The 71,141-nt window shown below is 44.4% G+C and overlaps 2 protein-coding genes across 2 annotated transcripts; both read left to right on the forward strand.

The window, feature by feature from the left end:
* The first annotated feature begins 13,377 nt into the window (after nucleotides 1-13,377).
* MUL1 (mitochondrial E3 ubiquitin protein ligase 1) lies at nucleotides 13,378-24,288 on the forward strand. The gene is made up of 4 exons (XM_001366513.3): nucleotides 13,378-13,609; nucleotides 15,939-16,026; nucleotides 17,547-17,667; nucleotides 20,035-24,288. Exons 1-4 carry the CDS (start codon nucleotides 13,490-13,492, stop codon nucleotides 20,762-20,764), a joined length of 1,059 nt encoding a protein of 352 aa, XP_001366550.1. The 5' UTR covers nucleotides 13,378-13,489; the 3' UTR covers nucleotides 20,765-24,288.
* A 17,576-nt stretch (nucleotides 24,289-41,864) lies between these two features.
* Nucleotides 41,865-46,190, forward strand: CAMK2N1 (calcium/calmodulin dependent protein kinase II inhibitor 1). The gene is made up of 2 exons (XM_056795673.1): nucleotides 41,865-42,948; nucleotides 44,649-46,190. The coding sequence occupies exons 1-2, from the start codon at nucleotides 42,783-42,785 to the stop codon at nucleotides 44,717-44,719; spliced, it is 237 nt and encodes a 78-aa protein (XP_056651651.1). The 5' UTR covers nucleotides 41,865-42,782; the 3' UTR covers nucleotides 44,720-46,190.
* The last annotated feature ends 24,951 nt before the right edge of the window (nucleotides 46,191-71,141 follow it).

Raw genomic sequence — 71,141 nt, forward strand, 5'->3', positions numbered from 1 at the left:
TTCTTTTTCTGGAGGTAGATAGCATTCTTCTTCATAAATCCCTCAAAGTTGTCCTGGATTATTGTATTGCTGTTAGTAGCAAAGCCTATTGTGGGGTTTTCCTTAATGGACTTCCCTGACCAGCAGGGTCCCACAAGGGAAGGGGCTCACCTTTGTGATGGGACCCGAGGAGAGGTAGGAACCGAGAACCAGGGTGGAAATGAAAGACACGGACATGTCAGTGTTTGAATAGGGCAGGCAATCCCTATGATACTCCCTTAGATAGGAGAGTATGAGTACAAAGGAACACGAGGTGGATGAGGAGATTGAGATAGGGAATGCAGGCCGAGATGGTTACAGCCTCGGGGAAGGAGAAGGTCAAGAGGAGAGAGAGACAGAGTCATTGAGGAGCCAAGTGGAGCTCCATGGAAGGGAGAGAAAGGCCAAGAGGAAGTTCATGGGTTTGCCCAAGCACGTAGTAACCACAGCACAAAGTATAGACAATCAAGATTGGGTGGCAAGGTAGAGGGAACACCTTTGGGCGTGTAGATTGCAAACCCCACTTTCCCCGGGAATTGAGTCCGAGCATGTTAATGAGTTTGTCTTAGCCAAGGGCTGCATGGCCAGTTCAAGGTTACATTCACAAGCCTCATTGGTATAACCTTATGCTTGGAGACACAGTAATCATACAGTCATTTATATTTCATAGATGTGAATATGCTTGGGATGCTACATATCCCCCCCCTTTTTTTTAAATAAAATGAAAGGTGATTGATATAGAAATGTGACTAAAATTAAAAATATAAAATCATGTAGCATCACCAATTGATGCTTCAAGTGATTAAAAATAGATATTCACCGTATATTGCCAAAGCCTTGGCTGAAAAAAGTAAGTGTGATTATCAACAAGGACCACCTAGTGCAAGTAATATTTGAGCTTGTACACTAGTAATTGGTTTTATACTGCATTAATGATTAGGATTGATATATGCAATTTGAATGAGTGGTAGTGTTGCCCATTCTAAACCACACATAAGTCACTGTTACTGGTTAACAAATTAATTAATAACCTTAATAATTTATTACTGATTAACAATTTGAATCCTACCAGCACTGTTTTTACTCTGATGCCTTGCAATGCTGAGAATGTGTCTCATATTTAGAATTGATGTTATATTATTTTGAGATTGAGTAATTCTAATTAATTTGCTTTTTGGATAAAGTAGCAGTAATGTGCTTTACATACAATTTTTGAACTTTATACAGATTTTTAAATAATGACTGCTAATTATTATCCCTGTTGACCTTATGTCCTGTTTAAAAATTTAATGATTCCTACATCTTTAAAATTGGAATATATTGGAAAATTTTCTAATGCATATGCCAATTGATGCTAGTCAATTAAAAATTTGCACTGATTTTTAATTTTGCTTTTGATAATATTCAATACTTGCCATAAAAACTTGTAACCTGAGGTGTAGGCATATGGATCAATTTATGAAACTGCTGAATTAAGTTTCCTTTCCAGATCCAAATAGTTTTGGTAGTGAGTCACATGGTTGCAAGAGTCCATGAGGATTTACCTCTGAAAACCTTGAAAAAATAGTGTTTATACCTTGGTTTTTGGCCTACAGTTATACAATAATTCATTTTAAAATATTATTACAGATAAAATATCTCCTGTAGCATATGACAAAAGTCAGAGAAAGATTTTTAACTTTAAAACTTAGCCTTTTAAGGAATACAATTAGACCTTCTTATGTAATTTTGCCATGTCCAATCCAAGTTAAGACAATTTAATTTTTAAATTTTGGTTCATAATAATACCATCTCTTAGCAAAGATCTGTTTGAAAGACATAACAGGTTTATACCTTTACATTTAAATCTTAGACCTCCTGCATTCTCTGATGCTGCTTCAAAAGGCCTGTTCCTTTTAGAAATGCTAAACTGGTGGAGAGGTTTGCTGATAAGAAAGTCTTTTTGCTCTGTTTATCCTCTTGAGAGCAAAATGTCTGTTTGCTTCCTAGTTAGGGCAAACACGTGCTCTGCCTTTTAAACTGGTCTTCCTTTAGGTGCTTAAGGAATAGTTTTCATGCTTTGATATGATCTTATAGTCCTTATGTGAGGGATTGTCTCCTCACAGCACTTTAACCTTACCCTAGTAGCCCAAAGTGATTAAAGGTTTGCTCTAAGTTTAAGCATTGCTCATTAAGCTTTCACCATTTACCTGTGCCAGGTAACTTTTGGTAGAGAACAGTGTTATGGCACGGAGTTATGATTTTTGGCTTTTTTCTTGCCTCACTTTTGCAATAAGCAATGTTTAAGTAAAGAAATTTCTTGTCATGAACTTATATTTAATTGATAAGAATGGTTTGGTTCTAGGACTTGTCGGTTTTGGTCTTATCTAGCCCCGTATGCTTTAGCTAGAAGCTTGATACTCTGCTTGGAATTTCTATAGGAGTCAGGATTTCAATGGCCAGAGGCTGAATTAAACTTCCATCTGTACTATTGGAATCATTTCTAAGTTTTGTAGAAGAAACATTTCTACCTGCTTATTTCTATACATTTTAAAATGATCATAATACTACATGAAGCGTGGGTGGAGGCAGAGGTTGACGTAGAATATTTCTGTCTGTTTCTGCAGCAACAGACAGGGGAGAGATAGCAAGGATAGATCAGTCAGCTGAAGAAAGTGATTTAAGTATATTGTTAGTATCTTTAGTGAAAGGAAGGGCAAAAGACTGAAAGATAAGTCAATCCTCCTTGTTTAATGTAGCACTTTAGTCAGAATCCATGTGCTTTTAGCAGCAGGTAATATTTTCCTTAATTTCCCATCATCTGGTGTAAAATTTGTTGCTAAAGAGTTTTGATCAGCTCTGTAATGCTGCGAGCTTCCCATATTTTTGCATGCCATAGCACAATCTAGAAATCCTGCTTCTTCTTTGCAGGGGGCTATCTGTAGCCTCCTTAAGGCTGTTTTGGCTTGCAGAGTTCTGTGGGGGAGGGGGCGGGCTGCACAAGACAAGAAGCCTTAAAGGATGAAGGTGGCTGGAGAAGGCTGAAAGCTTCCGAGGAAGGGACTTCCTCTTGCATTTGGAAAGATTCTTCTACCTTAAGATCGGGATGATGAAATGGCTTTGCGTTGAACGCCCTTTGCCTCATTTCCCACGTTTTAAAAGGTAGAGGAGGGAGCTGTGAGCCAAACGCATTGAACGTTATGGCTTCTCTGCCTTTTAGAATGGAATCCTCCATGGTGAAAGGATTAGGAGAAAGTGTTAGACTTGCCAATGGCGCTCTCTCGGCCATCTGCCCTAAGAGATAGGTTCGAGCAGAGGCTTTTTCCTCCACAGGTGGAGGGACCTTCGGCATTCTGAGAATTCGAGTTAGACTGAGGCTTTGCTTTCCAGCACCTGTGATGCCTAAAATCTGCACAGGTTGTGCCATCAAGGCCATCCTTGTATTTCCCAAGTGTTCCAACTGACTTGTGATACTTTCTGTCTTTCTTTCTGACACGGCCTCGTTTTTTTCTTTCACCAATCAGATCTCATAGCTGCACTTTGGGAACTCCCCTTGCTGGGAATTCAGGCTTTGCTTCAGTGCCCACTTAAGCAATGTTTCAGAGATCTCAATACCTTTCTGTTCAATCAGAGATATTAACCGTCTAAGGTGACAAGTATATGATGAGGCTTATAGACCCGTGGTTCTAGATAATTTCTTAAATAAGAAATTGAAATAAAAGAAGTTTCTTACCGTCAGAGGCCACCTGCCCGGTCGTCTTTGTGATTCCGTACCTTGATGATTGCTCCTCAAGTTGCACGTGCTTGAATGCCTGTGACAAAGGAATTTCGCTCCCAAATCCAGGGTGCCAAGTGTGGCACTTCCCTGATCAGCAGGGTCCCACAAGGGAAGGGGCTCACCTTTGTGATGGGACCCGAGGAGAGGTAGGAACCGAGAACCAGGGTGGAAATGAAAGACAGGGACAAGTCAGTGTTTGAATAGGGCAGGCAATCCCTATGATACTCCCTTTGATAGGAAAGAATGAGTACAAAGGAACACGAGGTGGAGGAGGAGATTAAGATAGGGAATGCAGGCTGAGATGGTTACGGCCTCGGGGAAGGAGAAGGTTAAGAGGAGAGAGAGACATAGTCATTGAGGAGCCCAGTGGAGCGAGGAAGTTCATGGGTTTGCCCAAGCACGTAATAACCACAGCACAAAGTATAGACAAGCAAGATTGGGTGGCAAGGTAGAGGGAACACCTTTGGGCGTGTAGATTGCAAACCCCTCTTTCCCCGGGAATTGAGTCCGAGCATGTTAATGAGTTTGTCTTAGCCAAGGGCTGCATAGCCAGTTCAAGGTTACATTCACAAACCTCATTGGTATAACCTTATGCTTGGAGACACAGTAATCATACAGTCATTTATATTTCATAGATGTGAATAAGCTTGGGATGCTATACCTATCACATTTAATTGTCCCACAATATTTCAGTTAATGTATATTTCTCCTGGTTCTGCTTATTTCACTCTGCATCAATTTAGGTAGGTCTTTCCTGTTCTGTCTTTTACTTTTATTTGAATTCCCAAAGCTTACACCAATGCCTGGCACATAGTAAGCTTTCATTAAATGATTATTGACTGACTGATGTTTCTGTGATATGTAAACCTTAAAATTTCTTAGACTTATGAATGTTGGAAATTTCCCCATTGGGAAATTTCATACTTGAAAAAATCTCCTACTGATAGTAAGAACTCTATTGGAATATGAAACTCCTTGGCATGGGAGGATCCTTCTCCTCCCTACTTAAGACTACTTTAGGACAGAAACCTTTTGCTAAACAATGGAAAGGGCTTTGACCTATGCTTAAGCATAGAACAGGAAGTTCTTTGAGTCATGATTGATTTTAGAATTGATACAATAGAGATACTTGGAATGACAGAACCAGGTCTTGGAACTTACAATCTCCACCCTACTCAGAGTAACAGGATTTAGGAAGGGCTGCAGCAAAGATCAAGATTTAATTATTTGAGAATATGACCTTCAACAGACATGTGCAAAGGAAACAGACCTCTGGGCGGTCCTGGGTCAAGCTAGAGCCACCATTGGCACAAGGGAGACATTGACAGTGATTGGTAGATGTGAGAACTGAGGGGAGGGGACTTAGATGGTTGGCTTAAAGATAGCGGGGTCTGAGGACAGGAGGAGGAGGTTTTGCTCTGGGAGGTTTGGCTCTGAGAGGTTTTGCTCTGAAGGAGTCTGAGAGGAGAGAGGTCCTGGAGGGAGAGCTCCTGGAGAGGTCTGAGAGGAGGGCTTGCTCTGAAGGAGGCTGGAGGTGAAGGCCCCTGAGACTGTTTCTCCATTTTGGTCACGTGAGTGATAGGGACTGATCTCCTTTCTTTGCCTCAGCTATCTAAGGGCTTGGACCTTTGGCCCAGCCTAAGCCGAGGGGGTATTTAAGCCCTATTCCCTTCTCTCCCCTTTCTCTCTCTCTCTCTCTCTCTCTCTCTCTCTCTCTCTCTCTCTCTCTCTGTCTCTGTCTCTATCTCTCTAATACCTTTCTTCCTCCTGTTTGTAATTAAAAACTCCATAAAAGGTTGACTGCTGACTTGAGTTTTCGTTTAGGAATTACATAGCTGAATTCCTTGGCGACCTTAAATTAATATATATCAGTCTTTTAAAGTGATTTCCACATCACAATGTGGCTGACCACACGGGAGTCTAAAGAATTCTCTCAATAAACTTCTGAATTTCCTTGCCTTTTTACTCTACCTTCTCATCACTTAGTCCCTTTTAACAGCAAACTTGGCTTAAAGACACAGCTGCTAGAACACATGAGTATAAAAAACTTTTTCTCTCTTCTCTTTTCTCCTTAAGTTAAATTGAAATCAGCAGTTTTTCTTTTTCTTCCCTTTAATCTTAAGGGACAGCTGGGTAGCTCAGTGGATTAAGAGCCAGGCCTGGAGACAGAAGGTCCTAGGTTCAAATCGGACCTCAGATACTTCCCAGCTGTGTGACTCTGATAGTTAGATAGAAAACAGCTGTTTTAAATCTCAGCAACAGGACCCTAAAGTCCTGGCTGGAAGAGCTGTTTCTAAATATCCTTTCCCTTAAGGAACAACTTCCTAGATTAGAAAAAAACAAACAAACAAAAAACCCTGTGGAAAGTTTGTTGCTTTGCCCTGCTCCCCACGTGTTTTGTGAAGACTGTTAGAGAAATAATTACAAAATATATATATATATATATATAAATGAGTACTACATTCTTTGACATTTATATGGCAGCTGAAGAATTAGGGGCATTGAGGAATGCAGGATACCTCCAAATTTTTATATTAATAGGTACTGTCATTTTTGTACTCCTCAATACTATATTTAGAGATGCTAAAATAAAAAATATTGAGGATAAAATAGAAAAAATTGAGGATAAAATGCAAGCCCAATGAGAAGATCTAAAATGTTTCTTATGGGATCAATTGGCAAACACCCACTCTACCAGAAACAGACCTGTTTCTGAACCTTTGAATGAGGAAATTTCCTTCCCTGAAATAGAGATGGAAAACACCTTCCCTATAGCCCAGTTAACAGACTGCTTCTCTCGTGTGGTGCAAATCTTGACTGAATTTAATCCCCAAAACCCTTCCCCTGCAATCCCAGTTTCTCATGTTCCCTCTCCTACAGAAAACCAAATTCCAACGCAAAGGAGATCTTGTCCTCCTAGAGAAATCTGTCCTTGTCAAACTGACCCACAGGTACAAAATTCAACTAGAGGCCTGTTTCCTCTAAGAGAAGTACCTGAAATAGGACGGAATGGGGATGTGGTGACTTTAAGACATAGGATACCGTTTACTCCCCAAGAAATAAATGAATTTACACGAAATATCCCCACATATGAACAAGATCCTTTTCTAGTAGCAAAAAAGATGGGAGACATATTTTTTCAGTATAATCCGTCTTACAAGGACGTTGAGAACTTGCTACAGGCTTTTTTAACTGAATGTGAAAAAAATAAAATAATTGCTCATGTCAACAAAACCCAGGGGCGTAATGCAGCACATTGGCCATCTCAGGATCCCGAATGGGACTATAACAATCCTGAGGATTATCTACAACTATACCGTTGTAGAGAGGCCATCCTCATGGCAATGAAGGAATGTGCAGACAGTACAGATAAGTGGATGGAACTTGAAAAAATTAAGCAGAAGGAGGAAGAAACACCCTCCAGATTCATGGATAGAATAATCGAGTTTGGGGACAGATACTTAGATTGGGACCTAACTAAAGAGAGTAGCTTAAGACAAGTTAGAAGGATCTTTGTAAATAACTCTTGCAAAGCAATTAAGAATTATTTTAGAACACAATGCCCAAGATGGTCAGATATGGACCTTGAAGAATTGCAAAAAACAGCTATATATGTTTTAAAGGGAAACAAAGAAAAGGAGGAAGAAAATAATGATGACATGGAGGAAATGAAGAAAAAATGAGATATTTAATAGATAGGATAACTAAATTAGAAAGTGGGCATGATAATGAACCAACGACAATTGCCCCTCTCCAGAAATCCAATTATCAATCCATTACTTGCCACTTCTGTGAGAAGAAGGGCCACAAAATGATGGAATGTAGAACCTTTTTTAAGATGATTGGAAGGAATACACAGTTTAATAATAGCTTTAGAAATAATATCTATAGAAATGATGATAATGGTTATAGAAACCAGAATTCTAGAAATTATAATAATGACTATGGAAATAGCTATAATGAATATAGAAATAAGAACTTTAGAAACCAGAATTATAGAAATAGGAATTGGGAAAATAATGACAATGCTCCAAATGAAGAAAATTATAATGATAATGAACAACAACAATATATGAGAAATGGCGCTCGTCCAAAAAATACTCGAGGTACTAATGACCCTCAGAGAGGTGCCCTTCAGGGGGGTGCCCAAGGAATATCCCAAACACAATGATGGTGTCGGGGGGGGGGGGACTGGGGCGCAGGAATCAGAGGATACAACCTTTGATTTCCCGGACCCTGATGTCCTACTACCCGTTGTCCCTATCCACTGCCCTCCCCATACTAATGAACCCCATGTTACCATAAAGGTGGGTAACACCTATTATGATTGTCTATTAGACACTGGAGCTTCCTGGTATGTATTAAAGAGAACACCTGATTTACAATGTTATTCTGTTGGCTCAGAGAATGTAATGGGAGTATCAGGAATAACCCAAAGAGTTAAAAGACTTCCTCCTAGAATGGTGTCTGTAGGACCCCTAGAGGTACAACACTCCTTCCTTTTGATGCCTGACTCCCCTTTAAATTTGCTGGGGAGGGACCTTCTATGCAAACTCAGAGCCACAATAACCTGCTCCCCAGATGGCTCATTATCATTAGAAGTACCAGAGGAATCTTTAAATTTACTCCCTGTACTTCTCTCGGAAAACCAGGAGGCAAAAGAACCTTCCATTTTTGAAATACCTAAAGATATACCGGAGTCTCTTTGGGCCACATCTTCTTCTGATGTAGGCTTACTTAAATCTGCTGTTCCTGTGCAGATAAAAACTAAATCTAGCCCACCTCCTTCTATCCCTCAGTATCCCCTCTCAAAGGAGGCAATTGAGGGTATTACACCAGTTATTAACTCATTAATAGAACAGGGAATAATAATCCCTTGCAAATCTGAATATAACACGCCCATCCTGCCAATTAAAAAACCAAAAAGAGGGCCCGATGGCAAGCACCTCTATAGATTCATACAGGATCTAAGGGCAGTGAATAATCACGTTATAAAGAGACACTCCGTAGTTTCTAACATACATACTATTATTTCATCTATTCCTAGCACAGCTACATACTTTACAGTAGTAGACTTGTGTTCAGCTTTCTTTTCCATACCTATACATGAGAACTCCAGGCATATTTTTGCTTTCACCTGGAAGGGCTCACAATATACCTGGTGTCGGCTGCCACAGGGTTATGTCGAAAGTCCGAGCTTATTTGAGCAAATTTTGAGCCAAGACACAGACAATATAACATTTAAAAATAGCAAATTAATCAAATATGTAGATGATCTACTCTTGGCTTCAACAGATGCAAAAACATGTCAAGAAGATAGCAAACACCTTCTTTTGGAACTGCACAAAAGAGGACATAAAATCTCTAAGGATAAAGTTCAGTGGTGTCTCCAAAAAGTAGAATATTTGGGATTCATCTTGACTGCGGGTGCTCGTTATATTTCTCCAAAACGAATTGAGAATATTCAAAAATTGAGTGCTCCTACCACTAAGAAACAGCTGAGAGCAATTTTAGGAGCAACAGGGTTTTGAAGACAATGGATTCCTTGCTATGGGGAAATTACTAAACCTCTTATAGCATTAACAAAGGATTCGGTTCCTGAACCCTTCAAATTAGAGCCTGAACACTTGTCAGCTCTATCAGATCTAAAAAAGGCTATCATGTCTGCCCCTGCTCTAGGCATCTCAGATTACAACAAACCATTTACTTTATATGTGCATGAGCGAAGAGGAGTAGCCTCTGGCGTGTTAACTCAGACTTTGGGACCTTCTCAGCACCCAATTGCTTATTATTCTGCCCAACTAGACCCAGTAGCAGCAGGAGCACCACCATGCCTTAGAGGAGTAGCTGCTACAGCCTTACTAGTAACAAAAACTGTTGATTTAGTATTGGGATGTCCATTAACAATAATGTGCCCACATGAGATAGAAGCATTATTGATAATACATAGAACACAGGCATTCTCGGATCAGAGAATTACAAGGTATGAAATAACCTTATTAAATAGTGAAAATATTACCTTGAAACACTGTTCAACTCTTAACCCTGCCACCTTGCTTCCAGATTTACCTACTTCAGGAGAACCATTACATAACTGTGAAACATTAGTGTCCATGGCAGAAAAGCCTCGAGATAATCTCTTGGACACTCCCTTAGACAATGCAGATCTGATTTTATTTACCGATGGTTCCTCTTTTATGAGGGATGGCATACGTTACACTGGAGCTGCCGTAGTCTCAGAATTTGCCACTGAATGGTCAGCTTCACTACCTTCTAACATTAGCGCTCAAGGAGCAGAACTCATAGCTCTAAAACAAGCTTGTATAATTGCTATATGGATAGTGTTCTTTCTCATAAGTCCCTCAGAATTATCCTGGATCATTGTATTGCTGCTAGTAGAGAAGTCCATTACATTCGATTGTCAGATTAGTATTTTATATATCCTTAGAAGTGAGAGTTGTACTGGAGAGGGAAGGAGAGTTAATCTTGACTTTTAGTGGATTTGTGAATTCTTTGCAAATTTTTGTCATGTTAGATAAAAAACCTGATGCATATTTAATATTTTGATAGCCTGAGTGCTTCCATGTGAGCCAAGGGTCATTTTCTTTTCCTTAAAAAAATTTTTTTATAGAGACATAAACATGGTGTTCCCAGAGAAATTCTGCTGAAGGGGAAACAAGCCAAATTAAATTGTTGAGAAATTCTATTAAGAATTTGACAAAATGTTCCAAACTAACTCAATCTTTACTTGTGCCCAGTGATTTCAGTGCAAAGGTGGGCACAAGGAATGATAGTGAGAACCAGGATAGAAAATTTAGTTCAGAATCAAGAATTTAAAGAGACCAAAGGTTTATGAATTCATACCTATATATTATGAAGAAAGTCTAAAGGTATAAGAATCAAAGTTACCTCACTCTGGGTTTAAGACTAACTCCTTTTTGCAATTTGAAAGGTACCACTATCTTCTTCTTTAAAAAGTTATGCTCACTTTCCAGGGGGCAGCTGGGTGGCTCAGTGGACTAAGAGTCAGGTCCAGAGATGGGAGGTCTCAGGTTCAACTCTGACCTTAGACACTTCCTAGCTGTGTGACCCTGGGCAAGTCACTTAACCCCCATTGCCTAGTCCTTACCACTCAATATCTAGTATTGATTCTAAGACAGGAGGTAAGGGTTTTAAAAAAAAAGTTCTTCTCACTTTCCAGAACTGGGCATAGAGTACTTGACTGGCAATCATGAAATTTAGAGTTTATTTCCTATTTTATAGTGATCAATTTGGTGCAGCTAGGGGGCACAGTGGGTAGAATGCTGGGCCTAGAGTCAGGAAGAGCTGAGTTTAAATGTGACCTCAGAGTTATTTGCTGTGTGGCCCTGGGCAAGTAACTTAACCCTTTTGCCTCAGTTTACTCATCTTTAAAAATGAGCTAGAGAATGGCAAAGCACTCTAGTATCTTTGCCAAGAAAACTCCAAATGGGGTCATGAAGAGTCAGATAAAGCTAAAAATGAACTTAACAAACATCAATTCCTGTGACTTTGGACTCCACTGATTGTCTCTTTACCATAGTTTCCTCTTTTGTAAAATGAAGGAACTAGACTAGATGGTGATGGCCTCATTTTCAGATAAACTCAATACTCACTCTTCCAGAATCTTAAAGCAAAGAACTCAAAAGACAGGCACAGATTGAATTAAATGTGAATTGGTGTTGCTTCTTCCCAGGACTTAGTTAAAGAAGACAATCAAATTTACAGTACCTTTCTAGTCACCTTGGCCTCTTACTATTAATTCTTTCCCAAGCTTTTGTGAATTTAAATAATCTGACTTTTGCCCTCTTCCCCTTTTCAAAAGATTATTTAAGCACTCCTCTAATTTAGTGGAAGTCTGGATCTTGCTCTGTGTGTTTTTCCAGATTATAATTCCATGTCTAAACAGCTTTTAGTGGCTTTCTTGATTATAATCTACTTGCCCTAATTAAAGAATGGCTATTATAATTATTGAGGTAGTTCCATATTTTTTAGGTAAATAATAGAAATATATAGGCTAGCTCAGGGGATCTTAGAACTGGTATTATTGTGATCGTAGGCAGTTTTTCTGATTTTCTGATCAGATCAACTGAATTTCTCTGATCCTCAGTTTTCTTATCTGTAAAATGAGGGGAGCTGAACTAGATGACTTTTAGGTCCCTTCCAGCCTTCAGCCTATGATCCTGTAGGCACTAGGAGGCGAAACAATTAATATTGACTGATAATATAGAAAAGTAGGGGGCAAAGAGGACCCCTAAACCAGAAGGATGAGGAAAATGGAACAAAGTTGGCATCACTTTCTTTCCTTAACAGTTTCATCTACAGACCTTAACCTGCATCTTTCACAAGTGTAGCTGTTCTCAGCATCTTAGTGCTGCTCCTGCCCCCTAGTGTCCCAAAAATATCAAGAAGAAATTAGCTCTGAACCTGTTTTCTCGGGGTTGTGATCTTTCTCACTTTTATTTCCTACTGCCTTCCAACCCATTTCTATAATAATAATATTTATGTAGTCAGGTTTGAAAAATGCTTTACTAATATTAGCTCATTTGATCTCTGTCATTTTATAGATTCAGATAAAGTTAGAGTCAGAGGAGATCTTGGATATGAAGGAAAACTGTCCTGTGAAATGAACTCTTCCTAGTTTTGAGGGAGAAGTAGGGGAAGACAAAACTCCTGATTTGAGGGGCCTCTCCAAACTGGTGGGAGAATTATAGTCTGAGGAAGACAGCACCTGCTCTTCTCAGGCAGGAGGTAACAATTCCTGCTGTTGAGAAGCCTCTAATCAGATAAACTCTTGAGATATATCTTCAGAGCCCTGTATTACCTAGTCCCACTCCTACCTTTCCACTCTTCTTAGGCTTTACTCCTCTTATGGGAATTTTTTATTCCTTTTAATTCCTCTTGCAAATCTTGGTTAATATTAATATTAACTGAGCAAAACCTGTCCCAAGGGCCACCAGACTTAAAGATTTACTTATGAGTCTTAAGCATTCCTTAGAGAAGAGTCTTTAACTGTCTCTGACTCAGGTGACACATAAATGCTCCTTCTAAATCAGCCTATTTGTGAACCCTCTAAATGCAGTCTAATCTGTAACCTGACTTACTTTACCTAGAGAATTTTCTTCCTTAGGGAATGTATGAGATTGATTCTATTTAAGGCTGCTTAGCTTTTGACATGGAAGAAAGTATGGCATTATGGATCTATTTTCTCCAACTTTTATGGCTTAAAAGGAACGTCCAAGAATAATTTCTCTGTCACTTGGACATAATTTTGCCTATAAGAAACCTTGTTAGAATCAGAATGATTTTTCAGGTTTTCTGTGAGGTCTGAACTTATACTTGAACATAAGATTTTTATCTCCAACATTTTGCGTTGTGGTAAATATGGATGGGGAGGGGAAGAGCGAGAAGAAGAAAGAGAAAGTGAGAGAGACAGGATGAGAGAAAAGATGAAAGAGAGAAAGTGGGGAGGTTGGGGTGGGACGCCCAACTCGCCTTTGCAGCGGACATAAAATGTTGGCTTCGAGGCCCGGCGAGGGTTGAGATTTGGTCTCCCTTTCCGGGTTTCTCACCCTTCCGGTTTCACCTCTTCCGGCCTCTCTGGCTGCCTCGGTGGCTGTGCGTCTCTATGGTTCCGGCGCGGGCTAGGGGCGGCGGCGGCGGCGTTGGTCGGGCGGAGGCCGCAGCAGAGGCGCCATGGACAGCGGCGGGCGGCCTTCGGCGATCCAGCTCATCCTGCTGGGCACCAGCTCGGCCGTGGCCGCCGCCCTGTACTCCGTGTATCGGCACAAGGCCCAAGCAGCCCGCGAGCTCAAGGTTAGTTGGTTCGCGCCCCGGTCCGGGACTCCAGGCCTGACGTGGCTCCAGACCCCAGAACAGCACAGTCCAATCTGAGTCCCCGAGCCTCAGACCCCGCCCCTTTGCTTCCCATCCCACTACCCTTCCCACAACAAACAATCCGAAATGACCTAAGACGGCTCCAGACCCAAGCCCCGATCCTGTAGGACAGTCCCCACCCAAAGGTGACCTTTCCTCCCCCTAGACTGTCTCTGCTTCCATCAAGATCAGGGAGTTTGGGGGTGGCTAGGTGGTTCAGTGATAGGACGCCAGCCCGAGAGTCTGGATGTCCTGAATTCAAACTCAGGCCGCAGACACTTCCTAGCTGTGTGTCTCTGAGCAAGTCACTTTGTGTATTGGTTCCTAGGCAGAAGAGCGGCAAGGGCTAGGCTGTGGGGGTTAAGTGACTTGCCCAGGGTTCCAGTTTTAAGTATCTGGGGCCAGATTTGAACCTAGGACCTCCCATCTCCCAGCCTGACTCTCCATCCACTGAGCCACCTAGCTGCCTCCAAGGTAAGGGCCTTGGGGGAAAAAAAAAGATTCGAGGGGTTTAGTGGACTGCAAGCCCAGTTTTAGTCAACAGCCAGGAAAACGACTTTGACTTGTGGGAGGTATTAAGAGAGACAGGACCAAGGATGTGTAGCCATCCATATGTCTGTCCTATTGCTATCTATCCATTATTCATCTTTATGCCATCTACTTATCTCTGCCCTTTCTATCCATCCGTATATATTTGTCTATATCATTCCTCTAGGGCTATGTGTCCTTCTGTCGGTCTATATCTTTCTATTTTTCTGTATTTATGTCTATCTATTTGTCATTCATCTCTTATCTATCCATCTATATTTCTATCCATTCATCTATACCATTTATCCATCTGGAATCTCTGCCTGCCCTATCCATCCATTTATCCTCCTATAGTGTTGTTTTTCTCAGCCATCATTCATCAATATCCATCCACATATCACTATCTTTATATTCATCCAAGTTTCTGCCTATATCTTTATCTTAACATCTCCATTTCTATCCTAGCTTATCTACCTGTCCTATCAATCTGTATCTATATCTGCCTATTTGCCAGTATCCTATCTCTCTAATCCATGCATCCATTTGTCTCTCCTATCTATATCTATCCACCTTAGATGTGTATATATATATATATATATATATATATATATATATATATATATATATATATATATAAATAATTTTGTTTGTTTCCACCATTAGATTGTAAGCTGCTTGATGGCTGGGACTGTCTTTTGCCTCCTTTTGTAGCCCCATCATTTAGCACAGAACCTGGCTTAATAAATATTGATTGATTGATAGTGAGGTGACATTCCCACTGTCCCCTGTTGTTGCACCATTTCTGAAGTTTTATTTTCGGTTTTGGGTGCCACCTTTTGGGAAGGAAGTTGACAAATAGCCACCCAGAGTGCAGAAGGAAGTCAGAATCATGGCCAGTTTTAGGATTGGTTTAAAGAATTAAAATATTTAACTTACAAAAGAGAAAACTTGGGTGGAGGATATCTTTAAGTATTAGAAGGGATATTATGTAGACAAGGAATTTCTCTGTGTGGGCCTATAGGCAGAACCTGAGATAATGGGTAAAAATTTCTGAGGTAGATTAAGGAGAACTTTACTAACAATGAGAGCTTTCCATCTCTGGAGATTCTCAAACTAAGTCTATGCAACCACTTGTTGGGGATATTGTGATAGGTATTCTTCATATACAATTTGGTCTTTCTGACCTTTGAACCATAGAAATGGATAAATTGTTAAAGGTTTGACTTTTGAAAGTACTTAATTTCTTTAGAAAATATTCTTAGTCTATTTTCAATAGTGCTGCCAGATAATGAGGTATTGCTCTGTTTCCATTTTTTAATTTCCAATTAATTAATTAATTAAATTTAATGGCCCTTACCTTCCGTCTTGGAATCAATACTGTGTATTGGTTCCAAGGCAGAAGAGTGGTAAGGGCTCAGCAGTCAGGGTTAAGTGACTTGCCCAGGGTCACACAGCTGGGAAATGTTTGAGGCCAGATTTGAACCTAGGACTTCCCATATCTAGGCCTGGTTCTCAATCCACTGAGCTACCCAACTGCCCCCTCTGTTTCCACTTTTGAATGTCACTTCCTATTATCATTGTTTGTGGACTTCCCAACCACTCCCTTCTAGACTGAAATGGAAATGTAAGCTTTCCCTGGTCTGGTTTACCCACATTTATTATTTCTTCTTTAAATATTAGTGGCTTTGATAGAATATGCCATAAAATTGATAACATTGCTCTTTTAACTTTTTTTCCCCAGGGAGCCAAAAAAATTCACTTGGGTGAAGACTTGAAGAGTATTCTTATTGATGCTCCAGGGAAGTGTGTGCCTTATGCTGTCATTGAAGGTATGCTCATTTATGTTTTTTGTGAGCCCTTTCCTGTTGGGGTTGGCAGGTAGGTTTAGTGAGACGGAAAAGGACCCAGGAGGCCAGCACTACCTGGGGAGGGCCTGGAGAAGAGGAGGCTTGGTGAGGGACTAAGTATGTCATATAGGAAGTCCGTGTTAAGGTAAAGCTTAGACAAGAGAGCCTTAGAGATGTCCAGCCAAACTGGAACTTAGCTGTCTCCCAAATTCAGCAGTTCTGTTCTGTGCTCGAATGCACTTTCTCCTCATTGCTACCAGTTTGCAGCCTGATCCTCTTCAAGGTTCACTTTCCTTTTATCTCTAGGAAACCTCCTCTAACAACCCCCCCATTTTCCAAGACTAGCATAGTTATTGTTTTGGTCTTGATATCACCAGTGCCTAGCATGTAGTTGGTATTTAATTGGTTATAAGAATTTTTCATAGACTCTGCAAAGGAAATTCTCAATTGATTTTTCTATTTCCTAAATGAAATTACTTTCACCTAAGTGACTGAAAACTTGAATCTACTCAGAAATAAAGGAGAGTAATTTTAATTGTTTTTGAGACTTTTTTTCCTACATTACTCCCTATTTTCAAATATATATATATATCTCCCTCCTTATTCCTTTTTAACAGTAACAAAAAAGCCGTTCCACAAAAAAAGGTTCCAGTTGCACCTGTGACTTCATATACAGTGCTCTATCTATGGTCCCCACATCTCCTCTAAGGCCATCAGGCACGGCCATTATAACTGTACAGTGCTAACTTTGATTTTCTTGTTTTTTCCATTTGCACTGTTGTAGCTGTTTATAGATCTTGTTTACCTAGTTCCACTGACTTCACTCTACATTAAATAGTCTTTCTAGCCTTTGCTGTATTCTTCATATTCATAATTTCTTACCTGTGGTCATGTTCCACAATTTGTTAAACTGTTCTCCAGATGAAGGGAACCTCCTTTGTTTCTGGTTCATTATTACTATAAAAAAGTGCTGCTATAAATATTTTTGCTGTATTGGGAATTTACCTTTTGATTTTTGTCCTACAAGGAGTGTCTGCCTTGAAGGAGACCCTGAGATCAAACATAATTCCAAATTGGCTTCAGAAGGATTTTACCAATTCACAGCTATACCAACAGTGAGTGAATCAATGTGCCTGTTTTCAGGCATCCCTTCTAGCACTTACTGTTGCCATCTTTTGTCATCTTTGACAATTTGCTGAGAGTGAGCTAAAGTTTTTATTTGTACTTTGCTGTCATTCGTGATTTGGAACAACCTTTCATACAGTTGTTAATAATTTACAATTCTTCTTTTGAAGATTTCACATCATATGCTTTGATCCACCAGGAAATAGCCTTTGGTGTTCTATATTTTTATTAATTCTCTCTAAGCCTTGGGTATTGGAATCTTTACAGAGAAGTTTGATGCAAAGATATGTTTCCTTGTAATTAAGGAAATTGATTTTATTTGTTCAAAAGCTTTCCAATAGGAGGACAGTTCTTAAGGAATCTTTCTTCCTTTTTAGGAGCTGTGCGTTCTGTTAAGGAAACTCTTAACAGCCAATTTGTAGAAAACTGCAAAGGAGTAATTCAGAGACTGACCCTCCAGGAGCACAAGATGGTGTGGAATCGGACAACCCACCTCTGGTGTGTACCTTTTTTCCTGTTGCTTAGGAACATTTTGATAGTCTCTTCCATGTTGGAGTCCTAGGTCCTTATTCCTAATTTCAAGTTACTCTCTTTTGTAAAATGGGGAAGCTTCAAGAAAAGAGAAGGTGACTGACTATTCAGGCTGTTGAAGTTTGCTTTACCTAAGCCTCCCAACAACAAAATAGGAAATTTTTACTGGTCCACAAAACTTCTAGCTCCCAAGGTCCAGAAACCTGACTTCTTAGTGTCAGCAGAGCTAACATCTGATTCCAGTTCCAACACTTCCTATGTCCATGACCCTGGGGAAATAATTTCCCATTTAACCTCTCGGACTCTTAATTTCCTTATTTTTATCAAGAAAGTATTTATTCAGCTCATACTGCATGCCATTCAATGTACTAAGAGCCGGGATGACAAAAAAAAATGCAAAAATAATTCTTGCCCCAAAAACTTTTCTAATGGTAGGTACTTATGCCCATGTAGGTGAACACACGTTGGCACTTAGACTGTCTTGAAGGATGCCAGGCATTCTTAAGAGGTGGAGGCAAGGAAGGGAAGCCAACCTAAGCATGAGGGGACAGGTCAGCCAGAGCAGAGACGTATAGATGGAAATTGGGATGTGTGGAATAGTTCATTGGCCAATCGGGTTGGATGGTGAAGGTGAGTATTGTTGGGAGAGGAGTATGTATAAGAAGCCTGGAAAGATAGAAAGGGGCCTAGTTGAGAAGGGCTTTGAACACTAAACAGAGATTTATTTTTGATCCTAGAGGTATTAGGGAACAATTGGAGTTTATTAGTAAGGGTGGAGGGGGGGAAAGGGAGGCTGACATGTTTAGACCTGAACTTTAAGGAAATAATTTAAAAAAAAACCCTTGTCTTCTATCTTAATATCATTTCTAAGATAGAGTGCCAGGGGCTAGGCAATTGGGTTAAGTGACTTTGCCAGGGTCACATAGCTATGAAGTATCTGAGGTCACATTTGAACCCAGTTGCTCCCAACTCTAGACTTGGTGCTCTATCCACTGTGCTAAATCTAGTTGCTGAAATCATTTTTTTAAAAGGAGGAATATCAGACAGTCAGCAAACATTTATTAAAAGCTTAGCCCTCAGTGTTAGGTGATTTGGGGAGGAAAGCAATCTATAAAACATTACAGCAAAGTAGTTCCTGCCCTCAAGGAGTTTACATTCTAGGAGGGAGACAGTGTTTTCATATATAGGTCTATAGAAGATACAACACAGGGACAAAGTCATTTATTTCATTGGAACTCCTAGTATGAGAACTCTCTTCCGTGCCAGATTGCAACTGATCTACAAATGAGTAGATAATATTTTAGGAGGAGATACCTGAGGTATCACATAATATGCTTAGCTTAAGGTACCTAAGCAAACCTGGGAATCATTTGAATCCAGATCTTTTGTAATCCAAGCCTAGCTCTGACTCCTCTAGGCTGTGCTGTTCTGACATAAGAGGGAATCATAGGAATATTTCTCTAATGTTTTAAAGTTGGTACTATGCTTTCCTCCCAACAAAAATAGCCTGGTGAGTAAGTAGCAAAGGTAGTATGAGTATACTTAGGATATTACCTATTTCAGAGTTATGAGGAAAGTACTTTAGTAAGTGTAAAGTCCAATAGAAATATGAACCTGTGTCACTGATTATTTTTCTTCTTCCCTTTTATCCCCACCCTCTTTTTTTGTCCACACTTCCTTCTCTCAGAACAGGTCTCCTTTCTTTGATTAATGTCCTTCATAGTACAGTGGAGGAGGACAATGGAGAATTTTGATCTTTTCTTAGTCTACAGTATAGTTTGGGCCTCAGGAAACCATCTTTTTAATTATTGTCTGATATTACGTCAATGAAATTTGATCAAGTCCCACATAAAGTTTTTCAGTGCTTGTTGTATGAGAGAGAGAGAGAATTCAGTTAAGAGAGGATCCCATCTTTTGAATTTTACAGTCTAGCAAATAATCATTTTAAATTAGTCATTCTTAATGTTGTCTCTTCTTGCCCTAAGTTCTGTAGTGTGATTATTTCTGCACATTCTTGTCTGGTATAAGCTGGTAATTTGAGTAGTAAAAGAAGGCTCTCTCCTTGTTTGTGTCACAGAAAATACTTCCCCATTTGATTCTGATAAATTTGAAAAAATTATGGCAAAGAGAAAACAGATCATATCTTGGGGCCTTTTGCCCTCCCATAAGTGGCCTATTGGCTAAAAAAGTTCAAGAGCCACAATCAGATGAATGGTGACAGAAATTCACAACTTCTTCTGCTTACTTTCAGTGTTCTCCTCTTCAGATGATTGACATTCTTATGTTTCTGGTATATTCTTCCCTCTGCCTCACATTCATTTTTGCTTCTTTCAGGAATGACTGTGAAAAAATTATCCACCAGAGAACAAATACAGTACCCTTTGACCTGGTGCCCCATGAGGATGGCACAGGTGTGGCAGTCCGAGTTCTGAAGCCCCTGGACTCTGCTGATCTAGGCTTAGAGACTGTCTATGAGAAGTTCCATCCTACAATCCAGTCCTTTACTGATGTGATTGGCCACTACATCAGTGGGGAGCGACCCAAAGGCATCCAGGAGACAGAGGAGATGCTTAAGGTGGGGGCCACTATCACTGGTGTTGGGGAACTGGTCCTAGACAACAATTCCATCCGCCTGCAGCCTCCCAAACAGGGCCTGCAGTACTACCTGAGCAGTCAGGATTTTGACACCCTCCTGCAGCGACAAGAATCTAGTGTCAAGCTCTGGAAGATCTTGACGGTCATCTTTGGCTTTGCTACCTGTGCCACTCTCTTCTTCATCCTTCGGAGGCAGTACCTACATCGGCGAGAACGGCAGCGCATGAAGCAGATGCAGGAGGAATTCCGGCAGCATGAAGCCCGGGTCCTGAGGGCAGCCAGTGCTGAGGAGAGAGAGACTTTAAAAAATGCCTGTGTTGTGTGTCTGAGCAGCACCAAATCGTGTGTCTTTCTGGAGTGTGGCCATGTCTGCTCATGCAGCGAGTGTTACCAGGCCTTGTCTGAGCCAAAGAAGTGTCCCATTTGCAGACAGGAGATTGTCCGTGTAGTTCCCTTATACAACAGCTAACTGTTCATGGATTTGGAGTTTATTATGGAAATGGTTCTCCTTTTCAATGGATTTTACCAGTCCCTTTGAGAGACAGGGACACTTTGGTGGTAGCTACTTGTAACCAACAGGCATCATCAAGGGGTGGGAGGGAGAGAGCAAAAACTTCCCGATCTGTTAAATACAGCAGCAAAGATTGGACACTTTAAGCTTTGAAGGATTATGCTTTAAATCAAAAAGCAGGAGAGCCAAAGGTCCATCCAATGGGTGGTTGTAGCAAAACCAACTGTGTTTTTTTCTGCTGTTTTTCAGACATGGGGTTTCTGGTGTGTGTGGGGTGTTTGTGTTTGTATGTATGAAAGAGAAAAGTCACCAGACCCCCTATACTTCACAACCAGTTCTCTTCTTAACCTGTGTCTTTGAGATTTTTTTCCCTGTATTATTGCAAACAAGTTGGGTGATCCCCATTGGTTTAGGATACAGCCTGGGTTCAGGGACTTAATTATCCCATCAGGAAGAAAGGGAAAACCAGGTAGTAAATAGGAATTGAATTTTTCAAAGCTGCCTCAGGAAAAGCATAGGTCAAAACAGGAGCTGCCAGCTGGTATTAGGCCTCATTAAAAAAATTTTTTTTTTTTGCTGTCCCACCACTTGTACATTGTTCAGTGCTTTTCTTCTTAACCATTACCCTTTGTCTTCGAATTGATACTAAGTATCAGTGGTATCTGAAGAGTGGTAAGGGCTTTGCAGTTGGGGTTAAGTGACTTGCCCAAGGTCACACAACTAGGAAGTATCTGAGATCATATTTGAGCCCAGGACCTACCATTTCCAATCTGGCTCTCTATTTACTGAACCCCTTTGTTCAACGCTTTTAACTAAAATCACTAGGAAATGATATTTTGATAAGGCTTTCCTTCCTTCTCATCCCTCTTAGAAACTGTATAAGGGGAACACATTTGTACATATGTGTAGAAAAGTAAGGAAGTAAAACTCCCCTTGTCTTATGCTGCACACCTCTAATAGCTCAACATTTTGGGAAGTAACTTGAAGGGGACCTTAAGGGAGCTTTTTAATCACTTAGTGGTGATAACACAAGTCAGGCTGGATCTCTCAATTCCCCTTCACCTTTGCCATGTCCCCTTTCAGTTGCCTCAGTGCACCCACCGCTTCAACCATGTTGACTGAAGAAAACTAATTGAATGCTGCCCCTATTTCAGATGAGGATAGCAAGTGCTCAGGACTTAAAGGAAAGAAGTGAGGCTGCACCAGCCTCCTGCCTTGGGCAGCTTCTTTGACCAACTGGGAGTATGGGAGCACCAGAGTCTTACTCTGTCGATCTTCCCTTTCCCCAAAATGAGACCATCCCATGGAAGTAATCTCATTATCTCTTCTCGGTTTGCTTTCCTCCCTTCTTTGTCCACTGGAATTCTGTGAGCACCAGATAGGATAGGAGGGAAATCTCCTTTCCCAGCCTTTCATCAGGAAGCCAAAGGCCGTGTTCATAGCCTGTCTTTGTGGCTTCTTCCCCTGTGAACAGGGCAGTCAGGGTAACAAACCAATACCGTGCATTGTCCTATTTGGCTTATGTGCAGAGGACACAAAGTAAATATTTTATGTTGAAACCAAATGTGAGTCCATTGCTTTGTGCAAATTTCCACTGACCTAGCTCTTCTCTCGCCCCACTTTTTAAACCTCAGAATTAGAGCTACAATGGGTCCTAGACATTATCTGGTCCAACTCCATTTTATAGGTGAGGAAATAATAGCACTATATGGAGTTCTTGGAGGTTTGCAAAGCATTGCACAGATAACTCATTTGATCCTCACAACCTTGGGAGGTAGGTGCTTTTATCCCCATTGTGTAGATAAGGAAACTGAGGCAGAAGTGAAGGGACTTGTCTAGGGTCAAACAGCCAGATTTGAACTAGGGCCTCTCTCTCTCCAAGTTCAGGTCCATCACTAACTGTTTGCCAGCTATCTGCCCAGGTACCCAGAGGACCATCATCATACATGTAAAGCTAAAATGATCTAGATCTTGAGGCTAAATCTGTTTGAGCTGATATCTACTGACAGCCCCAGGGCCCTGCAAGATTCCAAAAGGTCTGCTGACCCGTGCAGTGAAGTGAGGCGAGGTGTGGCCCTAGTGCTTTGTATATTATTTCACTGCAGTGTTTTGAAAGTGGATCATCTATGTCTAGAGGTTTTTAGGGTTGAATGAGAACAATGCTGAATTTGGGGACTGAATTTGGATTTAAATCCTAGCTCTGCTCCATACTAACATGGACAAAATCACTTCCCTTCCTGGGTCTCGGTTTTCTCCTTTGTAAAATGAAAGGGTTGGACTAGATCCACAATTCTCAAAGAGTGTTTCAGGGACCCTAAGGAATCCCCAAGACCTTTATATTTCTAAATCTATTTATCAATAATTTCTATCAAATGTCAAAATCAAAATATCCATATCAATGTAACTATCAATAGATATACCACATGAAAAGCTCCTTAGTTTTTCAGAGTGTAAAAGGGTCCTAAGACCTGAAAGTTTGAGAGCTACGGATCTAGATAATCCCAGAGGTGCCTTTTAGTACTGAATTAATTCTAGGATCCTGTAGTGTGGCTGGGCCCAATAACGAGTCTGTTTAACTAAAACAGCCGGGACCATTTGAGTTTGTTGTCCAACAAAGTATATAGGCCTACTCCAAATGGGAGTGCCTTCATGTTCTTTTGCAACAATAGCCCATGGTTTATAATGCATAGTAACCGAACTCCACTTAGAAGTTCTTTCTTGACACCCTTTGGCCAGTTGGCCAATCTTAATGTAACTGCGGGGGATGTAACTGGACACCCTTTTCCCTGTTCTCAGGCTTAATGCGTTTTCCTAGAACCAAAGAATGAGACTAGTGGCATGTCCAAAGGCACCGATCCTCAAAGACTTCCTGGAGGGAGTCGGGTTTGGAGATCAGGGTTAGTCTGGTGGAGAGGAGGGAGGGTTGGCCATCCCATGGGTGACCTTACTGGCCCTTCAGCAGAACCCTGGGATTGAGCCAACCCCAAATCTTGATTTCCTCTGGGCTCCCTAGCCTGACCTCTCTTCTTGGCCCCCTTGGCTGTTGGCCCTGTTTTTGTTCTCTCGCTGTGGCCCCCTCCCCAGGCCCTGCAGACTGGATACCATCGCCTTTTTCACCTCCTGCCATCCCAGGCACTGTACCTGTTGGTCCTGACTGACTTTTTTTCCCTGTGGGGTATGGAGCAGGGGGGAGCCTCTTCTGGACTTGTAGGCTTCTGGGTAAGCAAACCAATTGGGCTTGCTGCAGCCTGTAGGGAATTGGCAGGCCTTGCCTGTGAGGCCAGGAGGTATTTTAAGGTCCTTGTGTGCCCGTGTGGCTAGTCTTGGAAATCAGATGTGACTTCCCTGAGGCTAGTTGCTCTGCTAGGTGTCAGGATTGCCTCTTGCCAAAACCCAGGAGGGGAAAACTGTGTTTTCTTTCTAATTAGATGGCATTAACATCCATTTTGAATGCAATAAATTTCCATGTATTCTACCCTGAATTGCTCCCAGAAGTGCTCATTAGCCACTTCCCCTGCAGCTGACTCTTTGTTCTTTGCACTCCCAGGCCCAGGTTCTGCTCTGGAGCAGTTGGCCTCAGGGTATGGCCTTTCCCTTCCGGTAGGTAGCTGCCTCCTGCTGCTCATTAGCCCTGGGCGGCCCCTCACCTGGGCCTGGGCTGTGGGCCCCAGGATTATCTTGGACTGTTTGAATCCAGAGGTGGAGGCTAAATTGGCTCTGGCTTCACAGGCCCTGGTGAGGGAGCAGAGGTTTTTGGATCAGTTCTCTGACATTCCAAATCATTCCACAGAGTCTAGGCAAAGTTGACTAATGAGGCCAGGTGGAGAAATAGAGGAAGTCGCAGTTATTTGAGGGCAGAGAGATGTCCAGAAGAGCTGGGGTTCATGGGACGAAGTCTGAGGCCTGAATGGTCTGTGGGCCTGGCAGGGGGAGGCAGTTGGGTCCTGGAGAGCCCAAGTGAAAGACAGACCCTGAGGGCATCCTCTAGCACTGGAGCTGAAATAGAGGGGTCCTGTTTCTCGCCTTGCCATCTTGTCCCCCCTAAATGCAGCCCACAGGAACCACTAAAGTGGTCCGTTGAGGTGACTTCAGCACAGAAACCAAGATCCAAGTTACTGGGTTCCTCTTATCCATGGTGAGAAGAGCCCAGAAACCTGAGCTCCTGGGCACCCCCGCCCACCAGGGATGGCTCTGGGTGCTCTTAGATGGAAGAGCCTTGGCTTCAGGGACACCATTGCTTTCTTTAGCCTCTGCCTAACAGGAGGAGCCAGGATTGTAGGGAGACAGAGCTGGGTGAACTTGGGTCATGGAGCCATTCCCAGAGCCCTTTGAAGTTCTGGGCAGTGCTTCCTTTATGTGTTCTCTGAGTTCAGAACTGCTCTAATATTGTGTGGGGAGGCTCCATCTGCCACCCCAGATCCCAGAGTTGGCTAGGGGTGACAGGTTAAGTGACTTGCCTCGAGGGAGACATCAAGTATGCCCCAGAGGCAGGGCTCAAACCCCTGCCATTTTCATTCCCAGAGTTTTCTGTCCATAAAATCAGTGCTTCTCAAAGTATCGACCAGGGATCCCTGGGAGTCCCTAAACATCAGGGGCTTCTGTGATGTCAAAGCTGTTTTCCTAATACTATAAGGCAGGCTCAGTGGACAGAGGACAAAGCCTGGAGGCAGGAGGCACTAGGTTCAAAAGCGGCCTCAGTCACTTGACTTCAGTTGCCTAGCTCTTACCTCTCTTTTGCTCTAGAACCAACACATAGCATTGATTTGAAGGGTTTAAAGAAATCATAGTATAGTAAATATGGATACCTATAACCCACACAAGCAGAAGGCTTTTTGTGGGAGGACCTCAATTTTTCAAAGTAGAAAGGGATTCTGACACTAAAAAGTTTGAGAATGGCTTCACTGGGCCACACTGCTTTTCTGTTTAAATCAGCTTTCTGTGGGGAGGGGGGCAGCTGAGTAGCTCAGTGGATGGAGAGTCAGGGAGGTCCTAGGTTCAAATCTGGCCGCAGACCCTTCTCAGCTGTGTGACCCTGGGCAAGTCCCTTGACCCCCATTGCCTAGCCCTTCCCACTCTTCTGCCTTGGAGCCAATACACAGTATTGATTCCAAGACAGAAGGTGAGGGTTTAAAAAAAAAATCAATCAACAAACAAATCACCTTTCTGAGCTGCAGTTTTCCCTTCTTTAACATGAAGGGCTCAAACTAAAATTACTCAACTCTAAGTGGCCTCCCATTCCATTGTAAGGAATTTCATCATTCTGTGTTCTAAGGGCCCTCCGAGCCCCAACATTTTAATCTCCAATCATCTTTGAATCCCCTCCCCTGTCATCATTAGCTCTCTGGAGGGAGGCCTGAGAGTAGCTGTATTTTAACTAGTCTTACCAGTCTGGGTTTACCCAGGAAAGTCTCTTGGAAAATTCCTGGTTTTATAGTCTTTAAGCTTATGTTTTCCATCTCCAACAAAGGATAAAGATGGGGTTGCCTGGGCCAGTGCTTTCCTTTTTCCTTTCTCAGTTCAGGTTCTCAGCCATTTCATAGCCCATCGGAGGAGAAGGTGACAGGCGTGATTTCAGGAGACCTCATTAACTTCACCTTGATGGGGCTGGAGTTTTCTTAGAGCAGAAGAAAGTTCCAGGAGGAGGAAGTTGGAGAGAATTTAGTTTTTAGTTCTAGGTTTAGTTCTAGGTCCTAATCTGATCTTGGGGCCAAAACTTGGACCCCAAATTCAGCCTCTGTAAGCAGTGAAATGACAGAGTAGCCTAGAGGTTAGATAATATGGAATCTAGTCTTGATGGCTGCTAATTCACCGTGGAATCTTCAGGAAGTCACTTCTCCCTGGGTCTCCATTTTCTTATTTTTAAAATGAGGAGACTGAATGAAATGATCTCCCAAGGTCCCTCTCCCTTCTAATAGTCTACGTTTGGAAGTTCTGTTCAAGAGGCTATGAGTACGGAACATTTCGTATTCTCTCAAAATGAGTCGATATGTTCGTTTTTAATTTTCTTTCTCTCTTTTTAAAAAAACCCAAAGGCCTCTCCAGCTCTCATCTTCCATGCTCCGAGATCCATTTTCTGATTCTGACATCTTCTCTTCTAAGGTCTCTTCCAGGCCTGGCACTCTTTGTGCTACGGTCTCTTCTGATTTTGACGTTTTCTCTCCTGAGGCCTCCTTTCCCTCAGACATTGCTGCGTCCAAGGAGCCTCTCATTCTGACGTTGGACAATCCAAGGTCCCTTCAGCCTGCTATTCAACAGCTAAGGCTCCTCCCAGCCCCGACAGTCTATATTTTCAGGCTCCTTCCAAGCTGTTAGGATAGGATTTTCTGGATAAGGGAAACACAAAAGGAAAAAAAAAACATATGATATATAAATCTACTTTATTGTTTTGGAAGGGAAAGGAATAAGGGCTGAGGGATTTACTTATGCTTATTCTTATTTAAAAAACTAACTAACTATGCTAACTAGGTTACTAAACTACAAGAACTTAACAAAATGCCCAAATACACAGCAGGGGCCCCAAACCAGTTAGAGCCAGGATCTGTTGTTGTTAGATGTCCAAGTGAGACTCAATGCTGCCAGCAGCTCGATACAGGAGCCCTTCCTCAGTTCAACACTGGGAAATCCTCTTCAGACCTTCCTCTTGACTTCCTCAGGAGACCAGAAGAAAGGTCTGTTGGGGCAAGATGGAGTCTTCCCAGATTCCCCAGCTCAGGCTCCCATGTGACCCTTGGTCACATGTCACTGTCAATCATACCTAGGTTTGTACTTTTCAGTTCTTGCACAGTTTTGCAAATTGCAAACCTTCCATCCTCTATCACAGAGTGTAGCATTCTATGTTGGAAGATCCCTTCCTGCTGTGCCAGTCTAAGTTGTAGAATGCTGTGATTTTTGAGAACTCGCTCTGCTGGGGCCTGGCACGCTTCCTGGGAGCATTTCCTAGGCTGCCTTCAGGAGGCTGGCCACGAGGTGGCAATGTTCCCTCAAGCTTGGCGCCTCAGCAGACACTGCCATCTTCTCAGCCTCCCTCCATGGCGGACAGCTTCCTTAGGACAGACCCCAAAGGGAGGACTGAAAGGATGCCGCCACCTCCCTTCCCAGCTTATATAGGCACGTCCTCACCCTCCTCTCTGCCCACTGTCCGAGCCTTTGGCCAGTGGGGGTAAAAATAGCCATTGTATCACATGAATATGGCACCAGCAAGTTTTTAACTTGCTTTTCATACATTCCCTGGAGCCTCATCACCTTGTAATTATCCACATTTGTGGAAACACTCAGAGAGTGTGTGACTCATCTAGCATCCCCCAGCTTCTGAGTGTCTGAGGCAGGATTTGAACCCAAATCCTAGGACCTCAGTCCAAATCTCAGCCCTGCTTTTTTGGGCAAAACACTTGACTTTAGGCCCAGGTTTCCTCTGTGATGAAAAATGAAGGAATTGGACTAGGGGACCTCCGAGGAGAAGCAAGAACCCTGTATCTCAGCTTTGTCTTTTTTGTCCTCCGATCCCATAAGAAAGCTTTGAAAAGGAAAAAAAACCCAAACAAAACATAACAGGGAATTAGGACCAAATAAAAATGGATTTCTGAGGCATTTATGGGATCAGAAAACTAGAAAGGACCTCAGAGATTCTCTAAATCTATCTGGGATAGGTCAGGAATAGAGGCCATCTAGCCTCTAATGGAGTCCTCCAGTGGCTATGGTGGAACCTGGAGATGCCTTGTCTCACTTTTGGTGGTTCTGGCTAGGAAGCTTTTCCTGCAGTGGCTTCTACTTACTGCTCTTGGTTCTGCCCTTTGGGACCAAGCAGAATAAATAGGAAACGGGTTCCACGTGGAAGGCCTTCCGACACTTGAAGACGAGCGCCATGTTCCTCTTAAGTCTTCTCCAAGCTAACCATCTTCAGTTCCTTCAACCAATCCACCTATCATCTAGTCTTAGGTCTTCTCATCATCAGCAGTCACCCTTCTCTGAATCCATTCTCTGAACAAACACTTATTCTTGTGGACATTTTCCAGGCTAAACTATGGCCAAGGAGGATCCTTTATCAGTTTCTTCCTGGTCTAGGTTTGCTCTATTTTCCTGCGGTGTTGGGTCTGCCCACTGGTCTTAGCCAAGTTCTCCAACCTTTTTTTACTTAGGTTAATCCAAGCAGTAGTCAAGAAAGTCCCAAAGGCTAGACAAGCTGTTGTCATGTCCCTGTAGAGCTCAGAAACCCTAGATAGGATAAGCTACATTTCTCAGGCTTAAAATGTACCATCTCCCAACTCCACGCTCTTGTCCAAGCTGTGCCCCTCACTTGATACCTGCTCAGTTCCCATTTCTTAGGAGCCTTACCTTCCTTCACAACATAGCTCTGGCATCTCACCACCAAGGACCGATCACCCTTCTCTGAATTCCTTCCAACAAGTGGCCTCTATGGTCTCTGCTGTTCCTGGTCATTATTGGTGGTCTCTCCCCTGAAATGACTTTGCTTTGACTCTGTTGGGTGCATGTTGCTTCTCTGTAGAGGAATATAAGCATCTCTAGGGCCAGGATTTTTATTTAGTTTTCATAATAACATCTCACATATAAAGAGTACTTTACAATTGGTAAAATACTTTACACATATTCTTTCATTTGATCCCCACAGCAACCTTGGGAGCAAGGTGCTATTATGATCCCTGTTTTATAGTTGAGGAAACTGAGGCAGGCAGAGGTTAAGTGATTTGTTCAGGGTCACACATCCAGGAAGTATCGGAGGCAAGATTTGAACTTGGATTTTTCTGATTTCTAAAAGGAAAGTTTTGAGAATTCATTTCGGTCTCAGCCTCTCCTTTGCTTGAGTTAAAAGCAAGGCCTAAGGCTTATCTGTGTAAGGAGATGCCTCTGGCTCCCCGACATCCTGGAGGATACTTGCATCTTGTATTGTATGACTCCGGGTCTCTGACCCAGACTGAGGTGGTGTCTGTCCAGCCCGGGAGATCTGGAGGGAATGACCTCATTGGGGTTAGAAGTTGGGGATGAGGAAGCGGCTTTCTTGGCTAGGAAGCAGTGGGAGTCCATGGAAATGGGAGATGAAGCTAGGTAACAGGCCATGTAATTCTGTGCCTTTTCTCTCTCCAACTTGCTTTCATTGTCTAAGAAATAATTATAAGTTATTTATTAATATGTTTTATTAATTATAATTATAAGTACCAATGATACATATATTTATATTATTATAACTATTAATGATGTTTATATTATATTTGTATATTTATTAATTATATTTATGTTATAATTAAATTAATAATATTAATAATGAATAATTATAATAATATATAGTCTCCAGATAATTTTATCTACATACCTAACAGGCTGGATTTGACCTCCGGTCTTTCTGACCCTAGGCCTGGCACTCAAATGCACTGTGCCACCTGGCTGCCCATGACTCATTTAGGGAATAAAAAATAGAGAGAGAGAGAGAGAGAGAGAGAGAGAGAGAGAGAGAGAGAGAGAGAGAGAGAGAGAGAGAGAGAGAGAGAGAGAGAGAGAGAGAGAGAAAGAAAGAAAGAAAGAGAGAGACACAGAGAGAAGGTGAGAGAGGGAGAGGGAGAGTCAGAGAAACAGAGAGAGAGTCAGAGAGAGAGGAAAAAGAGAGGGGAGAAAGACAGAGAGAGAGACAGAGACAGAGAAAGAAGAAAGAGAGGGGAGAGAGAGACAGAGAGAGAAGAGAAGGGAGAGGGAGAGAGAGAGGCAGATGGAGACAGAGAAAGGAGAAAGAGAGGGGAGAGAGAGACAGAGAAAGACAGAGAAGGTGAGAGAGGGAGAGTCAGAGAGACAGAGAGATGGTGAGAGAGGGAGAGGGAAAGAGAGAGAGAGAGAGATAGACAGAGATGGAGACAGAGAGAGAATAATGAAAAGAGGGACAAAGAAAGAGGGCCAAGAAGGAGTGTTTTGAGAGGTAGGAGGAGAACCAGGAGAGTGTTTTGGGAGTTGAGGGAGGAGGCTCAAGTAGGAGGAATGGTTCAGGTATAAGGGGAGCTCCAGAGATTCTGAGGTCATCCTGCCTTGTCCTGTCCTGCCTTTTGGACATCTATTTTCTTTTCTCTCTGATGTGCATCTCTCTCCTTTCCTTTCTTCCCCTTCTCTCCCCAGCCCTTACGTTCCCCTTGTCTCTCCCTCTCCTCTGGGCTGCTTGCCTTTGTTTTGTGGGGGCTGGCTCAGTTCCTTCTGCTGGAATCTCTTTGTTTCTTTGTACCTTCCTCCATCTCTCTGTCAGCCTTTTCTCCATTGCTCTTGACTGTTTCTCTCTCATTATCGCCATCCCTCTTTGTGTTCTCCTCTGCTGGGTGTCTCTCCTTTCCCTTCGCTCTAAGAAACTATCTCCCCTCAAAGCACTTTTTGTGTGAGTCATTCAGGCCTAAATAAAAAGAGCCCCAGCCACCAGACTCTCCTCCTCTCCCTAACTTTTGTGACTCAGCTCAGGATTTTGAGGACTGGGGTGAAAGGGCCCCACAGCCCCCTTTCCTGGATTTTGGAACCAGCCTCCCTACCACGCATGAATGAAATAAAACCCTCACAGTCTCATAGGCTGAGATGGCTTAAAAATAACTTCATAAGCACAAGGGGAATTATTTGAAGACATAAGTTTGTCAGAAAATGATCTGGGGGTGTTAGTGGACTACAAGCTAAGTATGAGTCAGCAGTGTGATGTATAGATCAAAAAAGCCAACCTGATCTTGGGCTGCCCTAAGCAAGACAAAGCTTCCAAAACTAAGGAGGTGTCTTCTATCCAGGTCAGACCATATTTGAAGTATCATTAGAAAGGATATTGATGAGGGCAGCTGGATAACTCAGTGGATTGAGAGTCAGGCCCAGAGATGGGAGGTCCTGGGTTCAAATTCGGCCTCAGACACTTCTAGCTATGTGACCCTGGGCAAGTCACTTCATCTCTGATTGCCAGACAAAAGGATCTACTGAAGAAATGGCAAACCTCTACGGTATTCTTGCCATGAACCCTTCCCTGGGAAAGTTATGATCTGTAGAGTCATGAAGAGTAGGACCTAACTGAAGGCTGCCTTTGGGGGAAGAAACTCCCTCTTCTCTGGTAGCTTTGAAGATCTAGTCAACTCTGAAATTCTTGGAGACTGTGATTTAAAAGGACGTCCCTCTCGTCTCCCATCAGCCCTCCGCACTCTCTGACCCTCTCCCCCATCACTCCCGGAGGGACCAGTCTAGGCTGGATTCTGTAGCATCCCATTCCTCATCCCTGAGCAGGCTGGTTAGTGCCTCCCTGAGCTTGCTGGATCTGCCCTCCTGTGGACCAGGGAGAGGTTGTTCTCTCTAAGCTTGAGGCAGACAGCATCTCCCCCTGCCTTATAACTGCCCAAATCCTTGTTCTCTCTGTGGCCTTTACTTAGGGCATCTCTCTTAGGAGATGTCTTTCCAGCCTCTCTCCCACTCCCCCCAGCTGGAGCTCTCCTCCTCCCCTCCCACCAGGCCTTCCTATCCTGTCCTCACATGCTTCCCAGTCCTTTTCAAGGAACACATTTCTTCCCTAAAGGCGCTTGGAGGCTGGCAATCAGGAATCTGTCCTGATTGGCCAGATTCAACCTTGCCAGTTTCCTGGGGTTGGGGACTAGGGTGAGAAATGAACTAAATTAGTAGTCCACAGACTCCTAGGGGGGTATTCTCTGTGTGTTTTGTTTTAAAACTAGCCCTTTGACTCACCCCTTCCCCTTAAAATTTGTTCTCTCTCCTCTCTCTCTCTCCCTCTCTCTCTCTCTCCTTCTCTTTCTCTCCTCCCTCCCTCTCTCTGTCTCTTCTCTCTCTCCCTCTTTCTTCTCCCTCTCTCTCTCCTCTCTCTTTCTCTCTCCCTCTCTCTTTCTCTCTCTGTCTCTTCTCTCTCCTCTCTCTCTCCCTCTCTTTCCTTTCTCTCTCCTCTCTCTTTCTCTTTCTCTCCTCTCTCTCTTTCTCTCTCCCTCCCTTTTCTCTCATTCTCTCTTCTCTCTCTCCATTCTCTCCTCTCTTTCTCTCCTCCCCCCACCTCTCATTAGATGTAGTAAAAAAGACCCTGAACTGGCAGTCCAATTCTAGGAATTAATCCTGGCTGACAGTTTATCTTCCACCTCCATACCTTTGCAGGCAAAGGCTGCCCCCCATGCTTGGAAGACATTACCTTCTCACCTCGACCTCACAGAATCTCTAACTTCTTTCAAGCTCAGCATCTGTGCTATCTTCTTTTTTTATCACCTGTCTGATTCCTGCTGTCCTACCCCTACCAAAATTTCCATATATATATTATGCACATATAGGGCATAAATTCATATATATTCATTTTCCTTAAGAGTAAGAATGGCCTCATTTTAATCTAGCACAATCCTGACATTAATAGTATTTTTTGTTTGTTTTCTAAGAGCCCCCCCCCCCTCCCAGCTCTGACATTCTGGGCTCTTTGGGCCTTTCTAACTCTATTATTCTGCTTCTGAGTTCCCTTTTAGCTCTGACATTCTAGGTTGTTTGGGCCCTTCTAGCTCTGACATTCTGTGTTCCGAGTTCCCTTTTAGCTCTGACATTCTGGGTTCTAAGCTCTCTCCCAACTCTGACATTCTCTGTTCTAAGGTCTCTCCCAGCTCTGACATTCTGGGTTCTAAGCTCTCTCCCAGCTCTGACATTCTGGGTTCTAAGCTCTCTCCCAGCTCTGACATTCTGGGTTCTAAGCTCTCTCCCAGCTCTGACAGTCTCTGTTCTAAGGTCTCTCCCAGCTCTGACATTCTCTGTTCTAAGCTCTCTCTCAGCTCTGACCTTCTCTGTTCTAAGTTCTCTCCCAGCTCTGACATTCTCTGTTCTAAGCTCTCTCCCAGCTCTGACATTCTGGGTTCTAAGCTCTCTCCCAGCTCTGACAGTCTCTGTTCTAAGGTCTCTCCCAGCTCTGACATTCTCTGTTCTAAGCTCTCTCTCAGCTCTGACATTCTCTGTCCTAAGGTCTCTCCCAGCTCTGACATTCTCTGTTCTAAGGTCTCTCCCAGCTCTGACATTCTCTGTTCTAAGCTCTCTCTCCCAGCTCTGACATTCTCTGTTCTAAGCTCTCTCCCAGCTCTGACATTCTGGGTTCTAAGCTCTCTTTTAGCTCTGACATTCTATGCTGTAAGACCTCTCTCAGCTCAGACATTCTGGGTTCTAAAGACCTTCCTAGTCCTGACATTCCCTGCTCTAAGGTTTCCAATGGTGACATTCGCTGTTGAGTTTTCTTCTGCCTCTCATTCCAGCTTTGAAATGCCTGCTCTGATGCAGGTACTCTGCTCTCTGTGCTAGGTCCTGGGGACACAAACACGATCAATGAAGGTTTCTCTGGAAGGTCTCTTCGTCCCCAACGCCGTGCCTCTGAAGCAGAGAGGCCTGGATGGGCTATTTTTAAGTCAGGGGGCTTCTCGGGCCAAGCGGCCTGCGGTGCTCAGAAAAGAGGATTTCAACCGCCTTTGATTTTCAGTTCAAACAGGTGGGCTGTCATTCTGCTTGGTGGGGGCCACTTAGGGGCCGGCTCTGGCTTTGCCTGGGTGGGAGCTGCTGGGGCCTCACAGCCTTCCTTGTTTCTGTCCGGCTCTCGGCCTGGGGGAGCTACCCCCTGTTTGGCAACTGCTTAGCCAAGACCTGGCCTCCCAGGAACAGGCAGCTGGCCTTTAACAGAGGCCGATTTGGTATGCAGCAGGGCTTCTTCCCTCCCGTGGGACGGGTGCCCACAGCTCCGCTTCCCTACTGACTGGCCCAGAATCACAGCCAGACTTGGTTTTTAAACGTGTGCCTGGAATTCTGAGCGGACCAGAGGCCTTTTTTGGCCTGCATGGATGCTCTGGAGCCTGGGAATTCAGCCTCCAATGACCTCCAAGCCTTTGACATTCATTCTTGGATACTTCTCCCCTTTCCTCCTTATACCGTGCCTTGGTTTCCCCATCTGTAAAATTGGGAGAGCAGAGGGAGACAAAGGGGTCATTGCCAAGGAGCGTGTTGCTATGATGACACCACAGACCTGGAGTCAGGAATTATAATAAATAAAATAAAATAAATAAATCATAAATGATCTTCGGAGAATCAAATCTGGCCTCAGATTCTTACTAGCTGTGTGGTCCTGGGGAAGTCACTTTAACCTTGTTTGCCTCAGTTTCCTCATCTGTAAAATAAGCTGGAGAAGGAAATGGCCAACCACTCCAGTATCTTTATGAAGAAAACCTTAATTGGTCATGAAGAACTGGGCATGACTGAAAAACAAATTAATCACAATGAAGATCCAAACAGAGTTCAAGTATGGGACCAGATATGGGACAAAGTACATGCCCGCCATGAGAGGACCAGGTTGGCTAGAGAGAGGGCTCATTTCCAGGGGGTTGGCCAACTAGGGCTTTCTTTGGTTCACAGCTCCTAATGAAATAGCCTGCTAAGAAAGAAATGAGGTCTGGTTTGGTAGAGAGAACAGTAATTCTTAGAAACCCCATGGCTTCTTGGAGAGTTTGTAAGGATGGTGTTGAACCTGTATCCTTACTTGGATAATCTCTTCGTCATTTTTATTTTATTTTATAAACCCTTACCTTCCATCTTGGAATCAATATAGTGTATTAATTCCAAGGCAGAAAAGAGGTAAGGGCTAGGCAATGGGGGTTAAGTGACTTGCCCAAGGTCACACAGCTGGGAAGTGTCTGAGGCCAAATTTGAACCCAGGACCTCCCATCTCTAGGCCTGGCTCTCCATCCACTGAGCCACCCAGCTGCCCCTCTTCTTAGTTACTGACAAAAGGCCTGCTAATTAGCTGTTGAAAGTGAACAGTTGGTTCACTCTCGGGTCTAGTAAATTGACTGGTTGTAAAAAGTCTTGGAGACAGATATATAAAAGTACCTATCTTTAATATCTTAAAGTTGTAAAGAAATGAAAGATAACAGGGTTTAAGGATAAGGGATTCCCTAAAAACTATGAGATCTCTAACTCAACTCACACCCAACTCCAAGGCCTTCATGGACCTCTTTTTCCTTATCTCTATCTTTCCCAAAATCTATCTAGCTAAGCCTCCTTCTAATATCTTATAAAATAATATATAAATCTTAAAAATACTCTCTCAAGATGGTATTTCTGCAACCGATGTATTTCCAGCCTAGCCAAAAGCTGGTTCTGGTTGAGGCAGGAATGACTACCTGCCTGGATAGGTCAAAACCTGTGTCGTCCTGGGTAAGTCACTTTAATCTTGATTGCCTCAGCTTCCTCATCTGTAAAATGCTCTCGCAGAAATCAGAGAAAAGGATCTTCTTTTCTTCTCTGTCAGTCTTTTTCACTTCAGCCTATTAAATTTTTTATGTGGTTGTACTTGAATATTTAAATTGGTGGTCACTAGGGATTTAATTTCTAAATCCCAAAATGAATTACTAAAGTAAAATGTAATTTATGGTAGTTTTATTTACAATAGAGGGAATATATTAAAGAATGAGAGAGAGAGAGAGAACTACAGCTTCCTCTGAGCCAGGTAGAAATTCTAAGGCCCTAATCAGGGAAAAAAGTCTCAAGAGTGCCGTCCTAGAGAGGAGTGTCTGCTGTGATTGGTAGACATGAAATTTAGGGGAGGTGACACAAGAGAAAAAGATCTTTAAAAAGAGGACCAGAGGCTAGAAGAAGATATTCAAGAATTTGATATTCTATTCAAGTCAGATCAAAGAACTCTCACTCGGAAGAGAGACTGGAAGACAGACACTTGGACTTGGCTGTGGAACTGGACCCTTGAAGGAGCTCATGTAGGAGACCTCAGAATTTGTCTGAGTATCTAGGTAGCACAGTGGATAGAGAGTTAGGCTTGGAGTCAGGAGGTCTCAGTTTCAAATCTGGTCTCAGACACTCCCTAGGTATGTGACCCTAGGTATAAGATTAAAATTAACATCCAATAACTCCAAATATTGTATTTTATAAGCTTTATTAATAATCCCTTGAAGTACAGGAAATATAAAGACAAAAGTAAAGCCTGAGTAAAGAGAAGTTTTCCCTGACCCAGTTCTTAGGAGAAGAGAGGCGAGGGGGTTTTGGAGAAACTATCTCCAAAACATAAGGACCTAACTTGAGGATGAAAGTGGGGTTCTGGGAAACAAAGTCCTGGGGTACAAAATCTAATGACACATGGCAAGTTACTTAACCCCATTTGCCTTGCCCTTGTCCTTCTGTCTTAGAATTGTTACTAAGCCAGAAAGTGAGGATTTAAATAAATAAATTTTAAAAAAGATCCATTGGGCTAATCCTTCTGCCTGAATTCAGGAAATTTTCCATTGTTTGCCTGAGAGGTGGTCATTCTATTGCTATGAAGACACTTCCAGGACCAACCAGGGAGCTCATTACCTCTAAAGGCAGCCTGTTTGAATGTCTGACAGCTCTGGGGGATACAAAGATTAAATGAAGCTGTCCTTGCCCTCCAGGAGCTTACAGCCCAACAGGAGGACATCACACACACACACACACTGCAGACAAACTCAAGGAGGGGGCCCAGAAGGATGAAGGATAGACATTGTGTTCTGCAAACAACAGGACTTCAACCAGAAGGCAGGCAGGCTCACAATCAGAGACAAAATGTCCAATTTCCTTCCCAATAGATCCCTGTGCCTTAATTAACTGTGCTCTAATTAGCTTCCCTACAGAATGTAATCTCCTTGAAGGTAGGCAAGGCTCTGCTTCATCTTTGTATGTCACCACTTAACAAATGCTGCATTTTTGAATGATTGAATTGATACCCTTTCATGTAGCATCTCCTAATTGCCCCTATATGGGGCTTGAGTCAAAGCTTATTGGATCCCCAGCTGTCCTGAGGATGGGGACTATGATTTCTTTTCTCTTTTTAAAATTTTTGTAAAACCCTTCCCTTCTGTCTTAGAATCAATACTGTGTGGTTCCAAGACAGAAGAGAGGTCATGGCTAGGCAATGAGGGTCAAGTGACTTGGGCAGGGTCATACAATTGGGCAGTGCCTGAGGCCAGATTTAAACCCAGGACCTCCCATTTCTTGGTCTGGCTCTCAATCCACTGAGCTATCCAGCTGCTCCCTGGAACTATGATTTCTATGGAGCCAGTTAGATGGACCAGTGGATAGAGTGCTGGTTCTGATTCAAGTCCTGCCTCAGATACTGTAGGAAAGGATTTCTACAATACTTACTAGCTGAGTAACTTCTTTCAGTCTCATCTGTATATGTAATCTCAGGGTTAGAATTTCTTTTTTTTTTCCTTCATCTTTAGATGTAATTCCAGGAATGTGTTATTATATTCTCTCTCTCTCTCTGTCTTTGTCTCTGTCTCTCTGTCTCTGTCCCTCTCCCTCTCCCGCTCTCTCCCTCCCCCCTCTCTCCCTCCCTCCCTCTCTCTCTCTTCCTCTCTTTCTCTCTCTCTCCCTCCCTCCCTCTCTCTCTCTCTCTCTCTCTCTCTCTCTCTCTCTCTCTCTCTCTCCTCTCCTTTCTCTCTCTCTCTCTCTCTCTCTCTCTCTCTCCTCTCTCTCTCTCTCTCTCTCTCTCTCTCCTCTCCTTTCTCTCTCTCTCTCTCTCTCTCTCTCTCTCTCTCTCTCTCTCTCTCTCTCTCTCTCTCTCCTCTCCTTTCTCTCTCTCTCTCTCTCTCTCTCTCTCTCTCTCTCTCTCCTCTCTCTCTCTCTCCTCTCCTTTCTCTCTCTCTCTCTCTCTCTCTCTCTCTCTCTCTCTCTCTCCATCTCTCTCTCTCTCTCTCTCTCTCTCTCTCTCTCTCTCTCTCCTCTCTCTCCTCTCTCTCTCTCTCTCTGACAGAGAGAGTATATTGGGCAGTTAGGTGACACAGCGGAGAGTAACAAATCTGGAAGTCAGGAAGACTTGAGTTCAAATCTGGCATCAGACCCTTTCTAGCTGTGTGACCCTGGATAAGGGAACTTAACCCTGTTTGTTGCACTTTTCTCATGTGGAAAATGTGCTGGAGAAGGAAAGGGCCAACAGTATCCTTGTCAAGAAAACTCCCAATGGGTTCATGAAGTATGGGTACACACACACAAAAGAAGCATGTGTATTCAGTCTCTACTCTGAGCCAGGCACTGTGCTAAAGCCATGCCCTTTCCCTGAGTCCATTCATGGCCCTCTGTGCCTCTTCAAAGACTATGACACACGATGACAACAACAATCCTTGACCTGTCCCTTTGGGGTGTTGTGAGGCTCAAAAGAGACCAAGGATGGAAAAAAGCTAAGAGCTCAGTCCCAGAATCAGAGAGCAAGATTGGGATTGCACTATTGCTGCTTTTGATGTCCTGCCTCCAAAGCCCAGCACAGGGTACGGCAGCAGCAACTCACTCAATCCCTATTTCCTGAATGAAGCAGCAAAGCAGATGGATAGAGTGGCCTGGAGATCTGCATTCTCATCTTGACTCTGCTGCTTATTGGCTATGACACAGGGCCATCTCCACCTCTTGAACCTGGATTTCCCCCATCTGAAGAACTAAATGGCTTCTAAGGGCTCTTCTACCCTACTACTATTGTATGATCGGATTCCCTAGACTTTTGCCAAAGGTCCTATGTGAAAAGTTGAATATTGGCATTTGAGAAAAAGTGCTGAAATCATAAAATTCCGTTTTTCTAGCCCCCACCCCCAGCTCTGCCATTCTGTGCCCTAAGGTCCTCCCCATCCTTAATATTCTCTGTTCTAGGGTCCCTCTGAGCACTGACATTTGCAGGGGACTTCCAAATTCTGACATCCCCATTTGCAACTCTTGACACCAGATGTTCTAATACTCCAGATTTTGAGGATTCTTGCAACTGAAAGGATGCTCTGTGAGGCCAGGGCTTGGGCTGCCACAGGGCAGGTCCCTGGAAATGGGAGTCTGAAGAGCCCAGAAACAAAATAAGAGTGAGGGGTGTTGGCTCCCCCTTCATTCTGGGTGCTATTCTCCTATGGAATCTTTCTAGTATCTGCACTAAGGGCACCAGTGCCTGCCTGAAACGGGCATGAGAGCCTCCCTTACACCTAATGCCAACTGAGCAAGGGTGACCATCTTCCCTGTCCAGGGACTAATAAGTGTTGGAGGGAGGAGCTGAACTCCCACCTCACACCCTGATTACAGGGCCCTATTTTATCCTGGGGCTTTCTTTGTTTTCCACTCTGACTTTGCAGAGGTCCCTTCCTCCAGCAGCTAAAACAGGCAGGGAAGCTGCCCTCAAGAACCCCCCAATCCTGGCACTACATTCTGTGTGACCTTGAGTGGATGGCCTCCCTGCTGTGGTGGGGCATCCATAGAACACAGAACATCTAGAGCACCAGAGAACAGGTGTCACAGGAACACTGGGATGCTAATGATCCTCCTTCACACTCCTTGCCCTCCTCCTAGCAAGCCATCTGGGTAGGTGACAAGCCTCTTAGAGGGCTGGGATTCCCCTAGCTCTTCCAAGCTGCTACACCCCCCCTCCCCCTTCCTCCTGGAAACTGAGGAGCAGGTGTGCCATCTTTGTACCTGGGCCTAAGCCTTCTTCAGGTCACATTGGGAACAGAAAGGGAGGGAGAGAGGAATGTGCTCTGGGGGCCCTGGTAGCTGATATTCCTGGGGCAGAGGTTACCTCTGCTCCCTGAGCTGGAGCAGGTGCTTGCTTGGTGGGGCCGGGAAAAGGGTAGAGCGCTCACGGCTATCCCTGCCTGCTTCAGGGACTTCAAAGCTTCTGGGCTCCCAGGAGCTGATGGGAGCGGGGAATGGAGGAGGTATGGATCTGGAAGTGCCAGCCTAATCCTCCAGCGAGGGAATCCTCACCTTCCCCGAAGGCTACACCAAGGAGCACCCGCAAGGGAGAGAGGATTTACGGGCTGGAGCAATCCCTCCCCTTCCCTCTCCCTTTGGGACTCGGAGCGGGGTAGGGTTGGGGAAAAGAACCAGTCTCTTTCCGGAAAGGGCTGGGAGGTCACGGAGCAGGAAAGGAAAGAGGGGTTCCATGGGAGCAATTGAAGGCACTCTCTCCTCCAGGGTTAGGGTGGAGCGGTCGAGCCTGGGCATGGGGGAAGGAAAGAACAATTCCGTCCACTAATCATTAACTACCCCCTTTCACTTTGGTACTCCAGTCACAGCAGCTCCACCACCAGAGTTGGGGGTGGGGATCAGTGTCCCCCAAATGCTCAGCTGCTCCCGAGAGGGGCCTTGGGCATTGGGAAGAAAGAGGGATGCATCTAGTCCAATCCAGACTCCTCTATCTAGCCCCCCAGCTGAATGCAAAGACAAGTCGTCGCCCCCCCTCCCACTTTCGTTACACCTCCTTAGCCCCCGAATGGAAATGCCTGCTTCCCGTCGCTCTAGGTCAAATGTTGTTTCTTCCTCCAGCTTCCGCCCCTGAACTCGGCTTCCCCTGGGGCTAACTTGGGGTGAAGGGGGCGGGGCACAGCTAGTAAGGTCTCGCAGCCCCACAGCCCCGTCATCCCCAAAGCGTGAATTACAAGAATGCACCCCCGCCTCTGTCCTGATAAGACACTCACGTAAAGGCTTCACCCTCCCCCAAAGCAGAATACCCTCCATTCTTGCCCGATTTCCCCTTTCTGCTCTCCGCCTGTGTCTTGGGGCGTGGTGGTCACCCCTGGGACTGTCTCCCTCTTCCCCAAAGGACCAAATCAGAGTCTTCCCCGTGCCAGTGTCCCTGAACGCCCCCACCCTGTCCTCTGGGGGCGGAGAAAGACGATCTTGGTAAGGTCTCCCCCTCTCCCAAACCAGAATCCTTTACCCTAAATTACAATCATTGTCCTTCCTCATCCTGGGTCACCCCAGCGTACGGCGATCCCTCCTCGGGCCGGGGGTGTGGGGATGTAGGGAATGGGGTACAGCAAACGGGCAGTGACCTCGAAGCATACTCGGTTGCACCAGCTTTAGCCCAGGAGTAAATAATACTAATAATCCTGTACTAAGGGAAAGGCACCCAGGTCGCGGAGCCTAAGCTCCCAGGGAGACCACGTAGCGCGGCCCGGCGGCCTGGCCCGGCCTGGGAGAAGGCTCGGAGCCGCTGAGCCTAGGCTCCCTCCCCGGTCGGGAGTAAACACAGCGAGGCTGGCCCCGGGAGGGGGAGGGAAAAAGGAGGGGAGGGGGAGGGAGGGAAAGGGGGCGAGCCCAGGACCGGGCTGCCCGCGGAGCTGGGGGAAGGGAGGAAGCGCACAGAGGAGAGATCCCCGCCAGGACAGAGTGTGCCTGGGGAGGGGAGAAGGGGCAGGCCGGGGAGCGGGGAGTGTCGCCAGCAGGAAGCCATCCCTCGTAGTTCGAGCGCGGCCCGGCTCGGCCGGCCCTCCGTGACGTTACTCATCTTCCAGGGATCTCTCCTCTCGTCTCTTCCCCTCCCCTCCCTCTTACCCTCTTTCCTCTCTCCCTCTCCCCCCTCCTCCCTGTCCCCTCCCCCTCTCTCCCTCGCATCCCAGTCTCTGCACATCTCTCTCCATCAGCTTCCTCCGGACCTTCACCGCCACCACCAGCAGCAGTAGGAGCAGCAGCACCTCGGTGGTCGCGGCAGCAGGAGAGGGACCGCCAGCGGCTCCCCCCCCCCCCGGGGCTCCCACCCCCCTTTCCTCCTCCTCCTCCTCCCTGCCCTGCCCTTCCCTGCTCTGCTCGAAAGGGATCTCCCTTCTCTCTTTACTCAGCCCCCCCACTGCTGCTGCGCCCCAGGATCCCAGCCCCCCTCCGCCTGCCCGCCCCCCTCCAGAGCCCTAGAAGCCGCGCGGTGGAGACAAGGATGTGACTGCACCCGTGGGGCGGAGGGTGCACTCAGCGGCGGCGGCTGCGGTCCGAGCGAAGCTGCGGACGCCCGGGGCTCCCTCTCTCCTAGCTCGCCCTCTCTCCTCCGGCTTCCCCCAGTCCCTCCTCCGCGGCCCCGGGCCGTCTCGCTGCCCCGACCCCGTGCCTCCCGGCTTGCCGCCTCGGGGCACCCTTCCCCTGCCCCGGACCGCCCCTCTTCGGCCGCCCCCCTGCTCCAGCGCTGACCCTGTCCGCAGGCGGGGAAGGAGGAGGAGGAGGAGGCGGCGCCGCCAAACCACCCGGCGAGAACATGTCGGAAGTGTTGCCGTTTAACGAGGAAAAGCTGGGGCACTATGGAGACGGGGGGGACGTGGGCCAGATCTTCACGTGCCGCCTGCAGGATACCAACAACTTCTTCGGGGCGGCTCAGAACAAGAGACCGCCCAAACTGGGCCAGATCGGCAGGAGCAAGAGAGGTGAGTGAGACCTGGGAGCGCCCAGTCCCCCTCCCCCTCCCTTGACCCCCCCCCCCCCCGCGTGCTGCAGGCGGACTGGGACAGGGGGCGACTCTCCCCTTTTCCCTGTCTCGGAGGAGGCACCCAGCTGGGATTGAACCCCATTCCAGCGTTCTGCCTTTCCGCGCTGAGTCTCATCCCACTCCAGCTCTGGGCTTTCATCCGAGGGGCACTAATAGGCTAGGAGCAGGGCAAGGGATGCAGCACCCCACCCTCGCCCCCGCCCTAAGTCGGGGCCCGGGGTACCCATCAATTAAGGGGAGAGAGCGCTAACACCCGAGGTGCTCCCGAAAGCTAGGGGAGGAGGGAGAGACGCAGACCTCCGAGGGGTACCCACAAGCTGCAGGGAGGGGCACACTTCAGGGGCTAGAGGAAAGGAGGTTCTGGTGCCTTGGTGCGGTTCCTGGACCCTTCAGGAAGGGGAGTCTCCGGAGACGGGGGAGGGCGGGCGGGCGCACTGCGGGGTCCGGTTGGGACCAGCAGCAAGAGGGCTGGTACTCCCTCCGCCTTTTTTCTCCTTTCCTTTCCCTTCCTTACCACCCCTCCTCCCCCCTCCCCGCCCCCATGCCCAGCCTGATTGAACCAGCACAGTCTTAGGGCCTCTGCCCCCCTCGATCGATCCCAGTCTAGTAGCCACCACCTTCGGCTGGAGTCTGGGGCCCCGGCAAGATCAGCCTGGTCACCGCCCCCGCCAAACTTTTTTTTTTTTTTTGCGCAGTGTAGCCTCGAGTCCAGAGAGAGATCTGGACGCCAAGGGACTCGGGCCTCCCCTTGGGGTAGTGCGGGGGAGGGGGCCTAGGTAGGGACAGAGTCCCCTCCACACCACCGCAGTGGCAGGGCAGAGCCAGCCTGACTGCTGCTGCCTTTCCTAGGGAGCTTGAGGAAAAGACGGTGGGATGGGGCAGGGGAGCCCGAGCTGGCTTCCTTAGCCATCCCCTCTTCCTGGACATGCACACAAAAAGCCTAAAAGCCAACCTTCCTCTCTTCCTCCTTTCCTCAGACCCTAACCCGGAGAACTGGGTTCGGGTGAGGAATGAGAAAGGAAAGAAGCAGAAGAGGGATTTCCCCTTCCCTTTCTCACCCCATGGGAAATCCAGCCCTCGCCCCCACTTTCTCCCATTCCCTCCTTTCTAGTCTGAACCTAGGCTAGGTCAGTGCAAAGGGCCAGGTTGTCATCTTCATCCCTTCCCCCTTCCCCGCCCCCCAGCCCCATTGGGACCCTTGGCCGTGTTATCCAGAGCCGACAGTAGAGAGGCTGCTGTTTGCCTGGCTAGTCTCCCTCTGCCTTACCACTCCCCCATCCCACGAAGCCCATTTTCCAAATAAATAAGGCTGGGTGAGTAGGTGGGTGGTGTGCAGGGGGAGGGGGGAGGCCTGCTTGGCCACTACCACCCTCCCACCGACCCTTGGGTTGTCTGAGATCCATCACTCCTAACCTGGGCTCCCCCCCCCCCCCCCCTTGTCAGTGGCTGTGACAAGGGCAGAGACTTGTGGGCAGAAGAGGAGAGCTAAGGGACAGCTGGAGATAGGGGTGCCTAGTGCCTCAGGGGGTATCCTTGGGAGAGAGAGAGAAGCCCCTCCCCCTCGACCTCCTTCTCCCCCCACCTTTCTCCTGGAGAAAAGGCCTGCTTATACTCTTCACTCTCTTTTCTGCCTTACAGTTGTTATTGAAGATGATAGGATTGATGACGTGCTGAAAAATATGACAGAAAAGGCACCTCCTGGTGTTTAAAGCCCCCAAAGACACTGAGTTAAGGGAGAAAATGATGATAATAAACACAGCAACTTCACACAGTTTATTGGCAAAAACAAAAACAAAAACAAAAAAAGCACTTTGAAAAAAATCTTCATTACTCTAGCCTGCAGTCCACAATGCCGACACACCACCAACCTGTATCTTGTGTCAGGCCTGGGGACAGAAGAGGTGTGAGAATAGCAAGGACCGGAAAGGCTCTAGGGTCCTCTGCAGAAACAAAAACAAAAAAAAAGCAAAAAAAAAAAGCAAAAAGAAATTATTCAGTAAATCAGTGAATAGATATACACACACCCATAAGGAAATCGACATCAGCTGCAGCTGTTTGTCTAAATTAATATGCGTTTCCTTTTATATACAGTGAATATTGCGCAATTCTAGACCTGGATTTCCAGCCACTTTAAATAATGCAGCAGCAGCAGCAGCTACCGCCTGCCCAGCAAAATGCCTCCGGGTTCCTGGTGGGAGGGGGGGGGGGGCTGGCATCCCCTTTGCTGATCTGGCTGCCCTGAAAGTCAGCCTTTTGTTTACATTATTCCCATCTGGCAAAAATGATTCTGTGCACTTAGATGTGAAATGCTGTCCGTTTCATTTTTACAGAAATGTTCATATCCTTGGATGTGTGTAAAACAAAACAAAACAAACAAAAAAAAGCAAAAAAAAAAGCAGAATGACATATATATAGATAGTTATTCTATTTCGTTTTCCCGCCACCTTGGAAGGTCTCCCTTGGTGGGATGTTTCGTGCGCTCGACAGAACAAAACCAACCCACTTTCCCTAAGGAATGCCATCTAGGAAGAGTTTTCTTCTGTTTTCAATGTGCTGTGAAGCTTGTGATCTCTGGACTGCTTGCAAGCAATCCGGGCTCCAGTTCACATGGAGGAATTTTATTTGTGACGGGAGGAGGAAGGGGAAAACACACAAACAAACAACCCCCACCCAACCTTCTTGGATCTGTTGTATGAGCCCCCACCCTTGTTCTTTCCTCCTCCCGGTGTTGTGGCTATTCATCCTCTTCAATGAATGGATTGTACAAAAATGTGATCACGAGAGTGCCAAATATCTGGAAATGCCAAAAGGCAGTTTGGTTTGGTTCCCCTTTTCTGTGCTCCCTGAGCCCATGTAAAGCAGTGCTTCGTTGGAGTCTCTCTTTTCTGGGTTATTTCTCGGGCTTTCTTAAAGCAGAACTGCTCTCCTTTTTGCATGATGTTTGCAGAGATGCCTCTTGCGCAGGGGGTGGGGGTGGGGGGTCTTTTCACCATTTTCTTTTCTTCTTTTGGGTTTGCAACTTTGGATGACAAACCTCAAAGAGGTTTCTTTCTCCTTCCCTCCGACCGTCCCCCTTTCCCCTCCTTTTCTTAATTCAATATTGTGTATATGGTGCACTGTTAACCACTACACAGGGCTATTTCTGCAATGTACAATAAAAGGGACTGTTCCTGTGTCTAACCTCTTCTCGTGTCTTGTTTCTTGGGTCCATTGGTTGGTGGGGGGAGAAGGAGAGGGAGAGAAAGGAAGGGAGGGAGAGAGGGGAAAAGAGTGGAAAAACCAGTTAGGTGGTCACTCTTGGGAGATCACAGTTGGAGAATGAAGCAAACTGGCTTCTGCAGGGTTTCCCTTGCCAGGGCTGGGCTTGGGAGCCCCAGTGAATGCCCGTTCATTGTTGGACTGCTTTGGGGAATCTCCCCCACTCTTTGTAATGTCTGCCATCAGTTGTTGGACTAGGCAAGTATTCCCTTTTTGGGGTAGGGCCAAGGGAATCCATGTGTGCTGTGTCTCCCCAGCCCCCAGCCTGAAGAAGAGAAAAGGTGGCCTGTTTCTCCTCCAAGGCGTGGCTGCCGAGCCATTGTCTCCCTCCAACACCTTCCAAGAGCCGGGTCCCTGAGGTGCCAGTCTGGCAGAGCAATTTCAGGGCAAGTGTGAGAATTTGCTAAGGAGATGAAAAATGCCTGGTGGCACCCAGCACCAGTGTGCATCTCTGATCCTCACCTGAGAGCCTCCATTCTGTAAACTGGTCCCCTGGGACGAGCCTGAGGAAAGGAAGAGCAATTCATGCAAGTCTTTCTCCCCAGCAGCTCCTCCATTTTCCATAGGTGAGATGATTGCCACCTGACCAGGGATACATAGCCAGGATTGCATCCTACTCCCTCCGGTTGGTTTGTGGTCCCCTCCAAGGGGCTAGGGCTGAAGGGGGGGAGGAAGGAAGGTGGGCTGGGACAAAGGAAGCTGAGATTTGGGGTTTTTTTCCCAGAGAGCCAAAGGTTATGGCCACCACTCACTCCGAGGGGCTTTCCCCCCCTGGTTTCTTCCAGTAAGTAGCTCTGCCAACTGTGAGCTTAACATGTTTGTTGTAAAACTGTCAAGCTGGGGAGTCACAACACACTGCTCACGGTGACAGCAGGAGCCGTGTGACTCAGACATCAGGTAAGACAGGGCCTGGGAGGAAGGAAGGGAAAGGGGGAAAACTGGTGCCTGGCTCGGGTCTTATCGAGTCAGGGAGGACGATCATCCTTTGCAGGGGGGACCAAGAGCACTGGACTTCGGTTGGAAGATGGGAAAATGCGTCTGAGTTTGGTCCTGGCTGTAGTGGTGTGGGTAGATTGTTTTAACTCTCTGAGCCTCAATTTTGCCATCTGTAAAATAGGTATAATAATATTAGTTTTACAGTAGAACTTTTGTAATGAAAACCTTTAGTGAACCTAAAGCAATACACACGAGCTGCCACAATTGTCATTGGTGTTAATAATAATAATAAGTGTACTCATATAATTCCATTAATCAGTATGAGATTCACAAGCAATACAGGCAGGGTGCTTAGAGAAATTTATTGTCTTCTCAAATGATATCTTCTTTCTCTTTACTATTCCCTGCTTCATTTCTTCCCTTCTCCTGCCTCCTCCCTTCTTCCTTCTTCTTCCTCCTCCTTCTTCTTCTTCCTCCTCCTCCTCCTCCTCCTCCTCCTCCTCCTCCTCCTCCTCCTCCTCCTCCTCCTCCTCCTCCTCCTCCTCCTCCTCCTCCTCCTCCTCCTCCTCCTCCTCCTCCTCCTCCTTCTTCTTCTTCTTCTTCTTCTTCTTCTTCTTCTTCTTCTTCTTCTTCTTCTTCTTCTTCCTCTTCTTCCTCTTCTTCCTCTTCTTCTTCTTCTCTTCCTTCTTCTCTTCTTCCTCTCTTCTTCTTTTCTTCTCCTCCAATTACTTTCTGTTTTAGAATCAACATTAAGTATCAATTCCAAGGCAGAAGAGCAAGTAGGGCAAGGCAATCTGAGTTAAGTGACTCGCCCAGGGTCACTTGTACCTGAATTTAGATATGAACCCAAGTCCTTCTGCCTCCAGGCCTGGCACTATCCTCTGTGCTACCTAACTGCTCTTCTTCCTCTTCTGTAAGCAGAAATCTACTATAGGGATTTGGGGCCATGTGCAAAGATTCCTTTGTAGGGGAGAAGGGAAGAGAAGACTATTTCTGTCTCCTCAGAACCGTGGCTTCTGCTATTTCCCAGCTGGATTTCTTTTCCTGATCTGAATTCTCTTTTGACAAAAGTTCTTTCAGGCAAAGATTTGGCATCAGTAGACTTGGGTGTTGAAGCCCTAACTTTTCTGTTTACCACCTGTGTGACCTGGGGCAACTGTGAACACTTTGGGGCTTTTGCTTCCACCTCTGTACAATGAGAGGCCCTTGGAAGGGCCCTTTCAGCTCTGACGTTCTCTGGACCGAAGTGTCGCCTAGTTCTGACATTCTATCATCTAGTCTCGCTTAGCTCTGCTAGTCGACATCTCTTTTAGTTCTAAAGCCATATGTTCAGCTGTCTCTTGCCTCCCTGCATGCTATAATGCTGTTCTGTTTTTCTGCATTTTCTTATGTATTTGTTTATTTAACAGCTGCTTAAAAAAAAACAACCAACCTATACCTTCTGCCTTAGAATTGATAAGAAGAGAGGTAAGGGCTAGTGACTTGCCCATGGTCACACAGCTAGGAAGTATCAGAGGTCAGATTTGAACCCAGGTTCCATCCTGTTCCCCCACTCCAGACCTGGTCCTCAAACCACTGTGCTCCCTAGGTATACCTATTTAACAGCTTCTTATTAGTGGGGCCCTTCTCATCATATCATTGACCCAGAGTCTAAATGGACCTTAGAGGCCATCTAGTATAATTTCCTCATTTTCACTGATGAGGAAAGGCAGGTCTATGAAGATTCTGGCCTAAACTAAGTACCTAGCATGTGGTAAGAACTTAAGTATTTTTTTTAACTCTCACCTTCCATCTTAGAAGCAATACTGTGTATTGGTTCCTAGGCACAAGAGTGGTAAGGCCTAAGCAATGGGGGTTAAGTGACTTGTCCAGGATCGCCCAACTAGGAAGTGTCTGAGGCCAGATTTGAACCCAGAACCTCTGGGCCTGGCTCTCAATCCCCTGAGCTACCCAGCTGCATCCCCCTCTCCTTAAAAAAAAAAATGTTGCATTGAATGTGTGAAGGCAGAATTTGAATCCAGGTCACCTGTTCTAGAGCCAGTCTTGGCTTTGGAAGCCATGGGTTGAGTTGGGGTCAGAAGTGAGGTGGGTCCTGGTTGCTGTTCAGGAACAGAAAAACTGTTGGCCTGGGGCTTGGGGGTCCATCTTCATAAATTAAGTATTTCAGCCATGTATGGCTACACTGGTCTCCCACTGTAGATGGGGGAAATGGCCTCTGCTCTCTGGCCTTTGGTAGGTTGCCCAGCTCCCATTCAGCATTAAAGAAGATGAGCCTTTAGGTGCAATTGCTATCAAGTAAACATTCGTGCCCCCCTTCAGCCAGGGGCCAGAGGATTGGCTGATATTAAATAATGCCAAGTGCCCAGTGCCTTTGGAAGATTTGTTTAAGTGCTAATAAATATGGAAGGGGGCTATTGACATCCAAGGGGCCGGTGGGCAGGAAGGATGGGGTCCGGGAGGGGGCTGGGAGGAGCTGATCTACACCGGCTTTATCGATTGGCGAATCAAGGGCCACATTAGTCAAACTTAGCTAATTGAAAGCCTGTAATAAATGTAAACCTTTATGGATTCCACTTCCTGTGGCCTGGCCAGGCTGACAGTCTGCGGGAATAAAAAATGCCTCCAGGGGGAATTGGCAAATTAAGTTTTAAAATGTAAGAGACTTGTAAATTACTGGCAATCGGAGACCACAGATGAAGGAAAGACTTGGGGTGTGGGGGATGCCAGGGGCAGCGGAGGGGGGATGGGGAGAGGAATGAGGACATCCCTCACGCTGGGAGAGCTCTCTTCATATCTCCCAGCACCTCTGGCTAGCTCTCAGCAGAATTTTGGGAAGGAAAATCACTATCGTCATTTTTTCTTAAAGCATTTTAAGTGGTATCAATGACTGCCTAGAGGACTATGGGAGAGAAGCAGCCCAGCCAGGCCTGAGCCGGAAGGGACTGGGATTCAGGCTTTGGTTCTGAATGGAATTAGCTGTGTGGGTCAGTCATTTTCTCATTGATAAAATAATGAGGTCAGACAAGTTGATTCTTAAAGGCCCTTCCATGTTTAATATTCCATGAACTAATGTTCTATGTTCCAAGGCTCTGCCTGGATATTTTATGGCCAGATTTTATGGTCCCTTTTAGCTCTGACATTCTCTCTTCTAAGGTTGTCTCTCCCATATCAGCTCTGATAGTCCATTTTTTTAAAGCCCCTCCTGGCTCTAACGTTCCATATGCTAAGGTGATCTTCCAACTTTGCCATTCTGTGTTCAAAAGCTTCTCTCTGTTCTGACATTCTATATTCTAAAAGCCCTCCTATTTCCAACATTCTGGGTTTTAGGCTCATTCTCTGACATTCATATATGCTATATTCTCTGTTTTCTCTCTTTCCTCAGCTCTTATAATCTATAATCCCCATGTCCTAAATGCCCCCCCAGCTCTGCTATTCTGCATTCTAAACTCCCTCCCAGCTCTGACATTCTGGGTTCTAATGTTCCTCCCAGCTCTGATATTCTGGGTTCTAAGGTCCTTCCAAGCTCTGACATTCTGGGTTCTAAAGTTCCTCCCAGCTCTGACATTCTGGGTTCTAAAGTTCCTCCCAGCTCTGACATTCTCTGTTCTAAGGTCCCTCCCAGCTCTGACATTCTGGGTTCTAAAGTTCCTCCCAGCTCTGACAGTCTCTGTTCTAAGGTCTCTCCCAGCTCTGACTTTCTCTGTTCTAAGGTCTCTCCCAGCTCTGTTCTAAGGTCTCTCCCAGCTCTGACATTCTCTGTTCTAAGGTCTCTCCCAGCTCTGACAGTCTCTGTTCTAAGATCTCTCCCAGCTCTGACTTTCTCTGTTCTAAGGTCTCTCCCAGCTCTGTTCTAAGGTCTCTCCCAGCTCTGACATTCTCTGTTCTAAGGTCTCTCCCAGCTCTGACATTCTCTGTTCTAAGGTCTCTCCCAGCTCTAACATTCTGGGTTCTAGAGTTCCTCCCAGCTCTGACATTCTGGGTTCTAATGTTCCTCCAAGCTCTGACATTCTGGGTTCTAAGGACCTTCTAAGCCCTATTATTCTGTGTTCTGTCATTCTATATCGTAAGGTAACCACTCCAACTCCAACAAGCCATTTTGTGTTCTAAGGCCCTTCCCATCTCTAATATTCTTTGTTCTAAGGATCCTTCCAGCTCTGACATTCTGTGTGCTAAGCTCCCTCCTAGACCTGACATGCTCTGTTCTAAGATCCCTTTCTCTGAAGTTCTGTGTTCTAGTTCTGACATTGTTTTATGAAGTATTGAATGCAGGGGCTTTTTCTTATGTGGTTCCCAGAGATATGGCTAGGGTCAGAAAGCAGTTCCCAGGGCGAGGTCTGGGTTATCCTAATCAGACTCGCCAAGCCTCTATTGGTGAGGATTCCACTGAAGTTCTAAGAATCCAGTACACTAGAAAAGGAAAGATTTGGTGCATGGAGGACCTCTCTTCCCTTGATGTAACTAAGAGGGATTAATGGAGATCTAGTAAGTTCCTGAGTCTAGCCTTCCAGATGGGAAAAGGTATCATCTTAAAAATCAATGAGGACTTGAGGCTATTTCCCTAGAATAGGAAAGTAGGGAAGATGGCGACTTTCTGTTAGGGCTACCTTTTGGACTCTGCAGTAAGGGTGGTATTGACTTAATTTCAAAGAGGATGGAAGTGAGTATAGTGATGGATCTGACAATTCTATTGACATTTATTAAATGCCCTACACTATTCAAAATTCCCTCTACATTCCATGCCAGGCTCTGAGGTGACAAAGAGAGATCTGACATAGCCCCTTTCCTCCTGAGGTTATACTGTAATGCTGTAATAAATAAAACTCACTCTTCTAACTCAGTGAGCAAAAACGAGTGACATGACAGATAAGCACCTTGACTTTAGCAGAGAAAGGACGATGAAAGAGGGCTGGAGTTGGGGAAACAATAAGAATATGGAATTAATAGCTAGATTGGGGGAAACATTTTCAACAGGACCACATGTATAGCTGGCCACATATATTCAAGAAACAGTAAACAACTTCTCTTGACTCTGGAGTCAAATAAAAGCAGATCCAAATTGAATAGAGCCAGTCCTGCATTGCTAACTACTGGGGCCAGATATCTCCATTTGGATGTCCCATTGGCATCCCAAACTAAACACGTCCCAAAGGAGAGATCTTATCTTGTTCCTGTTTCAATTGAGGGCACCACCAGTTTCCCATTTAGCCAGATGCCCAAACTCCAGCACATGCATCGCCATTCCTCTCTTCTTTACCATCAACCCATCCTCGGTCAATTGCTAACTCTTGTCATTTCTCCTTTACAACAGCTCTCAAATTTGACCCCTTTTCTCTACTCATTAGGCAGCCAGCTCCACATATATTGCCTGGGCTATTTTAAAAGCCTCCTAATTGAACCCATGGCTTCTAGGCACTCTCTTCTCCAATCCATTCTTCCTCCAGCTGCCAAATAAGTATTTCTTTTCATTTTAAAAAATAAACTCTTACCTTGTGTCTTAGAATTGATACTAAATGTTAGTTCCAAGAAAGAAGAGAGATAAGGGCTAGGCAATTGGGGTTAAGTGACTTGCTCAGGGTCACACAGCTAGGAAGTATTGGAGGCCAAATTTGAACCCAGGACCTCCTATATTTCCAGGCCTGGCTCTCAATCCACTGAACCTCTTAACTGACCCTCAAATGATTTTTTCAAAGACACAAATTTTACCATGTTACTTCCCTGTTGAAAAACTTCCCACAATTCCCTATTGCTTCAAGGATAAAATATAGACTACTCAGCCTAGGACCTTTGAAGGGACTCTACTGTGTGACTCCCAAATAGAGTTCTATTTCTTCTAATCTATAAAGTCCATTAACCCCTCCAGGTTTCAGTTTCCTCATCTGTACAATGGGATTGAACCTGGTGACTTTTAAGGTCGCCAGTTCTAAATTGATGATGCTGGGCTTCTGTTTTTTTGAGTTTGTTTTTTTTTCCATTTTATTTTCCTCCATACTCTTCTCTGTCTCAGTCAAATTTGGCTTATGAGCTTTTCCTCAAACTTGACATTCTATCTTCATTATTAAGATGGTATTTAATCAATGTTTTGTGTTAGCCAAACTTGAACACTGTCATAGACTCTGGCCTCTTCCTGTCTCTGTATACAACAGGTTAGAAAAATACTTTTTGAAAAAGGGGAGGGAAGAAGGAGACAAAGAAAGACAGGAGAAGAGGGAGAGAAATAGATAGAAGAGGGAGATACTGACAGAGACAAATACAGAGAAGGGAGACAGAAGAGGAGAGGGGAAAGACTGAGGAGAAGAGAAGAAAGAAGAGAAAGAGGAGAGGAGGAAGGAGAGAGAGAAACAGGATAAAGAGAGAGATAAAGAAAGAGGAGAGGGGGAGAGATAGGAGAAAGAGTAGATGGACAGAGACAGAGGAGAAAGAGTCAGGAGAGAGAAGAGGAGAGGAGGGGGCAGAGATAGAGAGGAGAGGAGGGAAGAGATGGGGGAGAGAGACAAGAGAGGGAAAGAGGGAGAGAGGGAGAAAGAGGGGAGAGAGAGAGAGAGAACTTCAAAAAAACAATTTCCTGTTGAAGAGATCTGTCACTTAGAAACTGTGCAGAATTTTTTCTCTCTCAAATCTCTAAGCAGCTGCTCTGTTTTTATAAAACCTGCCTGTTGTAGAGAAGGGATTGGGATGGGGGCTGGGGGTGGGGATCAGTGAAGGAAAGATGCCATGATTCCAGGAGTGGAGAGAATAACTCAAATCACATGCAAATCCAAGTCAATGGTAGTTCCGGGGTGGCTCAGGACAGAGTGCAGCTGGCGGTCCAGGACTCTGAGGAAGAAGGCTTTGTGGGAATATGGCCCAGCATCATGGGATTTGAAGCTACATACAGGCTGGGGTGGGGGTGGCATGTGTCAGCATGAGAAGGTGGCTGGTAGGGGAAACTTGGTGTATGGATCTCTTTTCATCACAATGGAATGGGCAAAAACTTTTGATCTCTGAACAGCTGCTTTGAAAAGTCGAGCTCATGGAAAGGGAAAGGTTGGCAAGGAAAACTGATAGAGGGGATGGCTTGGGAAATTGGACAGTCCAACAGGGACAGGAAATTGGGGTCAGAAGTTGGATGGGAGGGGTGCTGTGTGGGAGTGACAGGAAGTTGTCAAGGAGATGGGATGCCAAGTGACAGGAAGTTATCATTACAGGGAGGCATCACCAACAGGAAGTTGTTGTATATGGGTGTGTGTATGTGTGGTATCATTCATGCAGCTATTCATTCATTCACTTAATCACTCATTCCCTCATTCAGCAAATATGGAAATACTGAGTGCCTGTTTTGTATAAGGCCTGGGAACAGGGGATGGGTACAGGGAGATGCCAAGGTTAGAAGTTGTGGCCTGGGGAACCCTAGAAAGTCCCCTTCTCACTGCACAGTGGGGGTGGGGGTACTGTCCTTGGAGAAGGGAGTAGCCAGAGACACAGTAGAGTAGTAGAAAGAATAATGCATTCAGAGTCAAGAAAACTGAGATCTAGACCTTGGCCACAGCAATTGAGAAGGTTGGACAAAATGATCTCTTAACATCCCTTCCAGCTCTGGTGTTCTGTGTTCTAAAGGACCTGCTGTTTACTTATAATAATAGCTAGCATTAACATAGCACCTACTTTTGGCCTAGTGATTTACAAATAGTATCTCATTTGATCCTCACAACAACTCTTGGAGTTAGGTGCTATTATTATCCCCATTTTATAGAAGAGGAAACTGAGGACTGATAGAGGTTAAGTGATTTGCCCAGGGTCACACAGAAAGTAACTGTCTGAGGCCACATTTGAAATCAGGTCTTCCTGACTCCCAGATCAGTGCTAGAGTGCTGTAGCACCTAGCTGCCTTTGCTCTGTTAGCTTTAATATTCCATGTTCTAACATTCCTCCCAGCTCTGATGTCCTGGGTTCTAAGGTCTCTCCCAGCTCGGACAGTCTCTGCTCTAACATTCCTCCCAGCTCTGACATTCTGTTCTAAGGATCTCCCAGCTCTGACATTCTCTGTTCTAAGGTCTCTCCCAGCTCTGACATTCTCTGTTCTAAGCTCTCTCCCAGCTCTAACATCCTCTGTTCTAAGGTCTCTCCCAGCTCTGACATTCCCTGTTCTAAGGTCTCTCCCAGCTCTGACATTCTCTGTTCTAAGGTCTCTCCCAGCTCTGATATTCTCTGTTCTAAGCTCTCTCCCAGCTCTGACATTCTCTGTTCTAAGGTCTCTCCCAGCTCTGATATTCTCTGTTCTAAGCTCTCTCCCAGCTCTGACATTCTCTGTTCTAAAGTCTCTCCCAGCTCTGACATTCTCTGTTCTAAGCTCTCTCCCAGCTCTGACATTTTCTGTTCTAAGCTCTCTCCCAGCTCTGACATTCTCTGTTCTAAGGTCTCTCCCAGCTCTGACATTCTCTGTTCTAAGCTCTGACATTCTCTGTTCTAAGGTCTCTCCCACCTCAGACATTTTGGATTCTAAGCCCCCTTTCAGCTCTTTCATTCTTTGTGTTGTTTTTTTATTCAAAGATATTTTATTTTCTCACTTACATGGAATAATAATTTCCAACATACATTTTCCAAAATTATAAAATTCAAATCATCTCCCTCTGTCCCTTCTCTCCCTTTGCTAGGAGATGGTAAGCAATTTGATCTGGGCCGTACATGTATTATCATGCAAAACACACTTCCATGCTGGTCATTGTTGGACATTCTGTGGTCTAAGGGCTCTCCCAGCTCTGACATTCTATGCTCCAAAGCTCCTGCCTAACATCCTATGTTCCCTCTTCTCCTAATATTCTCTGTTCTAGTGCTTTTCCAGCTTTGACAGTTTATGTTTTAAGACCTTTTCCAGATTTACTGTTCCAAGTTGTAAGGTCTTTTTGAGCTTTGGAATTCTTTGCTTGGGTGATTGTGCATGTGTATGTGTGTGCTTGCCAGAAGTAATCCCTGGTAGTCCTGCTGTTGCCATAGGAACCACTTTGGGGGCATGGCCTCAGAGACAGGATGGTTTGAAGGGGGAGTCCCCCTCAGCTCTCCTAGGGACCCTCAGAGAGCAGGTTTTCTTGGAGACCACCAGAATGAGGCAATAATTTTTTTCCATCAGAAGAAGGTGGGGGGAACTTTCAGCTCTGGGCCTGAACTCAATCCCCTACTAGTCAGTGTTATCTCCAGTTCATCAGTGTAAATTATTTACTCCTGCTCTGGCAGCTTTCCCTGAGTGTCTCTTCCTCTCCTCCCCTGCCCCCACCAACTCCTACCATTTTTAAATGTAAGGGTTGCCCTAGAACTCTTAACTGTTGAAAGGGACCTTTGAGATAACTACTCATTTTACAGATATGGAAACAGGGAGAGTGACTTGCTTAAAGTGACAGCCAAATGGGAATAGAATTAGAATTAAGGTTTAGAACTAGAAGGAAACCTAGAGATGATTTAGTCTGGCTCCCATTATTTTACAGATGAAGAAACTGAGGCCTTGTCAGGGTAAGATCTTAGCTAAAGATGAGTAGGTAGTAAAGAGCAGACCTTGTTTTATGATCCAGGCCTTCTAAATCCAAATCCTGTGATCTTTTCCAATGTATTCTGTTGCCTTTCCAAATTTAGTAAACATTTTTCCTTAGGTTTTAGCTGATTTAAGGAACTGTTCCCCTACTTTCTAACCCTGTATTGGCAAACCTATGGCACATGTTCTGGAGGGGGCTGCTCTCTTCCCCCTCTCCACACATGCCTGAAGACACTTCTCCCATAACCAGCCCCTCTGCCCACCTGCACAATGGGAACACTTTCTCCCTCCCCGTGTGTGGGGGGAGCTCACATGCAGCATGAGGGTGCAGTTTGGGCACTTGGTCTCTAAAAGGTTTGCCACCATTTGCAACTAATCCCTTCAATTTCTACCCTTAGAGCAACCTTCTTGTTTCACACTTTCCAGTAATTTTTCAGACTACAAGGGTTATGGAAATGCCTGGATAGTGGCTACTTCCACAAGATATTGAATATTCCAAACTTTACTGGATAGCCCTTACAAATTTTTGATATTACCACCTCACACCTAGCAGATTGACCAATATGAGAGTTAAGAAAAATAATGAATGTTGAAGGGGATGCGGCAAAATTGGGACACAAATGCACTGCTGGTGGAGTTGTGAATTAATCCAACCATTCTGGAAGGCAATTTGGAATTATGCCCAAAGGGCTTTAAAAGATTGCCTGCCCTTTCATCCAGCAATAACACCACTACTAGGTTTATACCCCAAAGAGATAATAAGGAAAAATACTTGTACAAAAATTTTCTTAGCTGCGCTCTTTGTGGTGGCAAAAAACTAGAAAATGAGGGGGTGTCCCTCAATTGAGGAATGACTGAAAAATTGTGGTAAGCTAATGGTGATGGAATACTATTGTTCTATAAGGAATGATCTGGAGGATTTCTATATGAACTGGAAGAACCTCCATGAACTGATGCAGAGTGAAATGAGTAGAACCAGAAGAAAACTACACAGAAAGTGAAACATTGTGAAATTTTCCAATATAATAGACTTTTGTGTGCAATAATCCAGGATACTCCTGAAGATCTTTTGTAAAAGAATGCTGTCCACTTTGAGAGAAAGAACTATGGGAGTAGGAACGCAAAAGAAAAACATATGACATCACTTATCACGTGCACATATGGGGATGTGATTTTGGGTTTAGGCTTTAAAAACTCACCCTATAGCAAAAATGAATAATATGTAAATAGGTACCAAGTGATAACATTTGTACAACCCAGTGGAATTGCTTGTTGGCTCTGGGAAGGGGGAAGGAAGAAAAGTGGGAAAGAAAATCAATCATGTAAACATGGAAAATAGTTTTTAAATTAAAAGAGGAAATTCTAGGCATGTTAATTATAGGTCATAGGATTTAGAGCTTGAGGAAACTTTATATATCATGGATCCAGTTTTGTTCCCTTTGCTTCCATCTTCTTACAGATGAAGAAATGGAGACTTGGGCAGGGAAATGATTTGTTTAAGGTCATACAAGTGGTAAACACTAGATCTAGGATATATATTCAAATCCTCTGACTCCAAGTCCAAGGAGCAGCTAGGTAGCACAGTGTATAGAGTGCCCAGCCTGGAGTCAGGAAGTTTCCTCCTCCTGAGTTCAAATCTGGTCTCAGACACTTAATAGCTATGTGACCCTGAACAAGTCACTTAACCCTTTTTACCTTGATTTCCTCATTTGGAAAAAGATATGGAGAAGGAAATGGCAAACCACTCCAGTAATCTTTGCCAAGAAAAACCAAGAAAACCCCAAATAGGTTATGAAGAGTCATATACCACTGAATAACAATATGCCATTTTGAGCAGCTGTTTGAGCACTTCATTAATGGGGAGCTCATTTCCGAAGGGGGTAGTCCATCTCATTATTTGACAGATATTATCATCATCAGATGGGTTTTTAAGATAAAAAAAATGTAATTGATTCCAAAGTTTTTCTTTTTCTCTTTTTTAACCCCTTACTTTCTGTTTTAGATCCAATAATAAATATTAGTTTTAAGGCAGAAAACTGGTAAGGGCTAGGCAATTGAGGTTAAATGATTTGCTCTGGGTCACACACTTAGGAAGTGTTTGAGGCCAAATTTGAACCCAGGATCTCCTGTCTTTCCAGTCCTGCCTCTCTATCCACTGAATCATCTAGTTGTCCCACCAATATCTTTTCCACTGTGCTTTCCCTGCCCTCATGGATCTTATAGTCACAAATAACCTCTGATTCCTTTCTGATGCTAAATTTTTGGTTCTATGATTCTGATTCTGCCAGTCAGTCAATGAACATTTAAGTGCCTCCTATGTGAAGTCAAGAGGAGTTGGATATGACAGAAATGGCTGAATAACAGCAACAACTGCATACTAAGCCCTGGGGCTACAGAGAAATGCAAAAGATAGCCTCTGCCCTGGAAGAAGTCACTTCAATTCTTCATATTGTTATTCATATGACCTGATTTTCAGATCTTCTACTACTGAGTTCACCATGCTTTGCGCCAGCTCTAGAATGGGCATGTCCTTGAGAATGTAAGAGTTGGAAGTTACTTTAAAAAACCCAATTCTTCCTTTTTTGCAGATTAGAAAACTGAAGTCCAGGGAGACTGAACCTCTCAATTTCAATTGCTGATGAATTAGATCTAGAGCTAGGTCTAGAACCTGGATTTTCCCAAGGCTAGGGGGTTGCTTGGTTCTTTAACCTGATGGCTAGAAGGGGGTACTAACCTGAGGCTTCACCATATCACTATAGTGCTTCTTTCCTACCTTCCTTGGCACCCAACCTTGGATGTGCTAGATGGTGCAATGTCTAGAGCATTTGATTTAGAATAAAAAAGAGCTCAATTCAAATCTTGCCTCAGAAATTTGCTATCTGTATGTCCCTGAGCATCGTAACCTCTTGGTGCCTCAGTTTTATCATATGTAAAATAGGAATAAATATAGAACTTGACCTTATAGGACTGTTGTATCAAATGAGATTGATTATTAATCACCTTGATCAAATCATTATGAATGAAATACTATGTAAATACTTTTAGTTGTTTTTCAGTCATGTCCAACTTTTCATAACCCCATTTGGAGTTTTTTTGGCAAAGATACTAGAGTGGTTTGCCATTTCCTTCTCCAGTTCATTTTACAGATGAGGAAACTGAGGCAAATAGGATGAAGTGACTTGCCCAGGGTCACAAAGCTAATAAGGGTCTAAGGTCAGATTTGAACGCAGGTCTTTTTTCAGACTCTGTGGCACTCTGTCCACTCTGCCACTTATCTTCCCCATAAAAATGCTCTCTATTATTATTGTGATGATTAAGAGTTAAATCAATCTCTAGGGTAATATATCAAAGCTTCAGGGGTCTGCGATTTTGCCCTATGGAATAAAGTCATCCATGGTCCAAACTACCAAGTGATGGCAGGCAATGGATTCTTTACTTGGTCAGCCTGAGGATGGGTCTCTTTGAAATGGTCTTGGCTGGTTCTTTTCTATGTTCACCTAATTTATTTATGATTTCCCTCTTTATATTCAAGTCATTCACCCATTCTGAGTTTATCTTGGTGTAGGGTGTGAGATGGTGATCTAAACCCAATCTCTCCCATACCGTTTTCCAATTTTCACAGCAGTTTTTTGTCAAATAGTGGATTTTTGTCCCCAAAGCTGGATTGGCTAGTTCTTGCCCAAGAGATCCACAGGGCCCCTGCTTGAAGTCCTTCTGGCTGGGTAGATCTTTTATAGTTTGCTGACCATTGGCTTTGACAGAGAGAAGCCAGGGTCTTCAACGAAGGAGATGAGGAGGACATCACCTACGTTTCTGTAGCATTTTAAGGTCTGCAAAGGCCTTGATTCTCAACATTCCTGAAAGGTAGGTGATGGTGACAATATGATTTCTCCTTGAAGCTCAAGGTTTCCTGGGGCACACAGCTCGAGAAGGATCAGGGTCAGGATTTGCACCAAGGATTCTTGGATCCAAAGCCCACATGTTTTCTAGGATTCAGGAGAGAGGCAGCAGAGTGGGCTATTGTATGGGGAAGAGCCAGGGAGGCAGGAGAGCTGGGATGTCATCTCTGTTCTTTCACTGGTGACTCACCAGGTCATTTTTTTTAAACCCTCACCTTCCATCTTAGAATCAATACTACGTATTGATTCCAGGGCAGAAGAATGGTAATAGTTAGGCAATGGGGGTTAAGGGACTTGCTCAGGGTCACACAGATAGGAAGAATCCAAGGTCAGATTTGAACCCAGGACCTCCTGACTCCAGGTCTGGCATCCACTGAGCCACCAAGCTGCCCCTGAACTTGCTTTTTAAATATCGTGGTAACTGTATTTCAATAGAATTGTGTTTTTTTGGTAAGCATTTATGTTTTATTTTTTGCATTTAAAAACCTATTTTGAGAGGGGGTGGTCCAAGGGCTTCGTCAGACTACAATAGGAGTCTATGACACAAAACCATATTTTTTAGGGGGTACTAGATTCACTTTCTACTGTTCCACATGGCACTTTGGCAAGTGATGGTTAAAAAACCAACCAACCAAAGCAAGGTCCAAGGTCCTAGATCCTGTTTATACCATTGGCAGAAAAACTATCTCACTCCATTCTGCAAAGATTCAACTAGAACTGGTTGTCTGGAAATGTTTCCTCCATCTTCTCTCAAGCTGACCTTTCTCTTTTTCTCAGGAAAGTATTTGATGTTCCTTATTCAGCTAGGTGGCACAGTGGATAGAGTGCCTGGCTTGGAACAAGGAAGACTCATCTTCCTAAGTATAAATCTGGCCTCGAACACTTCCTAGTGATGTGACCCTAGTCAAGTCACTTAATTTTCTTTGCTTCAGTTTTCTCATCTGTCAAGTCAGCTAGGGAAACGGCAAAGTTCTCCAATATCTTTGCCAAGAAAAGTCCAAATGCACACCTAGCAGATTGGCTAACATAACAGCAAAGGAAGGTAATGAATGCTGGAGGGGATGTGGCAAAGTAGGGACACTAATCCACTGCTGGTGGGGCTGTGAACTGATACAACCATTTCGGAGGGCAATTTGGAACTATGCCCAAAGGGCGATAAAAGACTGTCTGCCCTATGATCCAGCCATAGCACTGCTGGGCTTGTACCCCAAAGAGATAATAAGGAAAAAGACTTGTACAAGAATATTCATAGCTGCGCTCTTTGTGGTGGCCAAAAATTGGAATATGAGGGGATGCCCTTCAGTTGGGGAATGGCTGAAGAAATTGTGGTACATGTTGGTAATGGAATACTATTGTGCTAAAAGGAAAAATAAAGTGGAGGAATTCCATGGAGACTGGAACAACCTCCAGGAAGTGATGCAAAACGAAAGGAGCAGAACTAGAAAAACATTGTACACAGAGACTGATACACTGTGGTACAATCGAATGTAATGGACTTCTCCATTAGTGGCAATACAATGTCCCTGAACAATCTGCAGGGATCTAGGAGAAAAAACACTATCCACAAGCAGAGGACAAACTGTGGGAGTAAAAACACCGAGGAAAAGCAACTGCTTGACTACAGGGGTTGAGGGGATATGACTGAGGAAAGACTCTAAATGAACACTCTGGTGCAAACACCAACAACATGGAAATGGGTTCGAATCAAGAACACTTGTGATACCCAGTGGAATCACTCATCAGCTACGGGATAGGTGGGGGGGGGGAGGAGAAAAAGGATCTCTGTCTCCAATGAATAATGCTCGGATTTGACCAAATAAAATAATGTTTAAAAAAACAAACAAACAAACAAACAAAAAAAGTCCAAATGGGGTCATGACTCAAAAATGACTGACCCACAAATCCAGATCTCACCTGGATAAATCTGTTGGTATGAGAAAGAGAGTCATGGATACACAATATGATTCGTTGGATGTGCCTCCAGGCAAATTCCACCAACCAACTGATCAATCAGCAATGGCTTGTCTACTTCATTCCAAGGACTATGCCAGACCCTAGAGACACAAATAGTATTGTGAGGTAGCCCTTACCCTCAGAGAGCTTACATTTTACTGGGGGTGGGAAGAGACTTACTTCCAAGGCTATAGAATTAGATTGTGTCTCTCTCATTTGTCTCTCAACCCCTTTATGGCTTGGTAGCCATGGGAGAAGAAAATCTGCTGGACTGGTCAGAAGCCCAGCCTGGAGCCATTTTGGAGAAGATTGATCTCCTGGTTTCCAGTAAAATCCCAAGAATGTTTGCCAGTTGGGTTCACTAGTTCTCTGAGACCACAGGTTCTTTCATTCCTATTGTGAATGTGAACTGATAAGTGTAGGGCTTGGCGACAGAAGATGCCATGGATTCAAGTCTTGGCTCACCATGAACTCACTATATGATTGAAATCAAGTCACTCCATCAACTGGGGCCTCGGTTTCCTTATCTGTAAAATGACAGATTAATATTTTAAATTTCTACCACACAGAGTTGTGAGACTCATATGAGAGAGTAGATTTAAAAAAATGCTTTGTAATCCATGAAATCCTCTACTAATACCAGTTATATGGACGGCTTAGCATCATAGGGAGCAAAGCCTCTGTGACCACAGAATTCACCCAGTAGCCCTACCTACCTCCACACCCATGCCTGACCTACTTTTGCCCTAATTTTGGTGTCTTATCTACAAAGATATAGAAAGGGTTCTGACTGGTCTTTGATCTTTTACTGATTTAAAAAAATTTTTAATTGAAAAAAAATTTTTAATTAATTAATTTAGAATATTTTCCCATGGTTACATAATTCATGTTCTTTCCTTCCCTTCTTCTCCCTCACTACCATAGCCAATGAACAATTCCTTTGGGTTTTACATGTATCATTGATCAAGAACTATTTCCACATTATTAATATTTACATTAAAGTGATCACTTAGAGAAGGGGTCCCAAAACTACGGCCCACGGGCCACATGCAGCCCCCCCCCCAGCCATGTATCCAGCCCTGCACTTCCAGAAAGGGCACCTCTTTCATTGGTGGTCAGTGAGAGGAGCACTGTATATGGTGGCGGCGCTCACATACAGCACTACTTTCAGTGACATAATCCTTTGTGTGGCACCTTGTTCTGAGAGTAACTGAATGAGAACAAGGCACCATGCAAAGGATTATGTGGCTGCACAATGGAAGATGTCAGTATGGTGAGCGGAGATCTGGGGGAGGGGATTCCGCACTGTGTATACTGCTGCCCCGTATAGTGGTGGCGGTGATGGGCCTGTGCAAGGTGTGACAGGCCCATCACAGCTAGTGCTGCAGCCTCCACTATCCCAGACAGCGGCATACAAATTTGTTCAGAGTTTTTTTTATAGTCCGGCCCTCCAACAGTCTGAAGGACAGTGAACTGGCCCCCTGTGTAAAAAGTTTAGGGACCCTTGATTTCGAGTCTCCATCCCCAATCATATCCCCATCAAACCATATGATCAAGCAGTTGTTTCTCTTCTGTGTTTCTGCTCCCACAGTTCTTCCTCTGGATGTGGATAGTGTTCTTTCTCATAAGTCCCTCAGAATTGTCCTGTATCATTGCATTGCTGCTAGTAGAGAAGTCCATTACATTCGATTGTGCCACAGTGTATCCATCTCTGTGTACAATGTTCTCCTGGTTCTGCTCCTTTCACTCTGCATCACTTCCTGAAGGTTGTTCCAGTTCACATGGAATTCGTCCAGTTCATTATTCCTTTGTGCACAGTAGTATTCCATCACCAACAGATAACACAATTTGTTCAGCCATTCCCCAATCAAGGGACACCCCCTCGTTTTCCAATTTTTTGCCACCACAAAGAGTGAGGCTATGAATGTTTTTGTACATGTGTTTTTCCTTATCTCTTTGGGGGTACAAACCCTTGATTGGTCTTTGAGGCTTGGAGACCTGGGTCAAATCCTGCCTTGGACACTTCCTATTGTCTGATCTTGAGCCAGGTATTTAATGCCTCTTAGCCTTAGTTTTCTCCTTTGTAATATAGGGATCACAATTGCACTTGCTTCAGGGTTGTGAGGAGCCAGAGAAATAATATTGGTAAAGTGCTTTGTGTTATTGCATGAGATATGCATCAGCTGTTAGGAATCTTTTGAACCAGTGGGGCAGGTCAGAGCATCAGGATCTACTGCAGCATTGGGGAAGATGTGGTACTCATGCAGAGCTGGCACACTCGGGGAGCTGCTCTGTTCCTCTTCTTCCCAGTGCCAAGGACACTTGCCCCTCTGTCCAGCCACCCAAAGCAAGCACTTCCACCCCTCAGCTCTCTCCAGTAATGTGGGGTGGCTCACAGACAGCTTGAATTTTCCCTCTGGGCACTCAAACTTAGAAAAGGTTCACCAAGGCTTATCTACTATATCTGGTCAAGGTCAGTTAATGATGCATCTACCTGTGGCTGAGTACTCTTGTAGTGGTGGACTCTACCTCTTCAAAGATGACAGGATCATAGGATATTCAAATTGTGAGAACCTTTACAACCCAGGATGTCAGATCTGAGAAGGCCCTTAGAGCACTGGATATGAGAACTAGGAGGAGCCTTAGAACCCAGAATGTCAGAGCTGGGAGGACCTTTAGAACACAATATCAGAGCTGGAAGAAGCCTTAGAACACAGGATGTCAGAGCTGAGAGAGACCTTAGAATAGAGAATGCCAGAGCTGGGAGAGTCCTTAGAACCCAGAATATCAGAGCTGGAAGAAACCTTAGAACAGAGAATGTCAGAGCTGGGAGAGAGCTTAGAACACAGAATGTCAGAGCTGGGAGGGATCTTAGAACAGGGAATGTCAGAGCTGGGAGAGAGATCTTAGAACACAGAATGTCAGAGCTGGGAGGGACCTTAGAACAGAGAATGTCAGAGCTGGGAGAGACCTTAGAACAGAGAATGTCAGAGCTAGGAGAGACCTTAGAACAGAGAATGTCAGAGCTGGAAGGGCCCTTAGAACAGAGAATTCATCGATGGGAGGAGGAATGTCAGAACTAGGAGGGATATTAGAACAGACCTTAGGTAAGAGAACATTTGAACTAGAAGGCTCTGTAGGACAAGAATGTTAGAATTTGGGGAAACTTCAGAACACAGAGAACCAGAAGTAGATCTTAGATTACAGAATGTTAGTTTTGGGACCCATAGAAACCATCCAGTCAAATATCCTCAGACCCAGAGAAGGGGCAAAAAACCCAAGAGCAAAGCTAGTAAATAGCGGTCTATATTCAAACCTGATTCCTCTGATTCCAAAAATCATATTATTCCCAAGAAGAGAAGAGAAAAGGAGCCATATTTGCTTATGTTCAGAAAACTACAGGCAGGAAAATAATGCTGACTCCTATTTCCATAATGATCTGAAGTTCACCAAGAGCTTTCCTTCCCAGAGTCCCGTGAGTCACGTTAGATCTTGTTTTCTTCATTAGTGATACTTAGTGAAAGGAAGGAGATTCCCTAAGGTTAGTGTCAGAGCTGAGATTTGAACTGAGGACCCAAACTTCTGCTTCTCCCACACAGTGGGCTTTGTTTCAATAACCTATTGAGTCCTGTTTGGCTCTGAATCCCATCGTGCTATGACTGAGGCCATAAGGCATTAGCTGCCTGACTTATGATGGTGTCCTATAGGTGCTGTCCTCTGGAAAGCACCTTTCTGCACAGGGGGAGTGATGAGTGACTCTCCCAGTGGTGGGATGTGTTGGCTGAGGATTTTCTCTTTGAAGCCCCCAGCCTGGGGATTTCCTTTTAGTACAGGAGATTGGATGTTTGTGGTGCTAGTTATTTAAACTGCTTATATAATTGTTTTGCTAGGCATTGTATGAAATTATTAAACAAACTGATGAGGTAAGGACAGTTGAGCAGGATCTGTTTGGGAAAAGATTACCTGGAAGCTGTTGATTCAGGCTAAAGGATAATATTTACTGGTGTCTATTCACCAGGGGAGCTCTGATTGGTAATGAATTGAGTCAGGTGAGGTAGTTCCCTGTTTAGGAAGTGAAGTCATCTGTTAGCTCAGTAAATTAGAACTGTGGTTGGGCAAGCCTTGTCAGCACTCAGCTTGACTCTCATTAGTATAAGAGTCACTCATCACCACCATGTCTCCTTTTGTCCTGAATGTGAGAGTTGGCTAACACAATTTTCATAGAATCCTAGAATCTCATAGCTGCAGGGAGAGGAGAGTGGGGGATGCTTTTAGCATAAGAATAGCAGAGCTGAAGGGAGCTTAGAACAGAGAATGCCAGAGCTGGGAGAGACCTTAGAACAGAGAATGTCAGAGCTGGGAGAGAGCTTAGAACCCAGAATGTCAGAGCTGGGAGAGACCTTAGAACAGAGACTGTCAGAGCTGGGAGAGACCTTAGAACAGAGACTGTCAAAGCTGGGAGGAACTTTAGAACCCAGAATGTCAGAGCTGGGAGAGACCTTAGAACAGAGAATGTCAGAGCTGGGAGAGAGTTTAGAACTGAGAATGTCAGAGCTGGGAGAGACCTTAGAACAGAGGGTGTCAGAGCTGGGAGAGACCTCAGAACAGAGAATGTCAGAGCTGGGAGAGACCTTAGAACAGAGAATGTCAGAGCTGGGAGAGACCTTAGAACAGAGAATGTCAGAGCTGGGAGAGAGTTTAGAACTGAGAATGTCAGAGCTGGGAGAGACCTTAGAATAGAGAATGCCAGAGCTGGGAGAGACCTTAGAATAGAGAATGTCAGAGCTGGGAGAGACCTTAGAACAGAGCATGTCAGAGCTGGGAGAGACCTTAGAACAGAGAATGTCAGAGCTGGGAGAGACTTTAGAACAGAGACTGTCAGAGCTGGGAGAGACCCTAGAGCATAGAATGTCAAAGTTGGGAGAAGACTTAGAACACAGAATGTCAGAGCTGGAGGGAGTTTAGAACACAATATCAGAGCTAGGAGGGCCTTTAGGACATGGAATGCCAGAGCTAGAAGGCATCACAGAATATAGATTGTAAGAGCTGGAAAAGAGCAAGAACAGAGAACATAGCATATATGAATGTAAGAGCTGGAAGAGAATTTAGAACATAGCCTGTCAGAGCGGATAAATATCTTAGAATATAGAATGTCAATGCTGGGAGGGCCTTTAGAATATAGAATGTCAGGGCTTGGAGGGAACTTTGAACATGGAATTTCAAGCTTTGAGGGCCCTTAGAATAAAAAAAAATCTGAATGAGGAGGGTTCTTAGAACATACAATATCAGAACTAGAAGGAACTTTAGAACAGAGAATGTCAAACCTGGAAGGGTCAGAGAATTGAAGGGCTATTAGAACACAGAATATTAGAACTTGAATGAGCCTTAGAACAGAAAGTGTCAAAGCCCAAATGGATTTTAGGACAAATGTTAGAAATAGAATAATAATTACAGAATTTGAGAGTTGATGGGGACCTTGATAGCCATTTAGTAACAATCCACACATGAAATTAATTTCCACTGAGAGATACACACCTAGCCTCTGCCTGAAGATATCTGAGGAGAAAGAAGTTTACCTCCCAAAGCAGCCCATTCTACTTTTGGACAGCAGTTATTGTTAAGAGGGCAGCTAGGTTGCACAGTGAATAGAGTGCTGGGACTAGAGTCAAGAATACCTGAGTTTGAATCCAGCCTCAGACATGTGCGACCGTAGACAAGTCATATAACTTTGTTTGCCTCCGTTTCCTCATTTGTAAAATGAACTAGAGAAGGAAATGGCAAACCACTCTGGTATCTTTGCCAAGAAAACTCCAGTGGGGTCACAAAGAATTGAATGTGACTGAAAGGGATTAAACAACAATTATTGTTGGGTATTTTCCCCTGCTATCAAAGCCTCTTTGCCACTTCCATTCATTATTCCTGGTACTGCCCAATGACACCAAGAAGAAAAAGTAGGATTCTTCTTCTATGTAATAATACTTAAACACTGGTCTCCTGCATTCCATAGTCTTCCCAGTTCTTTCAATCCTTATATGGCAGCAAGTTGAGGTCTTTTATTGTCCCCAACTTATGAGTGCCTTTGTAAAAACATGGTGTCCAAACTGAACACAATGCTCCAGATCTTTGAGGCCACAGGACTATTGCCTCCAGATTCCTGAAAGCTCTGCCTCTCTTCATCCAACTCAAGGCTCCTTTAGCTTTTTGGAATGCCCTATCACACACTGCAACTCATCTTGGGTGTGCAGTCCACTAAAAACCCTAGATCTGTTTGAGAACATTTTGTTTAGTCATTTTCCCTCTCACCTTGGACTTGGGAAGTTGCTTTTTTGTATCGGAGTGTAAAACTTTACATTTATCCCTCTTGAATGTCATTTTCTTAGATTTGGCCTCATTCTCTAATGGACTGAGCTGCTTTTTGGATCCCCAACTTTGCTATTCACTTTGTTAGCTATCCCTCCCAGCTTTGGATCAGATGCAGAATTAGTAAACATTCCACCTGTCTCCTTTTTCCATTTGTTCCATTGTTTAGTTGTGTCCAATTCTTCATGGATCTATGGACAGCACAGTCTAACATGGGGCTTTCTTGACAACGATACTGGAATGCTTTGCCATTTCTTTCTCCAGCAGATGAAGGTGAACAGAGAGTAAGTGATTTGTCCACAGTCACACAGCTAGTAAATATCTGAAGCTGGATTTGAACTTAGGTCTTCTTGATTCCAGACCCTATCTACTGAACCATCTAGGGTTACTCTTTTTATTTACATAATTGATAAAAATGTTAACATCATTGGGCCAACACAGATCTTTGGGGCATTTCATTGGAGAGCTTCTGCCACATATGCATCAAACCATTAAGCAACTATTCTTTTTTTTTTTTCTTTTAAAGCCTTATCTTCTTCCTTAGGCTCAATACTGTGCCTTGGTTCTAAGGCTGAGGAGAACTAAGGGCTAATCAATGGGGGTTAAGTGACTTGCCCAGGGTCACACAGCTAGAAGTGTCTGAGGTCAAATTTGAACCCAGGACCTCCCATCTCTAGGTCTGGCTCTGCATCTGCTCAGCCACCTAGCTGCCCTTCAACGTAACTTTTTAAAAAAATCCTTTTTGTTTGTTCTTAGCTTCCTTTACCACACATTCTACTCAGAAATTCTGAGCTGTAGGAATTCCCAACACTATTTTATAGAATTATTCCTTGAACATTTATCATTTATTATCTGTCTTTACTTTCACTGTTGACGCATATTTTTTTTAAACCCTTACCTTCCGTCTTGGAGTCAATACTGTGTATTGGCTCCAAGGCAGAAGAGTGGTAATGGGTAGGCAATGGGGGTCAAGTGACTTGCCCAGGGTCACACAGCTGGGAAGTGTCTGAGGCCAGATTTGAGACACATATTTTTAAAATTTAACTTGGTTGGTGAGCTACCTGTGTGTCCACATTGGCCAATCTTTAAAAAATATTCCATTTTTTTCTTTCTCATTGGAACTATTTTCCTTTGTATTTTCATAGTTTTATTCTTGAGCATTTCCCATCCCTCCCAGGCTGAGTTGCCCTGGAGTATTTTATTCCATGGGGCTCCTAATTATCTTTTCTCTGCACTTTTTGAAATCTCTTTTCTCCGGATTCGGAGTGTATGTTAGACTGCGCCCAGATTTCTTCTTGTTTTGTTCCCTAGGATGGTGTGCTCACTCCTTTCTACCCTTCCCTCCCGCCTCCTGCCAGGTTCTCATCATTTCCACCCCCACAAAACAGTTCCTCCCTATTAATGAGAATCAGATTTGGAATAGAATTTTGCCCTTGTTGATTCCTCCACCTTTTACAGGATGAAATGATCACTGAGGTGGATTAAGAAATGAGTAGCTGCTTTGCTTTTGGCAGAGGGAGTTCTGGAGCTATCTGAATAACTAAAATCACCTATCACAATCACATCACATCTCTGAGTCAGACTTGTTTCCCAAACTCCTCTATCTATGTAGATAGTTGGCTGATTAGGAAGACCTGAATTCAAATCACTTCACCTTGCCTTCCTCAGTTGCCTCATCTGGAGGAGGAATTGGCAAATCACTCCAATATTTTTGCCAAGAAAACCCCAAATGGAGTCATGAAGATTTGGACATGATTGAAATGACCAAATAAGAAAAAAAAAGTATCCATCAATGACAAAAATCACTTCTGTTGCTTCCTTCTTTGATCTTCACTCAAATACGCTTCTGAGTATTTTCCTGCTCTTGTTCCTGTTCTTAATATAACAACAATAATAACAATTAATATTTTTGCATAGCATTTTAGGGTTTGCAAAGCACTGTACACATATGTTCTCCACCCCCCAGACTTTTATCAGTCTTATATCTTTTAAATAAAGTACAGCCATCCTAAGCTAAAGTAAAATCATAGATTTCATTCCACTAAATCTCGAATAATAGCCTGTTGGTGGGTCTGCCTGCCTCCGATCTCCCTACTCTGATCTACTATCCATTCAGTCTCTAAAATGATTTTTCTTAAATCTCGAGTCTGATCATGACTCCTCCTCTCCTCAGTAAACTCCTGTGGTGCCCTATCACCTCAAGGATCAGATACAAAATCCTCTGCT

Source organism: Monodelphis domestica, chromosome 4, assembly GCF_027887165.1.
Source record: "Monodelphis domestica isolate mMonDom1 chromosome 4, mMonDom1.pri, whole genome shotgun sequence".
NCBI classification, from domain to species: Eukaryota; Metazoa; Chordata; class Mammalia; order Didelphimorphia; family Didelphidae; genus Monodelphis; species Monodelphis domestica.

Excerpts from the sequence above, each read along its gene's own strand:
- MUL1 (XM_001366513.3), top strand. The coding sequence starts at position 13,490 with ATGGACAGCGGCGGGCGGCCTTCGGCGATCCAGCTCATCCTGCTGGGC. Across the intron at positions 13,610-15,938 it reads AAGCAGCCCGCGAGCTCAAG|GGAGCCAAAAAAATTCACTT; the intron begins GTTAGTTGGTTC and ends TTTTTTCCCCAG. Across the intron at positions 17,668-20,034 it reads AATCGGACAACCCACCTCTG|GAATGACTGTGAAAAAATTA; the intron begins GTGTGTACCTTT and ends TGCTTCTTTCAG.
- CAMK2N1 (XM_056795673.1), top strand. The coding sequence starts at position 42,783 with ATGTCGGAAGTGTTGCCGTTTAACGAGGAAAAGCTGGGGCACTATGGA. Across the intron at positions 42,949-44,648 it reads GATCGGCAGGAGCAAGAGAG|TTGTTATTGAAGATGATAGG; the intron begins GTGAGTGAGACC and ends TCTGCCTTACAG.